At 44.6% G+C, this 72,089-nt stretch overlaps 1 protein-coding gene across 1 annotated transcript; it reads right to left on the reverse strand.

The window, feature by feature from the left end:
* Positions 1 to 15,125: 15,125 nt before the first annotated feature.
* On the reverse strand, positions 15,126 to 36,884 carry ECHDC3 (enoyl-CoA hydratase domain containing 3). Its single transcript, XM_081297628.1, has 5 exons — positions 36,483 to 36,884; positions 32,409 to 32,530; positions 30,404 to 30,501; positions 24,090 to 24,290; positions 15,126 to 16,309 (listed from the first exon to the last, which is right to left on the reverse strand). The coding sequence occupies exons 1-5, from the start codon at positions 36,650 to 36,652 to the stop codon at positions 15,998 to 16,000; spliced, it is 903 nt and encodes a 300-aa protein (XP_081153754.1). The 5' UTR covers positions 36,653 to 36,884; the 3' UTR covers positions 15,126 to 15,997.
* Positions 36,885 to 72,089: the final 35,205 nt, after the last annotated feature.

The raw sequence follows: 72,089 nt of genomic DNA on the forward strand, positions 1-72,089 counted from the left end.
AAAAGTTTTCTTTGCTTGTTTTGATACCTACCAGTGTCTAGCCACATGTGGCTGACTACTTATTGTTGAGACCATGCTCAGAGTTCTTGGTTTGTACTTAATGACTTTATGTGTCCCCAGGGACATTTGTAGGAAATCTGGATGATGGTGCCTTTATGTCTTTCCTCCTGGACCATTTACAGTCCTCAAAATGCATACCATAGGTTAAATTTTAGTTGTGCTATTAGTAGGATTTTGGGAGAGAGCAAAATTAGATGTGTATTTCCAAAGGGCTACCTATTTAGACCACTTAGACATTCAAGTAATGCCATTACTGGGGAAGCACTTTATCTGGACTCTCCTTTCTTCTCCAAGGCTAATTCCATCTGCCTCCTGAAATTTCTCTCTAAGTAAAGTTCTATAGGGTGTTCTTCCCTTAATACCATATCTTCATGTTTCTGAGGTTTAGAAAAGTGTTTTTTAAGGATTTGGGTTAAAATGGTAAGTGATATGGAAAATAAAGAGCATGGACAAATACCCAAGTTAAATAACTCTTGGTGTTTATTCCTATAAAATAATTGTACAAAAGCACATAGAACAGTCTTGGTCTGTAAATATTCTTAAATTATGTCATGAAAAATTTGTGGGCACTGAGTGCCATGCTGTCCACCTGGATCTTTCCTCAGGCCAAAGGGACCCCTTTCCTCAGCTTCCTGAAGTGTTGACACCCAATGACTCCTAGGTGGGCCTTTCTCTGAGCGTTGTCTCCACCTGGAGGGAACTTCTTTGGCCTAGGCTGTGCGCTCCCTCCCTGAGGACAGTTCATATTCAGTTGGGGTGGCACAAATAGCTCACGCGCACAGTCGCAGCTCCAGAGACATTGCAGAATTGGCTGAAGGCTTTGTCATGATGGCAACATGACTCAGTGTGTCCTTCTACTCACTCTGACTTCCTTCACTTGTTACAGGTGCTGACACAGGGGCACTTCTCATTAAAGCTTTGGCACACACATCTCCAACTTAAGGGTCTACTTCCCTGGGAACCCAGCCTAAGAAAATGCCCTATATAGGAGAACTAAAGGAAAGTACTACATAATACTGTGTAATACATAATATAATGTAGAATAAAATAATACATATTTCATTAGGTGTGGTGTTACACTCTTATAAATCTCAGCTACTCAGGAGGACGAGGCAGGAGAACTGCAAGTTCAAGGCCAGTCTGAGCAACTTAGCAAAATAAAAAACAAAAATGACTAGGGCTGTAGCTTAGTGGTAGAGCACTCCAGGGTTCAATCCCCAGTGATAATACCTGTGTCGATATGTAATTGATTGCACGTGACTACAGTAGAAGGCAAGGAAGTCATCAGACACTTACACCTTTATGTAGAATCACTGGTATAACAGTGAATGCAGACTGTTTAGATGGTTTAGGTGACTCACATGATGTAAGTGGCATTACCTTTGGGGACATGATTTTCCAAATGATAAACAAATCTTAGTAAAGTTCTATATAATGAGGACCAAAAGAATGATCTTTCAATGTACACATCCAATTCCTGGAACATTCTGTGTACAGCACAGCTGTGCAAACATATGATGTGTTTATTTACAAAATAGAGTTACTCTCTGGGCGTCTCTAACTGTAAGCAGGGTTTCCACTTGCTGAATGGGCAGTCTTGTGGCATGGGGGACACTTCTGGGTTTGCAGAACTGCCTCATGCTTTATAGGCATCTTACATTCCTGACCCTTGATCACGAAACACCTCTAGTGCCTCCTATTCCATGAAAAATGCTTCCACAGATTTCCAAAATGACCCCTCGAATTGACAGACCCCTAGAGAATTCCTGTTATCTTGTCTGGTAGGTAATAAAAACCGTGTCCTGGCTGCCATTGGCAGAGTTCTCACTGGATGTTTTTTATTGTGAATCCTCTTAGATAGAAAATAGAAAAAGAATGTCCCTTAAGGAAGAGAAGCTGTGATTAGATTGGGTTTGTGGATAGACCATCGGGCTGAGAAACCAGTGTGGATAATACATGATTATTACCTAATGTTTCTTGGGGAGAAAATAAAATGTCTTTGCCAAAAACTTATATCTTAAGTGTCCTAAATCTTTCATCTCCAACTTATAAAACAAAACTAGTTTGGGTCTCTGTGGAGGGAGTCCCCAGATCCTTGGCCAAAATTGCTTCCCCAGTAATGGCATTACTTGAATGTCTAAGTGGTCTAAATAGGTAGCCCTTTGGGGGACTTTAATCTCTGGGAGACCTACTTATTGATGAGCTGTGCTCGAGGAGTGGACAAGCATTATTATCCTCTTACAAAAATAAAATTAAAAGGGGTCTGGGTTTGTGGCTTGGAAGTGGTACAGCACTTGCCTAGCATATGTGAGGCGCTGGGTTCAATTCTCAGTACCGCATATAAACAAATAAATAAACAAATAAGAAATAAGGGTCCATCAGCAACTAAAAAATGTCCTGGTATCTGGGATTCACTTCAAAACAGTCCTGGGGGCTGGGGTTGTAGTTCAGTGGTAGAGTGCTCACCTAGCATGTGTGAGGCACTAGATTTGATCCTCAGCACCACATAAAAATAAATAAATAAAATAAAGGTATTATGTCCATCTACAACTAAAATAAATAAATAAATAAATAAAAAATAAATAAATAAATAAAACCAAAAAACAGTCCAGGGCATGGGGAGGAGTGGGTGTGTGAGGATAGATGGATCAAGACTGGCCATGAACTGATCATTAAAGTGGGTCATGAGTTCATGGGAGTTTGTTACATTTTCTTTACATTTTTCCATATGTTTGAAATTGTTCATAATAAACATCTTTTCAAATGGTGCCATTCTGGATTTCATGAGTGTGCCTGCTGTCAGGGAAGGAAGAGGGTAATATTAAAGTTGATATTGATGCTCAGGAATGAAAGACACTTTAGGAATCACTTCCAAATGCTCTCCCATGCCATTAATGTTTTAAGACAGTGCATTTGGGGCTGAAATAAAGGAAACTGTCCATTAAGGAAAATGGACACCTTCTTCCCATACCTGCGAGCTCTAGACTTTTCCAAGACAGACTTCTCATTTGCTGTTAGAATCTATGTCTCTAAAAATGTCCTAGTGATTATTTCACCAATAAGTTCCCCATAATTTATTTTTAAAAGAAAGAAAACCAAATCTGAAATAGATCTTTAAGGGAATGGAGAGGCCGGATGCCAGGAGATGTGGGATTCATTAAGGCCTGGCTGTTTGTCTAAATTTTCCGTGGTGCCCTGGGGCGACTGTCAACGGCAGGATTATCTGCAACTTTGCTGTGCAAAGATGGATGGCTTCTAAGTGGACCTTCTTCTGCCCAGTGGCCAGGCTTGATATTGAGCAAAATAATGGTCAGAAGGAGCGTCGCCAAGCCTCTAACGAGAAGCTGTTGACAGAAAAATGGCTCTAACATTCATCAAAAAGCCAATAAATGCCAAGAAGGGACTGGAAATGTAGCAGCTCATAAATTCCTTCTCAAGGGCCTCTGGCAGGGGTGGACGGGAGCTTGGGGATAGCATACCTGCTTAGCCTTTTTTCCTGGGCATTGCCAAATTAGCTTCCAGAAAGCCTATAAGGTTATGGGCAGCTGATGGTTTTAGGGGGATGTTAACAGGGACCACTCCTGCTTCTGATCAGAGGATCCCTGTTTGGGGTGCCAGTACTGACTGGATCTCTATCTGAGCTGAGCTTTCATGGCTAAGTTTATAAGTTAATTGAGAGCTGAGAACTCTTCTGGCTTGAAAAATCAGAACTTTCCATGGACGACACCATTTGCTCACTAAGAAGACCAATGGGTTCTTCTTGATTCCTGTGGTACTTAATGCCCACGCTGCTCATTTAGCAGCCAGTCCTGTTGCTTTGTGGGATGGCTAAGGCCTGCTTCTACGTTTTTGCTGAGGGAAGGGGATGTTTACCAAGTGCTGAATACAATCAGCTTCTTGACTTTGGCTTCCCCCAATGGCCACCCTGAATCAAGGACTCATGTGAAGGTGATTTCTTTGGAAAGTGACCCCCAGCAGCACATGAGAGAGCATGGGGTGAAGGAAATAGGGAAGGGAACAACCAGCCAGAAACACATTAGAAACAGGTCTGGTAACTGGGCTCAGGTCTGGGTGACTTGAGAGGAAATGGGGAGTGACTGCTGGTGGGTACCAGGTTTCTTTTAGAGGTGATAAAAATGTTCTAAAGTTGATTGTGGTATGCGATACAACTGTGATAAACTAGGAACCATGGAATTGCGTACTTATAGTAGGTACATTTTGTGGTATGTCAGTTATCTCTCATTAAAGCTATTATTTTAAAAAGTGTTAGTAATTCCTACACCCAGAGTCATCCCATCACCTAAAGTATATATAATAGAAAGTGAAAATCCTTCCTCCCACTCATCCTCTACTCCCTTCTCCAAAAATAATGACAGCAAAATTCAGAGAATTACATGACCTGCTTTTATAAATATGCATGCTCTTTTCATGCATGCACCTTCACATGCAATTCTGGTTGCTCTTGCATGACTGTCCTTTGACATCATGACTGTTCCTTTGAGGATTCCATAGAACATATTAAGCTGAGCTAGGCCTGACATGCTTTCTTCTGCAACTCTGGTTTATTTATATTTTCTAATTCTTCTTGTATCAAACAGATTGATAATTTGCTTTCTCAAGAAAGCATCTATTTCCTCTAGATTGTCAGATATGTATTTTTAACTTTTCTGTTCATTTCCTTATTATGAAGCTGTGACCTCCAGTTTGTGAGGTTGAGGGAAAGGAACCTCCTCTTAAAAGTTGGAATTCTCCCTTTTTGGGGGGGCTGGGGATGTGGCTCAAGTGGTAGGGCGCTCACCTAGTGTGCATGAGGCACTGGGTTCGGTCCTCAGTACCACATAAATGTGAAGTAAAGATACTGTGTCCATCTAAAAATTAAAAAAAATATATTAAAAAAAGAATTTCCCCTTTTTGATTCTAACTCACAATCAAAAATCTTACACAACTCTTCATTGCTTAGCAGATAGTTTAAATTTTTTAACTTTTGCCTTGAAATCCGGACTCCTTTGACCTTCCCCTTCCTGCCACACACACAGAACATTCCAGCGACCCTTTCTTGCCTTTATGCCTTCTGCTGTCTTCTCCCCTTGGAGGCCCTTTGCCATCTCCCCTGGTCCAGATTTATCCAGTCTTCAGGATGGCCCTCTTCATGAAGCTCCTTCTGATTCTCCAGCTGGAAGGAAACTCCTGCTCCTCTGAACTTGGGCAGCACTGTGTACCTCTGTGCATCTGACAGCATCCTACCTTGGGTTCATTTGTTATTTAGGATTTTTTATTGTCTCCACTAAAAGCTTGCAATGGAGGATGCTTTATGATGAAAGTTGTGAGCCTCCAGTCTATGAGGAGTTGATTCAGAATGATTGAGAGTAAGGATGGATTGTCTTATGTAATTACGTCCAGTCCTTAAAGACCCAGTTTCTCTTCCTTTCCACTCTGCTGTAGTCCTGGGGAGGCATTTGCCCTCCAGCTTGTCCTCTGAGGGGTGCAAGATGTCTGCAGCCAAAACTGGAGAGAGAACACATCACTTCTATGGAGGACAGACTCCAGGTGGCCTCATGGTCTCCAGCCCTTGCACGATGTCCTCTCCTTGAGGGCGGGCAGGACCTATGACTTGCTTCTAGCTGATAGAAGGTGGTGGGGTTCTGAAGTTCTATGTGTGCGTCCATCTTGCTAGGAGGTCTTGGGCTTCTCCCTTGCTGGCTTCTAGAAACCACGCTTCCATGTCATGGGCTGCCATTTGGAGAGAGCCAGAGGTCAAGAAGTTGAAACTGGCTTCTGGCCAACAGCCAGCGAGAAACTGAGACCCTCAGTCTGGCAGCCTGCAAGGAACTGAGTGCTGCCTGTAGTCATGTGAGGATGGATTTGAACCCCTCTCTAGGCAAGCCTCAGAAGGGACCTAGCCCTGGATGACACCTTGATTCTATCTTGTAATACCCTGAGGCAGAGAACGCAGTTAAACTGTCCCAGGGCTCCTGACCTCCAGGAACTATAAAAAAGAAGTATTTTAAGCTGCTTGGTCTGTGGTGAGATCATTATGCAATAGTTACAGATAACTAGCAGATCTTCCTCGAATCCTTAAGAAGATACCTGGGGTGGGGCTGTAACTCAGTGGCAGAGCACTTGCCTAGCATGTATGAGGCACTGGGTTAGATCCTTAACAAATAAAGTAAAGTCATGCTGTCCATCTACAACTACAAAAAGAATTAAAGAAAAAAAGAACCCACCCAGTTGTCTTCTGGGAATTCTTTCACATGTTCATTCTGAGTCTGGTTCCTGGAAAAGGGAATAGAATCACCAAATTTGGCATAAGCAAGTCAAGATTTGCTTTTAAACAACATGTGTAGGAAAAACAGTAGTTCTTTCTACAAGACAACTGGCGTGCTTGCTTCAAAAGTTTTTATTTTTATTTTTTTTAATGTCTTACACACAAATACAATGTGTGCCTTTGTGTGAATCTTGATGAATCTTGGTTCAAAAAACCCAAAGAATTTTGTTCATGGACTACACAATTAATATTGAGGAAATTATTTTAAATTTTCTTAGTTGTGATAGGAACATTATAGCAATGTAAGAACATATATGTGTATGTATGTGTGCATGTATATATATATATATATACACACACACACACATACTTTTTTAAGGAAATACACATTGAAGTATTTAGGACTAGACATGATGTCTGCAACTTATGTGTAAATATATATATATATTAGTTGTAGTTGAACACTTATTTATTTATTTTTATGTGGTGCTGAGGATTGAACCCAGGGCCTCACATGTGCTAAGCGAGCACCCTACCACTGAGCCACAACCCTAGCCCCATATTTTCTTAATTTTCTAATGTCTAACATTTTTATAATAAAAATATGGTAATAGATTCTCTCCCTACGGCTAGGTCAGATCCAACTTTTTCTGGAGTCATACTCACCTGGCCCCAGAAAAAACTTGGGGTTTCTTAGTGAGGAAGAAACATGCTAAGCAGGTGTGTGTGTGTGTGTGTGTGTGTGTGTGTGTGTGTGAGTAGGGAATGGCCACTGACTATGTGTGAGTAGGGAATGGCCACTGACTATGCAAACCAACAGGGTCTGCCATAAGGAACCTGGAGTCATGGAAGGAATAGACTTTATTAACCTCTGAACTGAAAGCCTAGCAATACAAGCTGTGTGACATGGGGTAAATCACAGTGTTTAATTTCCTTTTATCTTCTGTAAAAGGAGAATGAATGAATGAATGATATGACTTAAATATAAACAGTGTGTGAAACTGTAGGTGAGTCTTAGTCATTATGATGTCGGGGTCCAAGTGTTATTGATCTTGTAATTGGCACAGTGTTTACATGTAGTGTTTACATGTAGACACTAATAAATGTTGAATGAATGGATGACAACAGGAATGGTAAGGGACAGACCTCCCGTGTAGGGAAGAGTTGAAGGGGCAGGGAGTAGTTACTGATATGGGAGTTCAGATGGATTATCCTGAGGAATGATTATCCAGTGGTTAGAATAATAACTTTGACGATACTAATAACAAAGATATTCAGATTTAAGGGTCACATGAACAGATTAGCCATTTCAACAGAGCCTACTGAGAGCAAATCCTTTAGGTGTCTTGACTCCTTTCTAACCAACCATAATCTGTATATATCTCTGTCGGAAGAATGTATTATCCCTAGAAGTGTGAGTATTTAGAGACAAAAATATGCATTAGCTATGCATTAAATTTTAAAAAAGCTCTAAAATCTCCCTAAGTCTGATTTCATCTAGACAGAGAGATATAACTCCTAAAGTGCATCCTCCTAAATTTACAAAGATCTTAGCAACTTCCCTGGATCTAAAAAACTGCATCAGTTTATTTCATATTCTGGCCAGCTGTTTAACTTTCTACAACTGACTTAGAAAATGTCGTCTGAAGTTAAAAATCCATCTGTGTTATGTGGATTATGAAGGGAAATGGCTTGCTGAAGGGCAGCTTTGCCCAGGTGTTTCTTGGTTCTAAGAACTGAAACAAGAATAAGGATTCACTCTGGTCCTGAAGGAACATACATTCCTGTTGGAGAACAGAGAGGATGTACACTAGATTGTGAATTAAAAATAATAATTCCGTGTGCTTCTGGAGCAATGGAAGGATCTACAAAGTTAAGCAGTCTAGTGGTCAGCTAAAAACTCATAAGAGGACAGGGTCTTAGCCTGGCATTGTGATTATAAGCCCAAGCTTAGAGAACTGCCAGCCTGGATTTCAAAGGCCAGCCTTGTCCCTTCTTCAATGTGTTCTGATGGGAAACTCATTTAATATCTTTGTGTAATTTGTCATCTGTAAGATGGTGCTAATTAAGCCTACATTGTAAGGTTTTTATGAGGATTAATGTCAGAATATCTATAGAATGCTTAAAATACCACCAGGCACAGAGCAATCCCTACATAAACCTTAGAGTTTATAGGATCTAAATCACATTCCATCTTGACTAATACATTTGTTATCTTTTTCTAAATTCCCAGAAAGTTCTAAAGAGAAATTACCATTTAACATAGATTTTGATAAAGAAAATATTTAAGACATACAACATAAAAAAGAAAGGTTTCTTAAGGGTGTAAAAATACTTTCAATGTTTTTTAAAGGTCTCTGTATAAACATTTTGGGAAAGGACAGGGAGATCCAAAAGAAATAGTAACATCACTGTAAAATTGATGAGGACATATCAAATACTTTTAAAATAATTTAAAAATCAAATTATTTAGCCAGGGATGGTGGCATATACCTGTAATCCTAGAATCTTGGGAGGGTGAGGCAGGAAGATCACAAGTTCAAAGCCAGGCTGGGCAACTTAGTGAGACTCTGTCTTAAAATTAAAAAATAAAAAGGGCTGGGGATGTAGCTCAGTGGTAAAGTGTCCCTGAATCCAATCCCCAGTATCCCCTCCCCCATCAATCAAATTATTCAATTATTTCCTCTAGACATAAGAATTGAGTGTGGGATCTGGGTGTATTCTGATGTTTAATGTGATACGGTAGGACCTCCAAAAGCATGAGCACCCAGGACCTATGAAAGTGGTAACACCTTCCTAAATGTTAAGATTTTAAAAGAATCCTGGATGCCTTTAAGTCTTTACATTCTTCTCCAAGCCAGTTGCAACTATCCAAGGTTTCATCATGAAAGCTCTATTGCTTCTACTTTTAACTTGCAAATACTGCTGGGAGGATTTAATCTGTTACTTTCAGCCTAATGCAAGCTTTCAGAGTTGAACACGCAGCAGAATTATTTGGAAATCTATTTTTATTTAATGCATATTTTTTGGACTCCAGAAATAAGTCATCTGGTTTGGTGTGAAGACCAGGAATCTGCATTTTAACAGTCCAAGCTGTTAGAGACCAGAACCCATGGGCCCCATTTTGCAACACTACTCTGTAAAATGGGTTTCCAGAGAAAAGAAAGGGGAAAGAAGCTGATTGGATAATGGGAGGATTTCTGGAAGCACCAGGACAAATCAAGAATAATGGCCAAGTTTGATGGGGGTCAGCCTCATGTAGGGTCTACCTAACTGAAGACATCTTCAAAAGGTTCTAGTGTGGCAAAAGACTGCTAGAGCTAGTAAACAAATACAGCAAAGTAGCAGGTTACAAAGTCAAAATACAATGAATGGCTTTCCTACACAACAATAATGGATCTGCTGAGAAAGAAATCAGGAAAACAATCTCGTTTAGGGTAGCCTAAAACAAACAAACAAACAAACAAAGACCCAACTACTTAGGAATAAACGTAAGCAAGGAGGAGAAAGAATCAACAATGAAAACTATAGAACACTGAAGCAAGAAATTTTTCTTTTTTTTTTTAAAGAGAGAGAGAATTTTTCAATATTTATTTTTTAGTTATTGGCGGACACAACATCTTTGTTGGTATGTGGTGTTCGGGGTCGAACCCGGGCCGCACGCACACCAGGCGAGCGCGCTACCCCTTGAGCCACATCCCCAGCCCTGAAGCAAGAAATTGAAGAAGACATAAGATGGAAAGACCTCCCATGTTCATGGATAGGCAGAATTAAAACTATTAAAACGGCCATACTACCAAAAGCAATATACAGATTCGATGCAATCCCCATCAAAATTCCAATGACATTCTTCACAGAACTAGAAAAAAGAGTCCTAAAATTCATTTGGAATAATAAAAGACCCACAATGGCCCAAAGCAATCATAAGCCGAAAAGCAATGCTGAAGGCATCATAATACCTGACTTCAAACTATACTACTGAGCTCTAGTAACAAAAACTGCATGGTACTGGTATAGAAACAGACACATAGACCAATGGAACAGAATAGAACATACAGACAAACCCACATGGACACAGTCACCTGATCCTTGACTAAGGTGGCAAACACATACATTGGAGAAAAGACAGCATTTTTAACAATGGTGCTGGGAAAACTGGTTATCCAGATGTAAAAGAATGAGACTAGACCTTTATCTCCTCCTCTGCACAAAAGTCAACTCAACATGGCTCAAAGACCTGGAAATTAGGCCAGAAACTCTACAACATATTGAAGAAAACATAGGATCAACACTTCAACATATAGGAACAGGCAAGAATTAATAAATGGGATGGCATCAAATTAAAAAGCTTCTGTACAGCAAAGGAAACAATTAAGAATGTGAAGAGGACCATTAAGCTCTAATAAAAAAGAGATTTTTAAAAAAGAATATAAAGAGAGAACCTACAGGAGAGAATCTTTGCTACTCTTCTGACAGAGGATTAATATCCAGAATATGTAAAGAACTGAAAAAAACTTAACACCAAAACCAAACAAAAAACCCACAAATAACCCAATTAATAAATGGACAAATGAAATAAATAGACACTTCTCAAGAGAAAAAATGTAAATGGACAATGAATATACAGAAAAATATGTTCAACATCTTTAGGGTTTAGGGAAATGCAAATCAAAACTATACTGAGATTTCATCTCATTCCAGTTAGAATGGCAACCATCAAGAATACAAATGATAATAAATACCGGAGAGGATGGGGAGAAAAAGGAACACTTTTATGCTGTCGATGGGTTAGTAAATTACTACAAACACTATGGAAATCAGTATGGTTGCCAAGACTTGATTGGAACTAAGAATGGAACCACCATACAACCCAGTTATACCACTCCTTAATATTTACTCTAAAGAATTCAAGTCAGCATACTACAGTGATACACGCATACCCATGTTTATAGCAGCGCAATTCACAGTAGCTAAATTATGGAACCAGTCTTGGTGTCAATGGATGAATGGATCAAGAAAATGTGGTAGATATACATAATGGAGTTTTATTTGGTCATAAAGAAGAATGAAATTATGTCATTTGTGGGAAAATGGATGAAACTTGAGATCATATATTAAGTGAAATAAGCCAAACTCTGAAAGTCAAAGGTCATATGTTTACTCTCATAAGTGAAAGCTGGAGAGGAAAAAAGAAAAGAAAGGTGGGGACAGATTTTATGAAAATCCAAGGGAGTTCAGTAGTATAGCAGAAAGGAACCAAGAGGTAGGAGGAGGGAGGGAAGGGGAAATACTGGGGTATGATATTGATCAAATTGTGTTGTTATATTGTGTGCATGTATAAATATGTAACTACAGATCCCACCAAAATGCATAATTAAAATGCACCAATAAAAATATGGGGAGAAACAATAAAATACTACTTTATATCCATAAATTGGATAATACAAAAAAACAATGAAAAACTTCGTCAGAGGCAAAAACTACTAAATAATACCCAACAAATATTTATCCTGAGTGGCTCTATTTTATTTATTTATTTATTTATTCTAATTTGATATATATGACAGAAGAATTCATTACAATTCATATTACACATATAGAGCACAATTTTTCATATCTCTGGTTGTACACAAAGTATATTCACACCATTTGTGTCTTCATACATGTGCTTACAGTAATGATGTCCATCTCATTCCACCATCTTTTTCACCCCCATCCCCTCTCCCTTCTCCTCCCACCTCTCTACCCTATCTAGAGTTCATCTAATCCTCCCAACCCCACTATGAATCAGCCTCCTTATATCAGAGAAAACATTCGGCATTTGGCTTTTTGGGATTGGTTAACTTCACTTAGCATTATATTCTCCAACTCCATCCATTTACCTGCAAATGCCATGATTTTATTCTCTTTTATTGCTGAGTAATACTCCATTGTGTATACATACCACATTTTCTTTATCCATTCATCTACTGAAGGGCATCTAGGTTGATTCTGCAGTTTAGCTATTGTGATTTGTGCTGCTATAAACATTGATGTGGCTGTGTCCCTGTAGTATGCTGTTTTTAAGTCCTTTGAGTATAGACTGAGGGAGAGGGAGAGCTGAGTCAAATGGTGGCTCCATTCCCAGCTTTCCAAGGAAATCTCCATATTCTTTCCATATTGGCTACACCAATTTGCAGTCCCACCAGAAGTGTATGAGTGTGACTTTTCCCCACATCCTCGTCAACACTTATTGTTGTTTATCTTCATAATAGCTGCCATTCTGACTGGAGTGAGATGAAATCTTAGAGTAGTTTTGATTTGCATTTCTCTAATTGCTAGAGATGATGAGCATTTTTTTTGATATATTTGTTGATTGATTGTACATCATCTTCTGAGAAGTGTCTGTTCAGGTCCTTGGCCCATTTATTGATTGGACTATTTGCTTTTTTTGGTGTTTAGCTTTTTGAGTTCTTTATATACCCTAGAGATTAGTGCTCTTTTTGATGTGTGAGGGGTAAACTAAAATCTTCTCGGCAAAAGAAACAATCAGTGAGGCGATTAGAGAGTCTACATCCTGAGGTTCTACTCTGTTAAAGGGATTGTGTTTCTTGTTAAAAACTTTCAACAAAGTTAACTAGAAACCTAGATGGATTCGCTGGTTATAAAAAAGGGGGCAGTTTTGAAGGGGAAGAGGCTCTGTCTTCATTGCTTTGATTGTAGTCATGCTTTCATGGATGGACATGTCATTATTTATTAAATTGTACATTTTAACTATGCACAGGTATTGTATGTGAATTATACCTCAATAAAGCCATTAAAAGGAAAAAGAAAAAAGCGGCCCCAAATCTCAGAGCCATTGTCAATGGATTTCTTACTCTCAAATGTAATCAGGTGCTTCCAATGTTGACCAATGACCATCTTCTCCTTTTGCAAACAAGCATTTCTTTTGAGCAAAAATTACCTGTTTCACGTTTTGTTTGCAAATTCTAGTGCTACAGCATCCAAATATTGGTGCTAGAAGGACAAGTGAGTGCAAGGGTGACACTTTTACAGGAAGGGAAGCAGCATGCGAGAGGCCAGCTCACCCACATGTGTTGGCATGGCTGGGACCAGCACCTGGCATGTTCTGTGGTCAACTGAGTGCTTTTCCCAGGGCCTCCATTGGGAGGTGAGTCCATGTTCCCTTTGCTCTGCCACTTACGGTTGCTTCCCTTGAGCTCATTGCCAGTTTGTCTCTTGGGGCTGGAGAGTAACCTTTCCGGTATGTTGGGGGTCATGTTCATGATCATAAAGCTCCAAATCCACACCCGGGCACAGCCAAGGGCAAATGTCTTAGCTTCTCTGGGCTCATGTAACATGGGGGAGAAGGCAGCCTGTTTCATGGGGCTGCCTGGTATGGTTTCAGACACTGTCATTCACCCCATTTGTTTATATATTCTATAGGGGCCAAGCCAGCCTCTGAATGGTCTCTCACCCAGAGTGGGCAGAATTGAGACCCATTCCACTTATTTTATAGCCCTTGAACCTGCTGGGGTATGGCTGGCTGGGCTGAGCTCAGCTCAGCTCCTCAGAAACAAATGGTACACAGGGAAAGATGAATATGCTCAGCTTTCCAAAAGCAATCACCCTGTGTAGTTATCAGAAAAATTTCATTCAGCATCCTGGTGGAAGGAAGCAGAGATACAAATGAACCTGGAATTTATATTTTCCTTGGGATAAATTATATGACATCAGCAGGTGCGTAGCAGCTTTTCTTCCTGGATTATTTTCTGCACAGGTGACTGCTAAAATGTACAACTAGTCCCCAAGTGCCCATCAGCTTGCAGGCTGGGGAGCCAGCCTGGAGGCCTGAGGATTTCATGGTGGCTCAGTGGTAGTGCTCTTGCCTAGCCTGTGTGAGGTACTGGGTTTAATTCTCAGCATCACATACAATTAAATGAGATAAAGGGATTGTGTCCACGTACAACTCAAAAAAGAATCCAGGCTAGCATTAGATATCTGAGTTTCCCAGTTGAGTGTTTGGAAACATACCGCTTTCCTGCTTCTGGTTTAATGATTGGTAGCATTTCCCATGGGGCAGTGTGGCCGGGGGAGCCGTATCAGGAAGCCAATGAAGTCCTAGCCATCTGACTTTGGGCCAAGTGTGTAACAGGGTCTCGAATACTCATCTGTGAGTCCCCACTGTACTTCATTCTTGTGGGGACTAAATGAAAGTGTATAGGGCATGTGGCACATTCTGTGTGCCCAGGTAATGCAGCTCTGATGCTTTTTCTGCTCATAAGTAGCTTCTTAAACTTCTCCTTTTCAAGAACACCCTCTTTCCTAAGTTTCTAAAATCTGGGGAAGAAAACAACTGCCAATATCAACAGAAACCCATGACTGGGGCCATCCATGCCATGAGGTTCTTACCTCAGAAATAGAAGAGAGACCACAGGTTAGATCCGTATGGTCCTTTATCTCCAGTAGTGGCACTAGTCAAAGTTATGGCCACACACTCTATTTCTTAGATGTAATAAATTGGTTTAAAAAGCCAACAGAGGGCTGGCGCTGTAGCTCAGTAGTAGAGTGCTTGCCTGGCATGTGTGAGGCACTGGGTTTGATCCTCAGCACCACATAAAAATAAACAAATAAAATAAAGGCATTCTGTCCATCTACAATTACAAAAAAAAAAAAAAAAAAGCAAACAGAGCTGGAGATGTACCTCTATGGTAGAGCACTTGCCTAGCATGTGTGAGTCCAGGGGTTTGATCCCTAGCACTGGGAAAAAAAAAATAAAAATCAGCTTTTTGTACAAACTGGAAGACAAGAGATTTGGAACATTTCTTGAGTCACATTAGACAAGAAACCAAAAAGTAACGTGTTTAGGAATACGTTCCCCAAACGCCTGCTCGACTGGGGAACTCAAATGCCTGATGCTATCTGGATTCTTTACCAGAAGCTGACAGAGTTCAGAAATGTGCCAGAGCAGGGATGAGCCTGCTCCCTCCGCTGCTTTTATCCTCACGCTGGAGCCCAGAGTGTGGGTTTCATAGTGACCTGGAAGGCAAGGACATGCATTATAGAATATGAGGCCCAACTCTGAGTCCATCAGAAGGAACATACAAAGAGTTTTTTTTTTTTTTATTAGCTTGCAGTCTGATTGGAAAGATAAAACAACCACTCTCTAAAATCTTTAATTTATTTAAATCACATAAAAGTATTCCAAAGCCATAGGCATGATTATTTCCCAGTAGAATCAAGAAGATTTTCAGTGTAGAAAATATCTCATGGAGATTTGAAATGTTTCACCTGTCATAAGCAACCAGAGTTGACTCAGCCTTAGAGGACATTGCAGCTAAGCATGGGTTGGGCTTCCCTCCTTCATGCCTCAGCTGACCATCCCTCTGGAGGGGTGGCCCCTGGCGTGGGGTGCTATTCAGGAGCATGTCCGCCATATCTGGCCCACTGGGTGGGCTAACCTGCCACTAAGTTAGCGCGTCACTTACTCGCCTTCCATCCTTTCCCTGTGGAATCATGACTTTCAGTACAGGCCCAAGCTGTGAGACCACTATTAGTGTCGTAAAAGCAGGCTGTCTTCCATTACCACCAAGAGACAGCAGTGGTGGTCAGGGGTGAGGGGGTGAGGACTAGGGGGCTTCTGGGTGCTGCCCACTGGGCTCACTCTCCCGTCATTCCTCTGTTCATGCTGGCTCAGTGTGTCCAGGTGGGTTTTCTCTTCTGGATAAAGGCCTTGATTCCCTCCTGTGCATCCCCTAGGGCCAGGTTGCCCACCATAGCCTGGGAGGTGAGGTGGTAGGCTGTTCTAAGGTCCTGGGTCAGCTGCTTGTAGAACATGGCCTTGCCCAGAGACATCACGGGGCGGCTCAGGGAGGCGATCTTCCTGGCTATTCGCATGGTCTCTTCCTCCAGCTGCTCTTCTGGCACGACTTTGCTGAGCAGCCCATGGAGCAAGGCCTGCTGAGCAGAGATGGGCTCTCCAGTGCAAAGCATCTCCAAGGCGACCTGAGGGAGGAAGCAGGCGAGGTCACGAAGGCACCCTTGGTACCCCACTGCCCCTTCAGGCCCCCTTTCCATTCCACTCTCTTGAGGCTGTTGCTCTCCTCAATCAAACTACACCTCAGCCAGTTTATCTGCTTCTCAAGTGACATGTCATCCACCACCCCTGATGTTGTCAATACCCTGACTCCTGCCAGGGACGAGATCAGATCTTTCTAAGAACAAAGAAAACACAAGTAGCCAGGGAGAGGAAAGGACTCCGGTCCTGCACAGATCAGACCACTGACTCTCTCGGAGTCAGGAGATTCCACCTGCCTCTTTCAAGGGCCAAGCACAGGACAGCGGCCCATCTGATGGGAGGCCACTGCAAACACGCTGCTGCAGAGAGGCCCATTACCTGCCACAAACCAATGCAGGGGGCTGTCTCCACCCAGAGACAATCCACAGGTGCTGTCACCTCTGTATGACTCAAAAGAACACCCTCCAGTCGGGGAGAAGAGGGAAAGACATTTAAAGAAAACGTCTTCCAGGATCAGATGTAGAACCTAGCATGTCTTTAACTTGAAAGCAGGTAAGAGGTGACAGGGACAGGATGGCTCTGCCCTCCCACAGCCTTTTCTGCAGACAAGGCTGTGGAGAGAGGGAGTGCCCCTTCACTCTCTGCCTGGTCCTCTATTCAACAGCCTGTCACAAACTGGACCTGGATCTGTAAGTCTCAAAGCCAGAAAGAGGAGTCCCCAGGTGCAGGGGGCACAGTGCAGGGGGACCCTCCCCTCCCCACACTTTTCACTCCCTCTCTGGTGGCATTTTTGTTGTTCCTTAAACTCGCCAAGTGTGTGGTCACCTCAGGGTCCTGTTCTTGCTGTTCCCTCTGCCTGGACCTCCTCTCCCCAGGTGTCCTCATGGCCTGAATCTCCATCTCAGTCTCTGCTCATGTATCGCCTTACCCATGATCCTCCAGGATCGAAACATCAGAATTGTCAGATCACCCCCAACACTGTCCCCCTTTCTGGCTCTATTTTTATCTTTCCTGCTTCTCATCATTTAGCACACTGTATATTTTACCTGCTTATTTGTTGATGGTTTATTTGTTGATTTGCCAGCATGTAAACTTTGCTAGGACGGGAAATGTACTTATTTATTTTGTAGTGTTCTAGATACCTGTGAAGGCAGGCAGCCAGGCAACTCGAGTTGGCTATTGGTGGCACTGAGGACAGGCCAAAAAGGTGCTACCACTTCCACCTGGCTCTTTCTCTCAGGCTGCTCAGTCTGGGAACCTGGCCACACAGAGGGGTTGTGCTAAATGAGCCAGCTGACAACCCCCACTGAGGCCCAACTGAGGGGTGGCCTCAACAGCACCTTCAGATGAGTCCCCCGGCGGAGGTCATGGCACTGTGGAACAGAGATAAGCCTTGGTGGCTGAGCCCATCCAAACTGCCAATTCATGAGCTAACCAAGTTATTGTTGTTTTGAGCTACGAAGTGGTGAGTGGCTTGTTATGCAGTAACAGATAACCAGAATTGCTTGCTATATGAATTTAGGAATCATTGGCCTTTAGAGCAAACCTTGGTGATAATGACATTGTGGGCCAGAGAAGTTTTTGTTGTGTGGAACTGTTCTGGATATTGTAGGCAGTTCAGCAACATCCCTGACATTTGCCTGCTAGTTGTGACAATTAAAAAAAAAAAAAAAAACTCAGGTATTGCCATGTGTCCCTGGGACCAGAACTGCTCCTGGTTTAGAACCACTGATCTAGATGGTTTCTCCATCATGAGACTGTATTGGATCACCTAGGGATCAAAATTTGATGGAGAGGAGAAGCCAGAAACCTGGCCAGAGGGCCTCTTCTCCACTCGGTGCCAATGGAATCCACACCCACTGGACTGGCAGTCAGGGACAGGTGATGTTGGTGTAAAGTTAAGGCCATGGACTAAATCCCAACTTCTACTCTTTCGGAGAGATAATGATTCTGTTGGAGGGAGTGGGAAGGTGACACCGTGCGTTGCTTCGGGCAGACAATCAGAGAGAGCACCGTCAGGAGTGCCTGTCTGAACCCCTGGCTGAGCATGGAGCTGAAAACTGGGTCCTGCTGTTAACGGCTACTGAACTTAACCCTGCTGAAGACACCCAGGTGGTCACAGCAGCAGGAGCAGGACAACATTCTGCTCTATCTTTGCCCCAGATCCTCGAGTCAGCTGGGACCCAGAGTAGAAGTCAAGGTAGAAAATTGTCACTGCATAGCTAAGGGGACTTTTTCCTTCATCGACACATGTGGCTCTTGAGGAATTCTTGTGCACCACATAATGGGAAGTGGCCACCTGCGAAACACATGCCACATTGAAAAACAAACAAACAAACAACAAAGAACAATAGCCAGTCAGGCCCTGAGTCTTTCCTCACTTGGTATGACCAAGATCTCAAATGAGTTTCAAAGAGTAGTTGAGAATGGAATCAGAGCTGGGAGAGGAAATGGTACCCCTTCCTGGCTGGCTCAGCAGAGGGCATTTATTCCTTCCCATGCAGTGGCAATGGCAGTTTGGGCTGATGATTTGTCCGTGGGCACTGTCCCCTTATCAGGCACCTTCTGGCAGATGCCCTTCTCAGTGACTCTTTTTCCTTTCATGTTGCTCTGCCTCCCCTGAGTCTCCCTTTCTCTCTGTTCACCTTCTCCAGGGCCCCACTGTGCCATTTTAAATCACCTGGCAGCCTCAGATATTGGAGCTCGACAGGATTCCAGGTGTGCCAAGACGTTTTCAGTGCAAAGCCTTTGGAGTTCAAGCATGGGGCAGGCTGCAGGCAGGGGTCCACACCTGCTGGGTGCCGAGCCTCTGAAAGACCCTGGGGCAAGTTGCTTGTCACCTCCCACTTCCTCAACAGGAACCCGTGGATACAAATGACTGTCTCCTAGGATTGCTGTGAAGAAGAGCTAACTGATGGCGACAGGGCACACTGTCACATCAAGTGCAATGGAGATGCTAGAAAAAAATGGTTCATTTGGGCAAAACATGGATCAGAAAAAATCATGATGATCTGCTTGCAGGAGACAAGTGCAAGGGACTTGGCACAAACCATGTATGTGAAGGAAGGTGACCGGCTTCTGTGAGGGGGAACTCGAATCACATGTCCTCTGGTTCATTCCTTCAACAATATCTGAATAGAGAACCGACTGTGGTCAAGTGCTGTGCTATGGACTGAGAGGTGGTCCCCTGCCAAGTTCATAAGTTGAAGCCCTATGTCCTAGCAAGATAGTATTTGGAAATGTGGCCTAGAAGGAGGTAGTGCAGGTTAAACAAGGTCGTAAGGAAGGAAGGGGTCCCTACCTGATGGGGCTGGTGTCCTTTTGAGAAGAGACACTAGAGCTCACTCACTCTCCACCATATGGGGCACACTGCGAAGGTGGTGTTTGTTATGGCAGCCAGAGCTAATCCACAGGAATACTATATATATAAAATCTTAATTCTGGAGCAACTCCAAAAACTTGCTTAAAACAGTGAAAATAGGGCTGGGGTCATGGCTCAGGGGTAGAGCACTTGCCTAGCATGTGTGAGGCACAGGGTTTGATTCTCAGCACTGCATATAAATAAATAAAGATCCCTTGACAACTAAAAAATAAGTGAAAATAGCTAATAAATCTCTAAGTTGAATCACTTCCAGACAAAGTGGAATTCTACCTCCTAGAGATGCAGGAGTAGGGCAGAACCCTCATCTGTCAGGCAGAGAAAGTTCTGCTTACAGTAGAAGCAAGAATTCAACAATCTCTTACATTCTTTTCTGCATTAAAAATCCTAATGTTATTGTAGGACCTCTAAAAGTAAACAAGCAGGAAATGAACTTGAGCTAGTACATGAGGGATTTCGTCTAAATAGAAAAACTATTTTCCCTCAGCCCTTCAATTAGCCAATTAGAGAAGGAAAGCAGCCAGACATACAGACTTCTGCCTATCTGCAGTACTGTGATGATTAAAGGTAACAGATGTAAAACTCACGATGCAGTGCTGGGTGCTCAGTCAGTGCCCAATAAATGCAGCAGCTAATATGAAAGTACTTATTCTAACTGTGAATTCCTATGACTCTCTGACTTTGGCTTCTAGGCACTGCAGTCCTGGAAAGGGGATGATTATTTGAAGCAGGGGTGGCATGGGGCTCCCTTAAGTCACACAGCTGACAGGATTGTGTACTATAGCACCCTGGGGACTCTCTCCTCACACTGTGTCCTTTGGATGTGCATGGTGTCCTAGTCCATTCAGGCTGTTATAAGACAGAATACCATCAACTGGGGAGTTCATCAGCCACAGAAATTTATTTTTCACAATTCTGGAAGCTGGAAAGTCCAAGATCCAAGTTAAAAGCAGACTTGGGGTCCTGTGAGAACCTTCCATGTTCATAGACTGAAAATATGTCCTCATGAGGAAAATGGGCAGGACAGCTGTCTGGAGCCCCTTTTTAAGGGCACTAACCCCATTCATGAGGGCCCCACCATCATGACCTCATCACCTACCAAAGCCTCACCTTCTAAGGCCATCATCACTTTGGTGATTAGGTTTCAATGTAAGAATTTGGAGGAACAGGAGCATTCAGGCCATAGCACATGGTGCTTATCTCCCAGGATGCACGGGTGGCAGGGAGAAAGTGAGCACTGGAGGGGAGGGGAGACAGAGCAGAACCCACAAGGTGTGCACACGTGTTCCCGCTCTCCCACAGCACTGGCAGTGCCAATGCGTAGGAGCTACTAGGAGGTAAGCTCTGGAGAGGAAGCATGCCCAGTGAGGGTCGTGGGCCTAACCCAACTGGGAACATTAAGAAACGTTCCTGAAACTCTTAGGAGCTCTTGAGCTGCATGTTCTCTAAGGCTGTACCTCCCAAGCCCTGATGTCCCTACCATCACTGCTAATCTGCAGTTCGTCTGCAGCAGGCCTGAGATGCTGCCTACCTCAGGCTCTCTGCTGACCAGTACCAGACAGCAGCAGAGATCTAAAACTCTTTCCTGCTTGGAAATTCTACCCTGTTCCCATTAGACTCTTAGGAAATCAGATTCTACAGACACATGAAATTAAAATGCATAAATGGTTGGAAGCAAGGGCTCCTACCATGGTGAAAGGAATGATTTGGGAAGTGATTCTGGTTTTTCTCTTGCTCTCCAGGGATTCCTGGTTGTGCATTTATGAATGAGGCCTGCCCTGACTGGGGAGAGCAACAGCTGTACCAGGCTGGGTACCCATATGGCTCAATGAAGAGGCATTATTTAATTCATGCCAAAGGAGAGAAGCACTTCACAAATGAGCAAGATCATTCATGCCCAGACTCAGTCTGGTTTGATCACAAGGGCAGTACACAGTCTAGGACACAGCCAAGCAGGTTCCCAGAGTGACCAGCAGAGGGCACTAGTCAACCACACATGTCCTCAACCTGTTTGAAAAGGGTTGGGACTTCCAGACCAGTCCAATTTGCAAAAGCACCTGCTCCCTACCTGGGAAGGAACAGAGGGACTTACACACTTGCTCCACAGACCTGTGTGTAATGTGTTAGCATGAGTGCAATCAAGAAAAGGTGATAGAAAGTGCTTTTTGCTGGGTTTAGATTTCTATGACTCCCAGGCAGGTGTTTTCAGCCAGGCTTAGATTTATATATTTATAAAATAAATAAATATATATAAAAATAAATATATATATTTATTTTTTAGTTGTAGGTGGACACATACCTTTATTTTTTTAATGTAGTGCTGAGGATCGAACCCAGTGCCCCATGCATGCTAGGCGAGCACTCTGCCACTGAGCTACAGCCCCAGGCTTAGATTTTATGAATCCCAAATGTTTCTTCCTAAACAGGCTACACAGGCCACCTCTGCAGATCCAGAAACCTGGCAAAGGACTTACGTTCTGACTGTTCCTCCTAAAAATTCCCTCTATCAATACTGCAATAATCACTAATGAGCCATTTCTGCTCATTAGTGTTGACCCCAAATCATATTCCAGATTCATGCCTCCAAGTAGTCCAGTATTAATGAGTCCATTGCGACAGGACTCTGAACTGTTTTCAGCCGCTGATTAGGAAAAAAAAAAAAAAAAACTGAGGTTTTGAGTCAAGTGACTCAGAGGCCTTCTGGGGGTCAGAGCACGAGACCAAGAATCTGAGTTAGACAATCCAGGAGATTCTTTGCCCCATCCTGTGGGAGGCCTGGCTCTTTGACCAAACTGTCTCTGGGAGGGAAAAACCACTTTGATTCTTACAACCTCCCTGTACCTTCATCTGTCACACTGGACAACTTTACAATGTGGTTCTGAGAATTGGGCTTCCTGGGATCATAAGTCCTACTTTTTTTTTTTTTGGTCACATTTACCCCTCTCTCTTCTCAAAAACTAATTTAAATTTCATTAATATGATACAGTGTTAAGTTTCTAATAAGCCTTGATTTCAAAAGTTTATTTTAAGAAATATTGGTTTTTATTCTGAAACTATGACTAATTTAAAGGTTTCAAATGTTTTACCATGGAACCTTCCAGCAAGTCAGGTGTTGAAGAGGATGCACAGCTACCAGGCAGTACACCTGCTTTTTGGTATGCAAAGTCTTCATGATTTGATTTGCAGCTAGAATATAGTTAATTAGTGAGCTCTGTCAATAGATTTGCAATACATCTTAATTTAACACACTGGCAAGAAGTAGCAACCTCAAAAATACTCAGTGAATGAATATCTATACATTTAGAGAAAACATGAATCTTGACAGAATAAAAAAGTCCCTTTGTTGGAGGACATTTTAGCAAGCTGTCACCTTTTGCAGTGTGGATCCCACTTCCTGGTAATTTTCTGAGGTATACATGCTTGTGGGTGTCTGTTTTCATAATCTTCTCATAAACACACATCTCTATAAAAACTAATAAGGAGGCAATATAGAAGAAAGGAGTGTTCCCTAATCTTCTTGGCCTTATTTGATTGATTCTTCTTGGGTCTCATTTCTTTTGAGCCTGAGGTATGTCAGCAGTTGCTAATTTTGTAGTTGTTGCTAGAATAGATAATATATTCTAGAAAGCAATCTAGTTCCTTACTTGCCATATTTACGACTTTGCCCCCCTTTTATAGATTTCCAACTGAGAATGAGGATGCACTTCTCCTAGAACAAAGGCATTGTGGGTATACACATAAGGGATGCTCAGTAAATATTATTTTATGGTATTATCAGGAAGGAAGAAAACTTTGAGGTGAAAATGGACTTCACTGTAGTCAGCAAAGAAAAGACAACTTTGTAACATGTCCCCTTCTCAGACAGATTCAACATACCATGCACAGGATATTCATGTTCCTGAAATGCAACCACAGTTACCTGGATACACTCAGTAAATCATCTACTGGATCCTTTCTGGAACAAGAAAGGTTGTCCACATGTGGTTGACCAGGGACACCATTCCAGCCTCTTGATTCTGGAAGTATGTAGGCATGCCATGGTATTTCATGGTCAACCATTCAGTGCAATGAAACTCAGCCTCCACTGCATTTCAAATAAAATTACAAAAATAATGTCTGTGCAAGGAAAACAAACAAACTGAAAAACCTAACTAGTCATACTGAAGGGCATGTAAGATTGAAATGTGGTGAATTCACAAATTGACATCCAGTGTGAGAAGCTACGGAGGAGCGAGCAGTCGCCTCTCCCTCTCTGACATTATAGGAACACTTGGCACATCCAGCCAAAGAGCCTTTGGGCAGAATATCCTGATACAATTAGTACTTTTTATAAGCTAATTCTCACAGGGCTAGAGGAAAAATAAGAGAGAGGTCAGAAGATGAGTTACCTTTCTGGGCACTGCTCTCCCCAAGGCGACCCCAGGGGTGGAGCAGAAGAGCCCCACGTTCACCCCCGGAGTGGCGAAAGAGGACTTGTCGCTGGCCACAGCAATGTCGCAGCTGGCAACCAGCTGACAACCGGCTGCTGTGGCCAAGCCATTGACCATGGCAATGATGGGGACCGGATGGTTCCGGATCAGCATCATGACCTGCAGGAGGAGACACACCCACTTCACTTGCATGCAGAGTCAGGAGCCACGTTAATACTTGTTATTTTATATGACTTTTCTGTTTCCAGAACACTTTTCATATGATTCTATGCAAAAAAGAATGAGAGCACTAACTGTCCACGCTGAAGCATCATTTGGTCTTTGTGGGAGCTCCACGTGGAAGGAACCCCTTTTGGTAGCAAGGACATGAAGCTCAGAGGGTGGAAATCACTTGGCTCAGGCCAGTGAGGGGAGTGGAAGCCACGGGCTGAGCCCAGCTCTGTGAGGGGGTCCCCTCCGCCTTCTTCCTCAGCACTCTCACTAAAAACAGTGTGGACTTTTGTCTCTGGGGAACAAACAAAAGCTTTCACAAATAGTTCTGTTCTCCCTGTGCTTGTTTGAAGCCCCTGTGTTAAAAGTCTGAAATTGGTACTTGGTGCTTCCTTGAAAAATTAAGGTGGAAAAGGACTTGAAGGCAATTTCCTTAGTAATTACTTCCCAAATTACCACCATGGATGCTCTCTCAGTTCTATTAAAATGGGGAGAAGGGGACACCCTGCTGTCATCAAAATAAACAAAATTCTTTAAACAGCCATTGGCACCGAAAGGGGAGACCAAAGTGTGCTCATGTGACCCTCACCGCATAAATTGCCAGAACTTTAACTTATTTTTGCAGCTTATTTTTTTTCTTGATGCTCTAAACAGATTGTGTTGCTATGGCAACTTCAATTTCTAAATCATTGCTCTTTGAACCTTGGCAGAGAGGAAGGGAAGAGAGGAACCAAATCTGGGTTTTTTTTCCCCAAGGCGGCAATTCAAAGAAATATGACCTTCATGATTTGAAGATTTTTGCTTAGGAAACTTATTTTTTATATTCATAAACATTTGAAATTGGATAGCTTTTTTCCTAAAATAACCAATGACACAGGGGCTGAATAATAACATTTTGATCAGGTACAGACTGCTTATAGGACCGTGGTCCCGATAGTAATGGAGGGGCTGGGGTTGTGGCTCAGTAGTAGAGTGCTTGCCTAGTGTGTGTGAGGCACTGGGTTTGATCCTTAGTACCGCATATAAATAAATAAACATATAAAATAAAGGTATTGCATCCATCTACAACTAAAAATATATTTTTTAAAAAAAGATAGTAATGGAGCTGGGAAATTCCTGCCATCTGGTGACCCCGTAACTGTCATAACACTATAGTGCAAAGCGCTGCTCACCAGTCTGGGGTGATGGGTCAGCTGGCCCACTGCATTGCCCATGCTAAGGAAGCACTGCACACAGAATTGGGCACAGTACATAATGCTTGGCAAAGACAAAAAAACAGCTACTATTGCTCGATGTTCAGTATACACACTTTAAAAATTATGTTTGGTGCTGATGATGGAACCCCGGGCTTTGTGCATGCTAGGCATATGGTCTACCACTGAGCTGTGCCCCCAGCTCCCAGCTGTACTCTTTCATTAGTATTTTAGAGTGTACTCCTCCTACTTTTTAAAAAGCAAGTTTACTGTAAAACTATATGCTACGTTACATAGGTGGCAGCCTTGGGGTTATCTTATCTCTTGTGCTTGATCAGTCTTGTGCCATTTTACTTTTCATGGTCTTAGGTGCAGTGGGCTGTACCATACCTATACACCACATAGCCTGGGTGTGCAGTGGGCTATGTGTCTAGTTTTGTGCAAGTTCACTCTACGATATCAGCCCAATGGTGAGATCACCTAACAGCACATTTCTCAGATCTGTCCCCATCATGAAATGACACATGACTATATTTAAGGCTAGCACATCATATTTCACTGTAGCCTTTTTTTTAACTTTTTGGTTTTTTTCAGGGGGTCATTTTTTAGAGAATCTGCTAAAATAACTAATCTTCCCATAAATATGCATGTATGCATGCACACACATACCTGTACACTAAACTGCTCATGAGTTGAGCAGGGACATGCACTTTAGGAAAAGGGTGGGGTTGACTCGTGATGACCTAATTCCCATGAAGTGGAATAATGAGGGGAAGGATTCACAAGACCTTCTAAAGTCTTGATGCCAAGAAAAGAAAGAAGTTTTGTTTGGTTTTGTTTAGTTCTGCGGGTTGTTCTCTTGTCCAGGAGTTACTTGTGAAAAGCCAGTCAACTGGGATTAGAGTTGAACAGCCTATGTGTCCTGTCTGCCATCTGTGAAGGACCAGGATTTCAAAAAACTTGATAGAGAAATACTTGGGTTATATGGTCCATATTCAACAACATTAAAAATGCTTATACATTTGATCTAGGAATTATACTTCTAAGATAATAGATACAAAGCTCCATGGTCAAACATGCTCACCAAATCATTATTTTACAACAGGAAAAAAACCTTTTAAATAATACAACTCTATGAAAATAAGTAAATGGCTGCTATCATTGAGATGAGTGTCCCCCAAAAGTCCATTATTTAAAGGTTTGGTCCTGTGGCTGGGGTGGTAGCTCAGTGGTAGAGCGCTTGCCTAGCATGTGTGAGGCACTAGGTTTGATTCTCAGGACTGTATATAAAAACATAAAATAAAAGTCCATTAAAAACTTAAAAAAAAAAGTTTGATGCTCAGATGGTGCTGTTGGGAGGGGAGGGGACCTGTGAGAGGGAGGCCCTTGTGGGAAGTCATTGGTGGCACGCCCTCAAAAGGACTATAGAACCCTAGTCTCTTTCTTGCTCTTCGCTTCCTGACTCCTCATGTGATCGGTTTGTTCTGACACACATTCCCTGCCACTGCCACCCAGTGTCCTCACCAAAGGCCCAAAGCAATGGACTTGAATTTTCAGAACCAGGAGGTAAACAAACCTTTTCTCTTAATAAGTTAATTGCCTTAAGTATTCAATTATAGTACTACAAAGGTGACAAAAACAGTGGCTATGTAAACTCCACTAAATCCACTTAACAGAATGCAGCATTGTTGGTAGTGATGGTTAATTATTTTCTAAGGGAAACACCAGCTTGGCTGTCAGTCCGGGCTCATGTAGTGGTCTGGAGGCAGCCTCCTGGAATGGGAGGCCCTATCTATCTGTCACTTACTTTCTGCCTAATCCTGGATGAGTCACCTAACCCTTCAATTTTCACATCTGCAAAATCAGGATAATATCAGTACCAACCATATAAAACATGGTGATTATATAAATTAATATGCCTAGAGTACTCCAAATATTACCTGAAACATTCAGTTCTTTTTTTTTCCTGTTCTTTTTTTGTAGTTGTAGATGGACAGCATGCCTTTTATTTTATTATTTATTTTTTTATGGTGCTAAGGACCCAACCCAGTGCCTCACACATGCTAGACAAGTGCTCTGCCACTGAACTTCAGCCTCAGCCCTGGAACATTCAGTTCTATAATCTTATTACAATACACAATTATATACTCTAATCACACCTATATGTGATTATTCAAACAAATGGGTACCTAGGGAAAAGTATTAAAAATAAATGCAGCAAAATATTAGTTACAGGGGCTGGGGTTGTGGCTCAGTGGCAGAGTGCTTGTCTAGCATGTGTGAGGCACTGGGTTTGATTCTCAGCACAGCATATAAATAAATGAATAAAATAAAGGTCCATTAACAACTGGAAAAGAAATACACATTAAAATATTAGGTACAGTTTTCTCTGGGTAGTATGATTATTGGGACAGAATGAATTCGGTATTTCATTGCTCAGTTCATGCATGAACAAATTTGATTTTGGAAATGGCATTAGTAATTTATTTTTCTGCTTTTTGTTTTTCTAAATTTTCCAAAATTTCATGTAATAAATACATACTATTTTTGTCATTCAAAATATTTTAAATAAAGTTAGAAGGCAAAGGGAACCTAGATAATAAGTGAAGATAATCAAACTCTTAATCATCAGATATACCTCCCCTCTCACCTTCCAGAAGTAAGCACTGATTTTGCTTCTACTTTAGAATGTGACATGATAAGCAGGCTGGCCCACCTGCATTTAAAAGCACTATTAAGAGATCCAAGTTATTTGGAAAAATGAGAGCCCTTGTCCCACTATCATTTCATTGGTGGTGTGTAAGAAGAAAGAGAAGCATCTCTCCCTGAGGATGAAGTTTCCGTCAAATTTCAACAGGCATAAGAATAAAGACTGGTGATAAGCCTCTTGTGTGAGCCATCAGTGCTCCAGAAGGTCACTTTAGCTATTCTGTTACCAGGTTCTTCTTATTCTCTTTCTTAATTTGCCCTCCTCCTAATTTGTAAATAATTAACCATCATAGAGCACTTGGGATCTGTAACAAATTTCCTAGAGTTTTTAGATGGCAAGCTAATTCAGATGCCTCTATCTTCCTTTCTAAAATCAAATTTTCTCATGCATGAATTGAACAATGAAATATCGAGCTCATTCTGTTCCAATCTGCTTTTTGATTACACTTGGAAATTGAAAACTTGCACAAGTTCGTGGTGCTCCTATTTATTCAAGACGATCTAAATTTCTTAGAGATAGTGTTAAAGAAATCAATTCTATAGAACTCCTATTTCACTTTTAGGGCTAGGTCCCATTTATGTGCTGTCTTTCCCAGCGAGCCAGAGGCATCCATAGAGTGGAAGCTTCCAAGAAACCGTCTTGGACTTGATCCTTGAAGAAGCTCTGGCTGCTTCCCATGAGGCCCTTTGCCAACTTGTTCAGATCTCAGCTCATTGACATACTGCAGCAGAGTGATAAAAGCTGTCCCTTTAGGGAGGGCAGGAGGTGCTCCTGGTTCTCTTAATGTGTTTTAATTTTCACCACACATGGGGTACTAGTAGAAGACTACTCTTTAGTCTGGGCATGGTGGTGCATGCCTGTAATCCTGGTGGCTTGGGAGGCTGAGGCAGGAGGATTGCTACTTCAAAGCCTGCCTCAGCAGCTCAGTGAGGCCCTAAGCAACTCAGTGAGATCCTGTCTTTAAATAAAATGCAAAATAGGACTGGGGATGTAGCTCAGTGGTTCAGTGTCCCTGAGTTCAATACCCAGTACCAAAAAAAAAAAAAAAAAAAGAGAGAGAGAGAGGAGAGAAAAGAAAATATCAAGCCTTGGCAAACTGTTGCATAAACATTAATAACATAGCAAACAATAGGCCTCAGTCTGAGCCCTAGTTTGCCTCCGCCTCCCTACGAAGCTTCAGGTAAACCACTTTTCCAGTTTGTCCTTCCATGAAATGAGAAAAGTATAATCTGATCTGCTTGTGGGTTTCTGGAAGGACAAAGAAAACCAATGGTGGTCAAGAACATGTCTGTATCTCCTTCCTCTTTGCCTCTGACTTGTCTGCATGGTAGCTGGCATTAAATATTAGTTGAATCATTAACCACCAAATAAACCAACATGTGAAGGAAAGATTAAGTTATCTCAGGGTCAGGTGATGGAATGTTTCACATGTCCTGCTTCCCAAGTAGACTTACCAGTGTCAGTCTGGCAGGACCCTTTCCCTCCCTATATTTTCCTCAGTATTATGCTTAAAGTAGCATAAGTAAATGCTCATGAAACAAACAAGGTGTTATCTAAAGTTGGATTCTATATTCAATTTTTTGTTATCCAAGGGGTGAATTAACACATTTATAAATCATCCAAAGTTTTTTTTTAAACCTTTTCTTCCTCTAGTTATTGGCAATTTTTCTCCTCAATACGGTGAAAGGAGCAGAAAACAAGTAGAATTGAAGAGGTTAATTTTCCTCCGTGGCAGTGGTGATTATAAAGATTGGTTAATTTATTTAAACAATTATTATTATTTCTAGTTACAAATATTCTCTTTCCCATTAACAGTGTGGTTTTAATTTAAACATTTTAAAATTATCATTGCTTTAGGTCCTTCCTCTCTAAAGATGTACATTCTTATTCTTCCCTCTTGCTCAAAATCTGGACACCAAGGCACTTGCCACGGTGTTGGACCTGGCTGCTGAGAACCATTGGGTAATTTATATACTTTGGCACATAAAATCAGTAGCAAATTATGGTCACTTATTAAAAGTATAATCCAAATAATTGCTGGGATGAAGGATTCACCGGTGACCGTGGTGGACAGGTTTTCCTAGATAAAATCTGATCTGTAAACAAGGAGGCTGACCCAGGGTCTCAGGTTTGCAATGTCCACGCTTACCCAGGCTTACCTCAGAACAGATCCGAAACACTTCCACGTGATGATCATGGCCTTGCTCTTCTGTCAATTCCCTTAAATCATGCCCAGAGGAAAACACAGGGCCCTCAGCTGTGAGTGTTTCCAAGTGAGAAAAGAAAAGATGTCAACAGCAAGGGGCAGATCATTCACTTATTTATCTACTGAGCAACTTTAATAACCAATCATATCTATGCAGAGAAAATGGCACAAGTTTAATAAGAATACTCTCAGGGCACTTGGAAAGTTACAGCCACAATACTGTAACAAAGTGAAAGGTTTTGGTGACCAAGGGGAAGGCACTTATTTATTTATTTTCAGTACTGGGGATTGAACCCAGGGGTGTTCTTTCCCTGAGCTACATCCCCAGTCCATTTTTTATTTTTTATTTTGAGGCAGGGTCTTGCTAAATTGCTGAGACTGGCCTCAAACTTGTGATCCTCCTGCCCTAGCCTCTGGAATGGTTGGGATTACAGGTGTGCACCACAGTGCCTGACAGGAAGGTACTTATGACAGAGATAACTGTCCCTCCAGTGTCTGGCTTCTGTTTTTGGACTCCGTCTCGCCTGAGTGAACCAACTCAAACAGGTCCTTGAAAGCCACCATACCTTAGGAAATGTGCCTGTCATTTAGCATACAGGTGAAGGACACTCATAGGGGTTGAATCAGGAAGGTCAGCGTGTGAAAAAACCTTGGGAACCATGTGGCTCAAGCTCTTTGTTTTATGGAGGGAGCAGAGGGAGCAGAGGAGGTGGCTGCCCCCACTGTCATCTGCAACAAAATGCCATTCCACAGGTCAGCTGCGAACACTTTCTCATATTGATTGCCCTTTGGTTGTGGTTATTTGGACAGTCAATATATCATCTTTCCATGGGGGAGGAAGTAGTGTAGTTAAGAAGTTAGTGGCCAATTCTGCATCCAGGTTACACCTCACTCAGGTGCTGGATTCCACTAGTTGTAATTTTGTTTTCCTTCACCATATAAAACAGCTAAAAATTTCTATTTGGCCGTTGCTAAGAAGGTAACATTTGGAGGATCTGCCTCCAGAAATATGGATTCTTGATTTACAAAGCAAACAAACAAAGCATCATAGAGCATTATCATTTTATTTTTCTGGGGTTCTTCCTTTGGTTTTTTTTTTTTTTTTTTTTTGTACCAGAGATTGAACTCAAGGGGGATTAACCACTGAGCCACATCTCCAATTCTTTTTAAAATTTTTAAATTTTGAGACAAGGTCTCACTAAGTTGTTGAGGCTGACTTCAAACTTGTGATACTCCTGCCTCAGCCTCCCAAATGCTGGGATTATAGACATGCACCACTGCTCCTGACTTGGGGTTCTTCAAAATGCTGACATTACTGTTATTTGTACCACCACCAGCATCACATAAGAAGATAACTCTGTAAAAACTCCTACTGGAAAAAAAGCAAGGGAAGAGATGAGCAAATTGCAGCATGCTTTCTGGGACCATTAAAGATGACCTTGTGGATATTGGATACAAGGCTTGATAAGAACAGAAAAGACAAATAAATCAAATGTTTGAACAACTAGGTCCTAGCTGACTGTGATTCACCAGAAGGATTAATGATTAAATTCATTTTGTAAAGTCCATGAAGAAATTGATTCTCTGATTTTTGTTTTAATTGTTAGGGAAGGAACCCAGAACCTCATGCAGGCTGGGTAAACAGTCCACCACTGAGCTACAGCGCCAGTTCTGATTTGATGGGAAGACTAGCATAGCAAAGTCCCACAATGCTTAGTATCTACTAAAGAGGAAAAAAACCACCTGTTTTCACTGAACAGAAATCTTTGCTACAAATTTCACACTAATAGTGTTAGGACCAAGTCCCCAAGTACAAGTACTCAAATGTTTTCCACATCAAATATCTTTCAAAGGAACTTCAAAACAATTCTCCAGTTAAGTAGGGAATGCCTCAATTAACCAAAGAATCTTAAGGTACCTCCTCTGGGCACCGTGGGCCACTAAGGACAGACAAATACCTGAAATGATAATGACTTTCAGATCTTTGCTTTCAGCTTCATGAAGAATGTCATTTTGGAGAGATTTCAGCATTTCAAGTGACAGTGCATTCCTCTTCTTTGGATTGCTCAAGACAATGTTCCTGTGAAACACATTTTATAATCCCCGGGTCATGCACCAGTCAGAACAAGTGAGGACCCCTGTGATTCCTTTCTAATTTGGGAGCTTTTAAAATCCAAGGGAAAAAAGAAGTTTTGATGCTTAGTGCCAATTTTGTGTCCATCAGCTCTCTGGAGTTACAGCTAAGTCAAAACAAAACAAAGACTTCCCGAATTGCAGGCTGGTTTTTCTCCCTCATCCCTTGATTTGTTTCTCCTTTCCCCCACATTTGCTGTCAGAAACAGGACTGCCACCTCCACAGAAGGGGCAAGTCACAACAGTTCCAAACTCATCTCCGCCCATGGAGGATGTGAGTTTGGTATGACAGTGACAGGAGCCTGAGAAATGTGACAAACAGCGCCTACCTTCAACTTATTTCCTGGCGCTGTTCTTCACAATAAGGTTAGGAAAGGAGCCAAGAATGAAAATGCTCCCCAAACTCCTCCCACTCACCTCAAAGAAAAGGCAGCCGAGGTGCCGCCGCCAATATGCACATACAAGTGACAGCAATTTTTTTTTTAAATCTGACAGTGGCGTCCCGTAATTCTGCAAAATAATTTGCATTGTCTGAGAATGGGATTATGTATGTAGGAAAAAAAAAGAAAACCTATCAGAAGAGGGTGGACATTTCACTTCACAAAAAGCTGGCATTCAAAGGGGCTGTTTACAATTTGAAAATATCGCACATGCTGAATAAAACAACCTGAATCATTTCCTTCCATGGAAATGTCTTTATTTTTTGCTCTTATAAGAAATGGGCAATGAACCTAACAGCAGATTATTGTTACATATTTTAAATTTCCTATCAGTCTCCACCTACACATGCTTTCTGCCTTCCTTATTCTATTTTGAATCTGATATTCCCATTGCTATGCAGTCAACTTGGCTTCTCCAGAAATAGCATTCTGTGCCATAGCGTTTTGGAAAGCAACTTTGATGACTGAATTTATTTCAAGGCAGTGACCATTTTCTTTGGAATACCATTTCAGTTTTGCTGCAGTTCTCAGGTGGCTGTGATATTGTTTTCTTTCTCAAAAAGATGTTCTCCCATATGTACAAAGATTACAACTGATCTGCTGATAGACTTCCAGACCTATATTTGGGGTAGTGGTGGTGGAGAGCTGCTTATTACCTTGCGATGGAATAACAAAAGTGCTCACTATAATACATACAAAAAGCTGCCATCCCACTGGTGACATATGCTTAAATTAAATTCTAAGGCCTTAGGCAAAATTGTGCAAAAAGATTCCAATCTGAATGCCCTTGCTGCATGCACAGTAGTATCGGTTCCCGAGTGTCCCATTAATCCTTTGGTGCACACATTACACACACTGTCAGAGTGTTCTAAATTGTGAAGTTCAACTAAGTTGAAAAGTGTTTCCACCACTCCACTGAAAATCTTCGCACTGGTCATCTCCTAATTGCCAGAAACAAACTCGCTGGCCATCTGGATCACTTTCTCTTTCTGGAAATATTCCTTCTTTTCTGTGGGTTTTTAATTTCTAAATTTTTTTCATTAGGTCCTTCTCTGGCCAACCCCTGTTGACTTCTTTCACAAGCACTTAGCCTTCAGTTATCCCCTAAATGCTGGCAATCCTGAGTTCCATCCTTTGCCCTCTTGCTCTATAGGGTCTTGGTCCTAACACTATTATCAATGACCTTGACCTCAGCTGCTCCATATGTTGACAGCTCCCAGTCATTAGCCCTGGTTCAAGCCTCTCTCCAGAAGCCAAGATATGCATGTTCCCTCAGATGTCTACTAGACAGCTCCACCTAGGTATTCCTGGGGCATCTTCCTCTCACTCCTGGACTTGCCCCTCTTCTCTTTCTTATCTCAGTGCTGCTGCTCAGTTGCCCAAGCCAGAACCTGAAAGTCATTCTAGACTTCTATCCTTTCCTTACTCTACCAGCCATCAAACCCTGTTCATAATATCTCCTAAAAATCTTACCATTCCGAACTCTCCCAGTGGCTGTCTTGGTTCAAAGCACCTGATGCCTCATACAGAAAGCTTCACCTACACCACCAAATCTACAAGGAAATTTCTTTCAGAATGAGGTCACCACCAGGACATGGGACATAAATGTAGAGACAAGAGCTATAAATGTCCGGATGATCTGTCTGAAGATCATTGCTGTAAACCACAGGAAGATCTGTGAAGTGAGGAACAGTCATGTCCACACATAGGAGACACTCAATAAATGTCAAATGAATTAGTGACAAAACTGCATGTATGGCTTTCAAGCCAATTCCATCAATCACAGTGGACTGACAACACATTGGCTCAGTGCCATTTCTCCATTAGATATGTAAAAATGTTGGGAACACAGAAGCAGCAGAGGGAATTCTGTCTGACTCCTGGTGATCCTACCTCCTGGCTACGTGGCCTTGAACAAGCGGTCACCTCTCTGAACTTGACTCTTCAATGTTAAGCAGTTGTAATGTTATCTACCTTGCAGGCCCATGTAAAAATTAGGGATAAGGAATGCAGAGTGCCTGGCACAACACTCCATTCATAGTTGGCTCTTACTACCTGATGGCAGTATTGTTGTGAGGCACAGTTTTGAAAAGGGGCCATTGAGGTGACCGAGTTGGTTGGGCCCACTAACAGTACCTAACAGTACCGCTTTAACACTTGATTTAGGGTTTCCTTCCTAATATGTGATTCCTAGAAATTATGACATTGCTCCAATCACTTCCCTTTCGGATTCATGTTTAATTCTGGAGAACTCAATCAGTACTTTTTTGGTAACAGGTTGCCATTACAGAAGTCAGACTCCTGACCAGAAATCACCAAATGTATAGAAGCAGGACTGCCCCTAAAAACAGGCAAAAAGATCCCGTGTGGGCCTTGCACTTTGGAACACTGCTCTGGTCTTCTTCTGGCAATGTTCCTATTTGTCCCTATTAAGGGACAAGGAGTCCACAGGGCTTGGGGTCACTCCCCTTCAAAGCCCCCCAATAGTTATAGAGATTTTAGAATTCCCTGCCCCTGTGGTGGGTGCCCCTAAGCCCAAGGATGGTCAAGAACGGTGATGTGCAGGAAATGAGGGGATGGCGAGAATATGGGCATGCTGGCCCTGAGATCTGAGGCCCCTGGCAGGACAGCAGGAGGCAGAGATGGAGGAGGTGTAGGGGTGCGAGGAGCTGGGAAGAACTAGAAAAAGCCACAGGCCAGCGGTGACTCTCCACTTCGTGGGGGGAACACCTAGGAGTCTGAGGATTATAAATTCAAACACTCTGTCCACGTCTGAAGGGATACTTGTCAGGGTGGGAGAATAAAAACACTTAAACAGCTTGATTGGAAACTTTAAAATTTCGAAACTTGCTCCCTTTTGTTTAGGGTCGGGAACTGCACAATCTGTACTACTCCATTGTCTAGTTGGCAGTTTGTGCACAGAAATGTTGGTAAGGTTTTTAGGCTTGTTGCTCAAAAGGGCAGCGTTCAGACCGGGGTGTCCTTTATACTCTTTGGCCTGCTGTCGCCTCAGCACTTATGGGCCAGGGCTCAGGAGCCACTCAGCTCAGTTTACCATCATCCTGGAGCCAGGCCAAGCTTGTGAGGGTCCCGAGCCCTCTTGTGAAGGGCTTTCTCGAAGGCCCTGGCAGCGGTGGGCGCACTCAGAGCTGGCACACCAGCCCTAGCGTGGCGAGGCCGTCCCAGGCTGTCCACTTATGTCACCCCACGTGTATCTTGCTAGCGTGCCCAGGCAAGGGACAGTATTAAACTCAGTAAGCAAGCAGGGATTCCTTCCCCAAGGAGATTTATCGGCCAGATTCGGCGGTGACGGATAATCGCCGGGTCAGTGGCGGCGAGCGTAGACCTGGCTGCCTGCCCAGCGCTCGGCGGACGCAGCGGGCGCCTGCTCTGCTCGGCTCTCCGGAGTCCTGGCCCTTAGCCCCCCGGGAGAGCCCCGTGCACGGCCCCCAGGCTGACCTGATGCCGTCCCGCTGCCGCGCGCTGGTGAGCCGCGGCTCGGACTCCGGCCGCCCGGTTGCCGCCAGCCCCCGGTTGCAGAAGGCGGCAGCGTGCAGGGTCCACGCATGGCGCAGGAGACAGCCCGGCCCCTTCACCCCGAAGGCCCATAGGCCGGCGACGAGGGCCATGGCAGCCAGAGAGCGGCCTGAGCGGCCACAGAAGATACGTGTCCAGGGGTGCAGCTGCGACTCGGCAGGCGACGAGCGAGACCCTAGCGGGACCAACAGGCTAGGCCCAGGCCTTGCCGTTATTCCACTCTCAGGCTGGACTCTGCACCGTCCTGCCCCAGGCCGCCCCGCCCTCAGGCACCCGCCGCCCCTGCCACCCCTGCCACTCGGCCCTCAGGATGCCCCGCCCCAGACCGCCCCGCCCCCGGATGCCCCGCCCCAGGTCGTTCCGTCCTCCTGAAGCCCCGCCCCCAGAACACCCTGTCCACCAGAGTTCCTGATCCTAGGTCTCCCCGCTCTGCTCTGGCTGCAGCGCTGCGGGTGAAGCACCCATAGACTAGCTCCGCTGTTTGGTTTAGCAAGGTTGTGAAAGAGTTTAAGGGAGGAGAAGACTGGGTCAGCTTGTTTCTTTTTGCACAAACACCAGGTATGTGCCGATGCCTAGATTAGAAAAATCAGTGTCATCAGGTGGAGAGTGGCGTGAGCCGGTTACAGATTGCTTCGGCCCCACCGTCCACAGGAGATACTGCCTGGCCTTTTGGGCAATCGCAGATCACAACTGAGGGGAAGCCTACTGGGGATCCACATTTACAGCTTGTGTTTTATTTTTCAGCACCCAGAACAGAAAGGGAACCCTTTTCCAGGATCTCAGTCGCAGATGCCTGGTGCCGGACACACATCCTGCGGTGGAAAGTTTAGCGAGGGTGCGAGTATCTTCTTTGCTGTTTGGTAGTTGCTTCCTGCAAGTGTCAGATTCCCAAAGTATGGAGATTCGTAGGAGTCATGAAAAACATGGCCTTGGCCCTCGGTATGGTACTGCCTCTAAGGGAGATGCACGCTTTCCCACGGAGTTTTGCAATGACAAGTTATACAAAGGACATACTCCTCAGATGGCCACCGAGGTTGTGTAATGGCTTAAAATGGTCACAGTTGATTCTTTTGAGCGAAACTCATTTTGATTCTTGGCTTCATGATTGGACAAATACTGTATACGGGACAATATTTTGAAATGTCAGTTGAGATCTCTGTCACCTCCGCTGCTCTCCACTTCATTTCCTTGGTTCTTGCTCCAGTCAGGAAACTGGCTCATTCCTCATTCATTGCCTGGAAAGAAGAGGATTCAGCAGAACTCAGGGGCCTAAGGGGGGGGGGCAATTCTTGGCTTCTGAGTTCTCAAAGCTCAGCAGGAGGGGGTCAAGTAGAACTTATAGGAAAAGCAGGAAGAAGGTAACTGTTGTGGGGGTTGGGGAAAAGTGCTGGGCCAAAGCCTCCTGGAGAATTGAGGTGGTGGGAAGCCCCAGCTAGGAGGAAGGCAGTCTTTCCTTTGGTAGAACCTCAGGGCAGTCAGGGAGTCTCCAAGTGGAATGGGCTGTCTGGGTAGATGGGCCTGAATGCCACATAGTTTCTCATGGCCCAATGTGATGATGTAAGGATAAAATGGTCCCTGCATTCTGAGAGCACTCAGAGTGTGTAGACAGACATGTTGAAGACAAGGTAGAAATAAGGACATCTCACATGGGTGACATCACCTGTACTATAGTTTGGATCTGAAATGATCCTCAAAGACCCATATGTTAAAGGTTTGGTTCCCAGTCTGTGGTGCTTTTAGGAGGTGGAGTAATCTTTAAGAAATAGGTCATTTGGGGGCATGCCCTTGAAGAGGATAGTGAGAACTGACCTCTTCTTCTATCTTTGCTTCCTGATGGCCCTGAGGTGAACAGGTCTCCTTTGCTACACTTTCCTGCCATGATGTACTATGCTACCATAGGCTCAAAGCAACTGACCATGGACTCAAAAGTTCTGAAATCATGAGCCAAAACAAACCTTTTCCCTTATTAAGTTGATTATCTCAGGTATTCTGTTATAATATCACAAAGCTCACACGACCTGTGCTACAATATGCTGAGGTAACAAAAACAATGGCAACAAAATTAAATTTCAGTGGTTCAAACAACAAAGACTCTTATTTAAGCTACATGTCTACTGAAGATTAGCTAAAGCTCTGTGTGTCATGTCAGCACTGTCCTCACCTGGGAACTTGGGAGAAAGTTGCCAATATCAGTGGCAGAGGAGGAAAAAAAAATAGAATGAGGAAAAGCATAAACTGGCATTTAAAAACTCCCTTCTGGAAATGCCATTTGCTTTCAAGTTTCATTTGCCAAAGCAAATCCCATGATCACACTGAATTTCAGATTTGTGGGGAAACACACCCCTCCTGCGTGTTTGGAAGAAGGGAACCAGAGGCTTTGTAGACAACCCTAAATGACTACCATGACCAGCAAGCACAGCACCTGGGTGTTATAAAATAACTTATTTTTCAGGGAGCAGGGATATAGTTCCCAACTAGCTTAGATGAAGCCTTTTAAGTTTCTGCTACTAGGCAGAATGGGAATTTGAAATAGAAATTAAGTGCATACATAAAATGATTTGTGTGTGTGTGTTGCTGGGGATCAAACCCAGGACCTTGAGCATACCAGGTAAGCACGCTGCCTGTGAACTACATCCTCAGCTCAAGTTAAGTTTGAACAACACCTGAATTTGTGCTGGGGTTTGTATGTGTCCTCTCAGTTATGCCAAGTGCCAGCAATGATGCCGCTCATGCAAGATCAAAAAGCACCATCAAAATGATCACTTCCGGGAGCCAAAGATATTTCTCACCTTCTTACTAAGGTTTGTTTTGCTGGGAGAACTGCACACTTGGTTGAGACAATAATAGGAGTTGGGGTAAAGAGAGAAATGGTGTATTTGGTGTCTTCAGGGGTTTGGTTTCAGGACTTGTGCAGATACCAAATGCATAGATAGCTCAAGTTTCTTAGTATAAAATGCTATACATCTGCATCTAAGCTACTCACAGGCTCTCAAATACTTTTAATCATCTCTATTTAGACTATAACTAAGACCCACATGTCACTTCATTCACCTGGATTCTGTAGAACACTGGATGAGACAAATCCTTTGGCTTTTTGCAAATTCCTGCCATCCTCCTGGCCCCCGCCGGGTACTTTCAATTCATAGTTAGTAGACTCCTTGGTGTGGAACTTATAGACAGGGAGAGCAGAATGTCTAGGGTTTTGAGAAAAGGAAGAAACTGGGTGTGCACTCAGAGCCTGAACATCATAGATGAAATTTAAAGTTTCAGAAACAACTTTCAATTCCAAATTTTATTTAATAACAGAACAGTGCCTTGTTATGGAGTCCCCTGCTCTGTGCCAGTGTCTGTACTTGATGCTTTAACTCCTGCCATCTCTTTCAACATTCAGAATAACTCATGGGTAGCATTAGCCCAGTTGAGAGAGGTTCAGCAGCCATATTAGCACCACGTGCAACAGATGTAGAGTTGGTGCTGGACCAGAGGTTGGCTGAAGGATGCGCTGCAGATGGAGGCTCCTGTCCTCACATAAATGTCTTTGTTCCCCACTTCTCCTAATTTCTTTCAGAACTGTAGTCCTGGTTTGAGAGTGTCAAAAACACCAACAAGGAAGTGGCGAATGCATTATCCACGAGTTGGTATAACTTGCGAAAACACTAGAACATTCTTATAAGGAGCAAGACTCCTCAAATTCGAGCCACTCCCCTAGACCACTTCTGCCTCTTGTTAATTTTCATAGGTACTGCTTGTCTTTTTTATCTCTTATTCAGTGTCCTTATAATCTATTTTGCAGCTAGCCCTTCTCCCCGACACAATTTGATACCCAGGTTGCTAGCAATCTTTTCTCTGGCTTTGATTGATGTGCCCCTTCCTTGGGCCACACGTGGCTTTGCTGTACAGATGTATCTTTGCTACCTTTCCCTATTTCCTTTAAAGACCCACAGATGCTTAGCAGAAAGTTGCAGAAATCACACAGAATAAAAAAGGCAGTTCTAGGGAGCCTGCCGTCTCGAGTTTGATGTGGGCATGAAGGAAGAGTTAGACCTCCTCAGGGTGTAGAGAAAATAAAGTGAAGGGTAGATTTTAGCTTCTTATGGAGTGGTGTTTGAACTTTTTATTTCAGGCGTTTCTAAGTCAGGCATGTGATGGCTGGTTCAGAGGTACAGTGGGAGAGATGTTGGACTTGGCTTTGATGAGCATCCCTCTGGCACCCGGCTAGCGCTCTAATCCTGGACTTTACTCTCATCCTCCTTCCTGTGTCTGTCTCCCAAAGCCCAAAGGAAGGTCAAGCACCCAGAAAGCTCTCATACTTTTATGGCTTCATACAGCTGCGGATGCTTTTCAGTGCTCTGGTCTTACCATATTTTATTTTACTTGTAACCCAGCAGCCGTTACCCAAATGTCTTTGGCAAATTTAAATTTCTTTTGAGGGACCCATTCTTCAAGTTGAGGGGAAATTAGTTTAGAAACTAACAGGCGGAGCCATGTGTGATGGTGCACGCTTGTAATCTCAGCAGTTTGGGAGGCTGAGGCAGGAGGATCTCGAGTTCAAAGCCAGCCTCAGCAACTTAGCAACTTAGTGACCCTGTCTAGTCCCCAGCCTAGGCAACTTAGTGGCCCTGTCTCAAAATACAATATCAAAAAGGGCTGGGAATGTAGCTAAATAAAATAAAATAAAAAGAAAGAAAGAAAGAAAAAAAGAAAAAGAAACTAAACAGCTGAAATCAAGTTCCTTTATTCTCATTTACCTTAGCACAGATTATGGAGTTGGCTCATTTGCCTTGAACAAAACAAACTCAGTAGCTTCTGGTGAGGGATGTGAAAGAGTGGATATAAACTGCTAACTATGTGTTTCACAGCATGGTGGTCACAGATAACAGGGGCCCACACCCTTTCTGAGAGTGATACTTCTAAATTGCAAATGGGATCAAGTTGTTAGCAGCTTTCCATGGTGCTTAAAATCCAGGCTCACTGCCATTGCTTATAAGGGTGCGGGAGCTAGTGCCAATTTCCCCCTACACACTACTCTCTTTTACTCCTACCCTCCACTCACACTGGCCCTTTTTCTTCCTTTTTCTTTCTTTCCAGATTTATTGGTATACAATTGACAACACAAAATTGTATATATTCAGGGTCTACAATGTGATGTTTTTGAGGGGCTACTGGACATTGAACCCAGGGGCACTTTACCACTGAGTTACATCCCCAGTCCTTTTTATTTTGTTTTGAAATTGTGAGACCAGGGTCTTGCTAAGTTGCTGAGGCTGGCCTTGAACTTGCCATCCTCCTGCCTCAGCCTCCTGAGTTGCTGAAATTACAGATGTGTGCCACTGTGCCCTATTCAATGTGATATTTTTGATAACTGTACACATTATAAAATGATCATCACAATCAAGCTAATTAACACATCTGTCACTTCATGTAGTTGTCACCATTTTGTGCATGTTTGTGTATTATGAGGACATTGAAGATCTATTCTCTTAGCAAATTTGATGTATGTAATACTGTACTATTACCTATGATGCTTTACATTCTTCCCGATTAGGAGCTTTTCACCTAATCTCCCTCCCTGGACACGGGCAACCATCCCCCTCTCTGCTTGGATGAGTTTGATCTCCTGTCTCTTGTGCTCCACAAACGTCCTCCTCCTCCAGGGCCTTTACAGATCGTGGGAGGTTCATCCCTCAAATCCTCACTTGGCCATCACCCACACATCCCGTAGGTCCCAGTTCCAAAGATGCCACTTTCTGAGAGAGGACTTCTCTGACCCTTAATCTTGATTATGTTCCCCGACCCCTGTATTCTCTAATTGAATCCCATTCCTTTTCTTCATTTGCCTACTCATTTATTGTTTTCCTGGTACTCGGGATTGAACCCAGGGGCGCTTAACCACTGAGCCACATCCTCAGCCCTTTTTTACATTTTATTAGAGACAGGGTTCCACTGAGTTGCTTAGGACCTCGCCGAGTTGCTGAGGCTGGCTCTGAACTAGCAATTCTCCTGCCTTAGCCTCCTGAGCTGCTGGGATTACAGGTATGTGCCACTGCGCCCAGCTGAAATACAAGATCTTTAGCTTGCTATGCAAGGCCCTGATTATCTTTCAATCTTAATTCACATTGTTGCAGAGATCCGTGCTTCAGAAACAAAACTCCTTGCTCTTCCTTCTATACTTCCTGTGCTTTTCTACCTTGATGATTTGACTTTACTGCTGCTTCAAGTGTCACATGAATAAATGAATGAATGAATGAAGAGTCCTAGGCATGCCCTGTCTTCAAGGCCCATATCAAATGTCACTTCCCTGAAGCCTTTCAGGTGACCCCAGCCTTGCCTTCTTCCAGCCTTGAGACCACATTTGCTATAGCATTTAAAGCATTTATTGCTTTAGTTCTCTTTTTGTAGAGTTTTTTTCTATACGTCTGCTCTTCCCTGTGAAGTTGCAAATCTCTCAAGGGTGAAGTCCATGACCTAACCACTTTTGTATCCGCTGCCCTGATGCTTTAGTTGTAATCAGCAACCAAAAAATAATATCAGCAGACCAAAAAAAAAAAAAAAAAAAAATTAGCGTGGGCCATCCATTGATTCAAAGTGATTACGAGGTTCCAAAGAACTTACAAGGTAGTTCCCTTTAGAGACACACGGGGGTGGCCTAACCAAGCAGAGCTGCATGAATTGAACTTCGATGGGTTCATTTCTAAGTGATTTTGAAGATGATTGGGCTCCTTATGATATGTGTCTTTCTGGTCATATTGATCAGCTGTGGATGACAGGAAAATCATGTAAAGGACAGTTTAATGGGCAAAAGGAAAGAGTTAGAAAAACAAATCTGAAGACAGCATCTGTGCAGAGACAAGGCAACACCTGCCTTCTCTGGAGAAGGGGCCCTGCAATCCCAGTCCTGGATGTGACGTGGGCCTCCAGGGTCTCCAGGTGAAGCAGGGTTGGTGTGTGGGTGGGGCTGCCTCTCAAGCTGGTCCCTCTGTCATGGAGAAGTTGCTATTTATTTTATTTTTAAAAATTTTATTTATTTTAAATAGTTACACATGACAGTACAATGACCTCGACATATCTTACATTTGAATCAGAGAAGTTGCTATTTAGAGGACAGAAATGCTGCAACCTAAGTCAGGAACAGACAGTGGGGTTTCAACTTCCCTATCAGATCCTCTGGTTTTTGTGGCGTTTTTGAAGACCTCTCTTTCATGTAGTAAAAACACTAGCATTTTCTTCTTTAAGCAACACACATTCATGGAATATCTCTTTCATTGTTTGGACAAGGGTTTCATTTCTCTTTTTGAATTCCTTCCACTCTTAAAGGTGGTACATGATATGGCAAATGGACTGTGACAGCTGTCACCTGGGCTAAACGATTATTTTTTTTCTAGTATTGGTCCAAATGTGCCAAGTGTTGAATGGAATCGATGGGGGGTCTGCACAATAGCACCCACATCTAGTGCCACGTGGGACGCTTGAGCCTCCCTGGGTCTGCCACACCCTGTTTTTCTGATACTGCTTTGCTTTCCCATGCTTCTGTAAGAACTTTACCTTTTAAAATTCATGTTTATTTGAGTATACCGAACTTCAATAGATTGAAAAGAATTGTCAGAATTCATAGGCATGTATCGAACTAAAGTCTAAGATAAAAATAAAAATGGTTTATGCTAGGTGCCAAGGTGCATGCTGGGAGTCCCAGCTACTCAGGAGGCTGAGGCAGGAGGATCACAAGTTTGAGGACAGCTTGGGTAAATTTAAATGTCTATCAAGAGAGACTGGCTAAATAAATTATGGTAGAACTAAATGATAAGATAGCATGATGCGGTGAAGTTCATTTGTAGAAAAATATTTAGTGAGACCCTGAGAAGATATTGTGAGACTGCCTTACAATAAAATTTTTAAAATGGTCTGAAGATGTGGCTCAGTGGTAGAGCACTTGCACAAGACCCTGGGTTCAATTCCCAGTACTTCAAAACCACAACAGTGGTTTACAGGATTGACACAGAAACTCCTTTTTCTCTTTCTCTACCCCTCCACTCACCACCCCCCATCTACCCAAATGCTTTGTGCTAATGTGTGTGTCTGTCTGTCCCTCTCTGTGGGTGTGTGTATATAATTGTATATTTGTATGAATTTAAAATGGGGCTGATTTTTGCCTCTGGGTCAACCTAGTACAGCCATAATAACATCAACGTATTCTCCCTTATCCCTCTACGTAATAAACATAGGAGCCTTGGGAGAAGTTTGAACTTCCACAGTCCATAAAATTGGTGATTGAATCAATTATTAGTGATCAAAATCAAATTGGTGATGAAATCAATTATAACTAGATCTTGAGAAATAGGCTGTAGTTTATATTTAAGTTACCCATATTTTCTAAATATATATTTTATAGTAGATAATATACACTTAGGATAGTATAGTGTGATGTTTTATAATATATCCTTTCTCTTAATAAATTCTAAATACTTTCATAACACCAAATATTTTCCTACAAATGACCTTAACAACATCATGCTGTCTTATCATTTAGCTTTACCATAATTTATTTAACCAATCTCTCTTGATAGACATTTCAATTACTCCCAATTTTCAATATTATAAACAATACTAAAAGTAAGCAAACTTTTGCATAAATTCTTACTGCATAGCTCTGACATTTCTCTGGGATAATTTCCTAGAAGTAAGGGAGCTAGTTCAAAATCTAGGAACATCTTTGATGGCCTCTGATACCTGTCACCAAATTATCTCCAGAAACATGGCTTCTCCTCCACTTGGAGTTTTTAAGAAAAAGGGTATGATTCTGGATCAGGCTTAGAACTCATCTCTTGGTGTGATTGACTTTGCTCCACAAAAATTAAAATGCCATTGGATACCTGACACTGCACATGCGCACAGAGCCTTGCAGACTAAACAGTTTTGCAGGTATTTTGATGACTTCCTCTGTACTCACAATGACCAGTTGGTGGAAATGTGGCTCTATTAGGGTTCTCAAGAGAAACAGAACCAATAGGAAATGTATGTATGAAATATTTTAAAATACATATGGCGATTCATTATAAGAATCGGCCCATGTGATTATGGAGGCTGAGAAGCCCCACTATCTGCCATATGCAACCTGGAGACCCAGGAGAGCTGGTGGAGTAATTGGGACCCAGTCTGGAAGCCAGAGAACCAAAGAAGCCAGTGGTGAAAACCTCAGTCTGAGGACAGGAAAGGATGAAATGGGATGTCCCAGATCAAGCAATGGGACAGAAAGGAAAAGGGACAAATTCCTCCTTTCTTCACCTTTTGTTCTGTTCTGGTCCTCAAGAATAGGAGGATGCCCACCCTCATTGAAAAAGGAGGACTACTTTACTGAGTTCACTGATTTCAATGCTAGTTTCTTTCAGAAATACCCTCATAGACATGCCCAGAAATAATGTTCAGTCTAGGCACCCTGTAGCCCAGTCAAGTCGACCTGTAAAATTAACAATCACAGTGGTGGAGATGGGACAGGCAGAGGAAGAACAGGGAAATCTCAGATCACCACTGTAGGCATTTACCAAGTGCCTATTTCAATATCAGGCAATCTCAGTAATTTACTGCCCTCTGAAACATAAAAAGTGTTGTCTTCTTGCCCAAGGGACCAAAATAGAACAGAGCATCATCTTCCTTTTTCTTCCCAATTGATGGGACAAAATTTCTCCTGCTTCTTCTTTCCTCCTCCTCCCCCTCCTCCTCCTCCTCCTCCTCCTCCTCCTCCTTCTTCTTCTTGCAGTGTCTTTTACAAAAAAGAAAAAAGAAAAAAAAAAGCTTCTAACTTACTTTAGTCAGAAGTGCTTGATTCATTTGTTCCAAAAACATTGCTTATATTGACTTTTGCGTCCTGTCTGTTCACTCCCTGCCTCTTGGCACCACATTATCAATGGCTTCTACCCTTCTTGGTGTGGTATAAAGGGACATGAGCAGAGCCTGGAATCCAGACACCCCGTTTGGTAAGCTAGACATGTCTACTCACCCATCAAATGGGAGAGTCAAGCTAATCACGATCTTTCCACTGGGAAGTCCCAGGGCTTTTGAGGAGAAGGCTTAGGACTGCCCATTGCAAGGGGTCATGTGCTGAGGCCAGGTAGACAGTCTCAAGCTCAGCTCAACCTGAACTGTTCCACCCTATCTGTCTTATAAATTAGGTTCTAGCCAAAATTTGAGGATTGGGTTCTGCTGATTTAATACAAGCCAACTCTAAAGATGGTTAAAACCAGAAGTACGAGGCTCTTCAGGATAGAACATTTTTAGGATTTTGAATCAGCCTAGGAAAAGCAAAGGGCTGTGTTGTCTTCCTCAAGGTCATCCCAGGAGATTTCCCACTAGGAGGAGGGAGGATTTTTATGAATGAGAAGACTTACTGAGCTCAGTGCGCCTCTTCCTTTCTCAGAAGTGCGTCCTTACAGGGTGAGCTTGGGCACACACCCACAGCCGGTGCTGACACTGTTCTGATACGGCTGCCCCACTTCTCGGGGATAAGTTCTCACTCCTGACTCTGCACTCTCCAGCATCCATCCTCTGTGGGAGGCCTGTTATTCATCCAGTCTCACCACACATGCTGCTAGGTGATTAGTGTCTGCTCTGCAGAAGAGGAAACTGGGACACAGAAAGGATGAGCCACCGGCCTCAGATGGCACACGCTGTCTGTCAGAAGTGGTGAATCAGGATCAGAGCTTCCCCAAACAGGTCCCTTCCTGCTAAATGCTACCCTGCCACCCAAAAACTGTTCTCTTTTCTGATTTCTTGATGACACAGAGCCTGCTTCTTTCTCTTCTTATTTTCTTCTTCTGGGAAACTAGCCCATCACTATTTGGCTGCTGGCCAAGGAGGTAGCCTTCCGGGCCTTGGAAAGGAGGGACCTCCAAATCAGATGCAACCTGCTCTGTGCGGGAGGGCCAGGACATCCTTCCTGTGTGGCTGGAGAAAATGAGGAGTCAGGCATTGAGCACTGCCCTTGCTCTCTGACTTCTGTCACATTGAGCCTGTCCCTCTTCTTGCCTCAGGGATATTCATATGCCACAGCACAGCAAAAGGGAGATGGCAGAATAATGCAGAGGGAACCAAACAGTTGGTTGAGTGTCAAAATAACATTTAAACTCATAGTAAAGTCCATGATTTGAGAGGCCAGGCCCATTTCATTTGCAAGAGTTAAACTGTTTCAAAAAGGAAAGGATTTTGGAGTTTCAAAGGTTAACTTTGAATGCTAGGAAGCAAAGGCCAAAGGACTCCACAGGGTTTATGCCATCAGGCTGAGCTTCCCCACATTTTCCATCTGTGGAACACATAGAAAACGATGATGCTCTATTTACAGAGTGTGCTAAATAACAGGACTGGCCCCAACCCAGGGAGCCTGTCCCCCTTAGGCCCTACCTGATCACCTAAGGGCTGAAGGCATTCTTATTGCTGTCTAACATGGAAGTTCTGCCAAATAAACCCCAGAATTGGAAGGATCCATGATGTGAGTGCCATGTTTCCCATCAGGAAGAAATAACAACAATATCTACACATCACAGAATGAATAGACTGTGGGCACCCTGAAAAGGGTTTTTTCCTCTAGCAAGGTCTTGGAACAAGAAGTCTGTTTTTAAAAATTCAAGGTAGAACCATAATGAGAAACCACCCCTCAGCCATCAGGATGACTTACCATCAAAAACAAGCATTAGGAAAACAGAAAACACAGGTTGGTAAGGATGTGGAGAAATTGGAACCCAGATGCACCATTAATGGGAATGAAAAATGGCACAGCACTGTGAAAAACAGTACAGCTCTTCCCCAGAAAATTAAACAGAGAGAATATGACTGCATGATTCAGCAATTCCACTTCCGGTTCTATACCTAAAAGAATCAAAGCAAGATATTTGTACCTCAATGTTCACAACAGCATTATTTGCAAAAGCCCAAAGGGGAAAGCCATCCTGGTGGGCAATGATGGATAAATGGAAACACAAAATGTGGTATCAACATACAATGGAATCTTTTTCAGCCTTAAAGCAGAAAGAAATTCTGCCAGGTCCTGCAACATAGATGAAATTTGACGGCATTGCACTAAGTGAAATAAACCAGACACAAAAGAGACCAATGCTGGACCTAGAGTTGTCAGAGCATAGAGATAGAAAGTAGAGTCGTAGTTGCCAGGGACTGGGGGAGGGGGAGACAGGGGTTGTTTAATTGGTGCAGAATTTCAGTTTTGCAAGAGGAAAATGTTCTGGAGATGGATGGTGTTGATGGTGTCATCACAGTGTGTTTGTACTTAAGGCCACTGAACCGTCACTTTGGGATACTAAATTTTAGTTGTATATATTTTATCCCAATTTAAAAATATTCAACACACAAGATTTAAAACGAAAATCAAGATAGGTTTGGGGGGATCTGAAACAGAAAGGACTTGGTTTCTGGGGAAAACCCAAGGAGGAGCAAGTCTGGGAGAGAAGTCACCTCCGTCAGAGCAAGTGGCACCTTGGCAGAGGCCAGGAGCCCAAAGATGGCTCACCTCCACGGATGGCCCTGATCTGACTCAACACGAGTGGGATGTCACCAAAATGACTTGGGGTGTCTGGAAATGGTAAGAGTAATTTCTGCCTTCAAGACAGAAATGAAGTTACAATGGGAAAACATAGAAAACCTCCATCGGCATACTTGAAGTTTGTGCCCATAAGACTTACACTCCAGAAGAAAAGGGACACCGCTGGGCTTCCCTGGGACCCGAGTGTCCTTGCCTGCTGGCACCTGCTCAACCATCTGGCCACTACTGGAAGAGTGTCTGTCCCCCACTTCCTTTCCTTCTCCTGGTCTCACCAAGCCCCAGTTCCTCCTGAGAGCAGACAGGTAAAAAGGAGCCCAATACAAATTCTATTCTGGGTCTGCAGACCCTTTGCCATTTTGCGGGGTTCAGGAGTTGTAGATGTATTTGCAACTGATCCTGGTAGAATTTTTAATTTTTTTTAAATACTTTTTTCAGAGCATAACAAATTTTAAAAAAAATCATGTTTGAAAAAGTTTTTTTAAAATCGGTTTCCCCTTTCTTAAGTTACACCCATTATTTTTAACATGATTTCCCCTCTCCTGTTCCTTCTGAAATGGATTGTCACTTTTGTTATTGCAACTGGTAGGTTTCCCAAACATCACCAACAGGTGAGGTCACACATACATTCACGTTCATACCTACCCTGCAATATGGGCACATTTTACATCTTGCTTTACTAAAAGACTTGCTTTCCTTGGGTCTCTGCCACAGTCCGGCTGGGTAAACAACGGGGAGGTGACAAGCAACTTGAAGGTTGAAGCGGGAACTACTTTATTGCGAGTGAACTCAGCAGGAACTGAGCGAGAACTCAAAGTAGCGGGCACCCAAGGTAGCAGGAGCCACTTTATTGCGGGACAGCAGAGGTATATATACCTAACTGATTACACACAGCTTGACTCAATTAACATCATCTAGATACAGCAGCCAGCCAATAAGGAATCCTCATCATCTTAATGGCTGGCGTTGCTTCACAAACCACTCCTCCTGGCAAACTGCCAGGCGCCATCTTGACTTGATTTGCATCCCCAACAGGTCTCCTCCTGAGCATTTCTGGGACTCTCCAAGGATGCCAACAAATCCCACAAGCCCATCCTGGCTGAGGCTCACCGCTGGGCCTCCCTCCCGCATGTATTGGTGGTATACCTGGGTCACTGCGGGCCACAGCTCCCTCCCCTTCCTGGGAATGCCTCCCACGGTTTCTGGAACACAGGATTCCAGGCATTTCACCCCAGAGCTGGCACAGTCTCTTGCCTTGCTCTGCTCCCCTAAAGCACAGTTCAGGTGAGAGAGCCTGACACGGAAAAGCACCAGGTCAGGAGCGGCCTACAGTGGGGTTGTGTAAGTGTTTACTGAATAAATGAGACCCAATGGTTCCTTGCCCATCAGGGATTTTTGAGGCAGGAAACAGCCTGCCCTTGAATTGTCCTGACCTGCTCTCCTTCTGGGCCCAACTTTCTCCCCTTGTAGGAACCACAGAGAGGAAGCCAGCTCTGGCCCACTTGGATAGGGCCTCCTGCCAGTTTCCCAGCTTAGCGGGAACTTTCCTTCCATCTTTGGGAGGTAGGTGGATCCAGGCACCCTGCAGAGAGAAGCTGCACCCCCCATCCTGGACCCAAGGGGTGGGTCCTGTTGTGTATTTATTCTTGACTGGCTGCTTCCTGCCCCAGCTCCTGCTGGGGCCCCAGGTGGCTCTGACCCTGTCTCCCTCTGCCCTCTCTAACTAGCTCTCCTGAGTTTTCTCAGCACCAGATGGGATTGTTCTGTGCTTGACACTCCCTCTTGCTTCTGGGGGCCCTTTTCCGGCTCAGGTATCAGTAGTTTCTCTTTCTTAAGCTACACTCATTTTTATTAACTTCTCTCCAGCTACCTTATTGTTGTTGTTGTTCCAACCCCCTCTCCCCCAACCTCCTTCTAAACCAACTTCAGAGAAAAAAAAATGAAGGTATTCTTAGTATACATTCCTTTTCTGTCGGTCCCACACCCCTCCCCATGGGACCTGCTGCACTCAGGCAGACTGGATGGTCTTTGGAGTTGAAATGGAGATAGTGCATTTCCACTGGGGCTTTGGATGAGTCAAGAAGCTCAACAGTCTTCTCCTTGTGGTTCCTACTGGTCTCTGGCTCCTGGTCAGTTTATTCTGACAAGGGGAGGGGCGTGGGGCCCAGAGGGGAGGCCTCGCACAAAGACAGCCTCTCTGTTCCCCTGCCTCCCTGGGGATTGCCTGCTGGGCAGTGCTGGGGTGCAGACTGCCCTCCTTCTTCCCAGTGCCTGCTGGACCTTCCCCCCCATCCCACAGTGCCAGCTCCATGTATGAAAGGACGGTTCTATACTCAGGGCCAAATGTAGCCTCCACCCCACCCCCCCACCCCCACCCCCCACCCCCGCCACCCCACAGAGGTGCTTCTCAGTCTAGGCCATGTCTCTGGGGCAAAGTAATCATCCCTGTGGTTTGGGGTGAATTTTAAAGCAAATTTACATGGCAGAGCAGGAACAGAGCCCAGGATTCTGCTTGGCTTTTGTCCTTTGACTGACATTTCTTACTTAGGGATTGAAGCTTGGTGTTGGGCTGAGGCCAGCCTTCCCACCCTCTGCTTAGAATTCCGGAGAAGGTTTCCCAGACTTCCCAGGCCCATCATTGCCAGGGAAAAAATCTCTGCACCACCGTTCAGATACTGGGACATGGGGCCCCTGTTACATCAGCCTCTTTCCAAAGTTCCTTTGGACTGAATGCCCCTCTCTAAGGCCCAGTCAGATTTTTTTCCAATCAAGATCTTCAGATCTTTCATAAAAAATGTCCACACCTTTACAAATGTTCCTCACGAGGCTCAGGGAGGCCCAGAAGGTTGTTGCAGGCTCACACTCCTGAGACTTGGATTCTTGACAGCACACACATATAGATGCTGGTGCGGGGTGTGGGGGCGCCCTCCTGTCTGGATGGCAGTGACTCCGCGGGTTTCAGGTCAAGGGTGTTTGTGTGCTGAGAGGGGCGAGAGCTCAGACAGACCTGCTCCTGGCTTAGGCTTCATTCAGATTTCACTTCTGCTCCTTGTGGTTTCACCTGCACATGGTGCAGAGCGGGCTCCGGGTCCCTTGAGCTTGGAAATGTGGACACCTTCCCCTTGAAGACTTCCCAGGGGGCCACAGCAAAGGGAGAATGTCTTTAGCAGCTATGGGTCTGGGGATGCCCCCAGTCAACAAATATAATCAGGATTTGGTGATTTTAAGGACCGTCCTCCCTTTTCTTTGGTACCCGAGATGGAACCTAGAGGTGCTTAACCACGGAGCCACATCCCCAGCCCTGTTTGGTACTTTATTTGGAGACAGGGTCTTACTGAGTTGCTTAGTGCCTTGCTTTTGCTGAAGCTGACTTTGAACTCTCCATTCTCCTGCCACAGTTTCCAGAGCCACTGGGATTACAGGTGTATGCCACCACACCCGGCACTAGCCCTTTTTATTTTTTATTTCGAGACAGAGTCTCCCTAAGTTGCTTAAGGCTTCACCTGAGGCTGGCCTTGAACCTGTGATCCTCCTGCCTCAACCTCCTGAGTGGATGGGATTACAGGTGTGCCCCACCGTGCCTGGCTTAAAGGGCCTTTTTTGTAAAGAGCAAAAATGCAAGTTGATGTTGGTAGTGATGGAGGCTTCTATGTAAAGTGAAAGGAATACCCAGGCACCGTCCGTGCCCTGTGTCTCGCAGGCCTTGGCGGGGGTGTGTGAACGTGGATGAGAAAGTGGGGCTGCCCTGGGAAAGCTGGGAGGTCCTGGGAGCAAATGCTTTCCTCTTGTAGGACCAACTCCCGTCCGTCTCTGGATGCTGCATGGTTCTGGGTGCTTCGTGGAGGGTACAGTGGTCTTTGAATCCTAGTTGCTATGTCCAGAGATCTCCTAAGATGTTCCTGAGGGTCTTTCCAGACTTAAACCAGAATGTAACCTGCTGGTCCCCGAGCAGTCCACTCTGTCCAGCATCTGCCTTTCTTTCTTGGGATTTCAGAAACTGCTCCTCCTCCTCCCCCTCACCTCCACAGGAAAGGTGGAGGAGGGGTGGTGACCACATTTCAAGGCCTTCTGCTTGGACATTGCAGGACTCGGCAGTACTTCCAATATATTATCACACCACAAATCACTTTTCTTCCATTTGGCTCAAGTTTGGGCAAGGAGTCCTACCCGAGGGCCACAGCAGGTTTTATCTTATATTCTGTTCCCCAGGGCAAGATCGGCTGCCCGATTTCCCCTTTCTCACATTCTCTTTTCTCTTTCTTTGATAAATAAACATGATAACAATAACCATTCATGGAATCTGTATTTATTGAGCATCTATTATGTATTAGGCACTGTTCAGATGAGGGGTATGCCTAGTAGAAGTTCTGGCAGGTACAAAATGCTTTGCTGGTTACAAACATTTTTTTTTTTTTTTTTTTAAAGAGAGAGAGAGAGAGAGAGTTCTCAATATTCACTTTTTAGTTTTCTCAACAGACACAACATCTTTGGTTGCATGTGGCGCTGAGGATCGAACCCGGGCCGCACGCATGCCAGGCGAGTGCGCTACCGCTTGAGCCACATCCCCAGCCCCACAAACATTTTTAAGTGTTCTCTTCATTGTCAAATACGTTCACAGGGATGTATAAGCAATGTCTAGGATATTTTCATGTTGCAAAACTGAAAGTCAGTGCTTCTTACACAATAACTCTCCATTCCATTCCTCCCACACTCCAGCCCCCTGGTAACCAGCTGTCCACTTCCTGTGTCTAGGAATTGGACTACTTAGATGTCTCCCATGGGTGGAATCCGGCGGTACCTGTCTTGCTGTGACTGGCTTCTTCCACTGAGCAAGTCCTCTAGCACTCATCCGCCCTGTCCCATGACAGCCTAATCTTTTCTTAAACCTCCACAGCAGCCTTTGAGTTAAGGTTCACATTCTATAGGGGAGGAAATTGAGGCTCACCCATTTGTGCAGTTGCCTGGGGCTAGCATAGTGGCTCAAAGGTCCCCAAAGATGTCCAAATCCTGACTCCCAGGACCTACAAATGTGATCTCTTTTGGAAATGGGGTCTTTCTTTGCACAGGGAATTATTTCACAAGACCTATTATTTAATGCACTGACTGGAACTCCCAGGTAGGCTCTAGTCCTTTCCAAAGTCTCAATTGCTAACATTAAGTTTCCTCTTCATGGAGAGAACACTTTCAGGCTCTTATGATATTACTCAAATGTTGTTATTAATATTATTATTAATAAACCATAAGGTCATTGTTTAAGACTCCCCCATTAGTGGGTGTTGAGTAGTGGCTTAAATTGGGTTCCACAAAATATCATCCACGTCCTAACTCCTGGAACCTGTGACTCTGACTTCATGTGGAAACAGGGTCTTTGGAGATGTAGTTAAGCTGCAGGTCTGATGACCTCAGCCTGTGGGGGTGGGGTAGGCTTTAAATCCAGTGACAGATGTTTTTTACCCCTGCGCTTGGGTAGAAGAGCAGGACCTACAGGAAACCTGGTTGGTCCACAGTCATTCAGCTGGAAAACATTGAGGTTTTCCATAATATAAGAGCAATCTGAACTTGAACCTGCTGCCTCTTTGACCTCCACACTTTTCTGTGCCGGACTCATCAATGGAGTGGTCCACATCAGCCACGCTCATCTCTCTGTACTTTCCCCCCGGAGTCTCCCAGCCTCCCTCCATCTCTTTACCAAGGTCATGGGCAGCGTCTTCCTCTGTCCCCTCCTCTCTAGGGTGGTTTTCCCTCCTCCTGGGACAGCCCAGCTTTCATGAGCTTCTTCTTTGTCTGCACAGAGGTTCTTTTGGCGTCTACCATGTCCTCTCTTTCTACAGCCACCACTGGACAGAGACAAGCCACCTGCGGGGCCAGGTCCCCACTGGCACTTCCCGCCAACCTGTGGCCCTTCAGCTGCCTCTGATCTCCAAGACACCCAGGAGATGTCTATTGCTTCTGGTCCTTCCCCCTGACCCCTGCCTGGCTCCTGCCTTGTCCCTCCTGGTTTCGTGGCACTGCAAGCTGGGACACTGAGGCCCGCCCTATGGGTGCTGTTTGAATTCTGTGCAGAACTGAATCTGGGTGGTGACCCATTGCGAGCACATGGTTCCCTCGAGCAGGCATTATTGGCTGAACTATCTGCCTTTCTCCTCCTTGTTGATTGCGAGTCAGGTTCTGCCCTGGTTTTGAAGAACTCCCAGTCAGTGGCTAATTTCCTGTGAAGTGGAAAAAAATTCTGCCCTTTTTGAAAGAGCGGCTGATGGAGAGGCACTTAAGACCCCTTTTATTGCCGTGAGAACCCAACCATGGCACTTCTGATTTTGAAGAGTCCTAGATTCTGACAGTGGAGATGAGGGATGATGGCCGTGTGCTTTATTTTCTTGGATGGCCTTGGGGACCATGGTTTGAACTTGATTCCATCTCTAATACAGAAGCCACAAGCAGCTCTGTGTGTGTGTTTTGGTGGGGGGGGGGCAGAGAACATCAGCATTCTTTTTTTTTTTTTTTTTTTTTTGTCTGTCTCTGGTTTGGTTTTTCTTTTTATTATAATCTGGATAGTCCAGCATAGGATTTCCCAAAGGGTGTCATTATAGGAATAGGTCTAGATCTCAGATGGAATGATGTTTCTCAAGAAAAATGTCCTACGGTCTAATAAGTCTGGGAAATGCTCCATTAAAACAGCAGAACTTTTCAGAGTTCTTCATGTGCTAATGACACCATGAAAATCAGCCCATGCCAGCCTCCTGCCCAACGCGTGTGTGGGAGGTGCCAGGGGCAGAAACGTGAGAAAGGCACGGCCCCTGTCTCCACGCAGTTTATGAGCGGGCAGCAGACAGGTACTACACAAGGACCCACCCACTAATTATGCAGTTACAGGAGCTACAAAGGAGGAAAGAGGGTGCTGACAGGACATTCGTCCCTAGGTGCTCCTTTAGTCTGGGGATTCGGAAAAGGTTTTTCTGGGGGAACTGATGTTCAAGTTAAGATCTGAAGAAGGAAAAGCTGTTTCTGAGGTGGAAGAGAGCCAGGCAGGGTTTTTGAGGCAGGGGACTGTCTACACAGAGGCCCTGAATACAAAGTGCTTGGAGTCCACCTTTTTTTTTTTTTTTTTTTGGTACCTGGGCCCTGAGCCACATCCTCAGCCCTTTTTTGTATTTTATTTAGAGACAGGGTCTCACTGAGTTGCTTAGGGCCTTGCTAAATTGCTGAGGCTGGCTTTGAACTCAGGATCCTCCTGCCTCAGCCTCCCGAGCTGCTGGGATGACAGGTGTCCACCATGTTTTGAAAACAAATCTGACCAGGGACCTACTTAGCCCACCCCTTCCCAGCCTCCAGCATGGCATGGACTGGATTTGGGCTTTGGTGGCAGAGAAAGATCCCTGGCGGGGAGTCCAGAGGCTGGGCTGGGGTTGACACACTGCCGTGAATTGCTTGGGAGACGATGGACCTAACTTTGCTGAGCTTTGCTTTTGTTACCCATAAAATTAGGGGTGGACAATGCGATTGCTAAGATTCCTTCGGGCCTGGCATTCGTGAATTCCTGGGAATGCTCTTCCATTTTCCAGGGTACAGAGAAAAGGGAAGTAGAACTAATTATAAATAGGGGAAGTTCTAGGCTGGAAAGGAAACAATAGATTTAAAAACTATAACAGATGTAATATTATTAGTTATAAATAGATAATAAAGTAATCATTCAGCTCCTTGGAGAGTAGGATAAATACATGTGATGTGGTCGCCATCCTTAAGTCTTAGGAGAGCTGCTGTGGTTTGGATGTGGTTAAGGCAACACGTGTTGACATTTAATCTCCTCTGTGAGGGAGTAAGAAGATGAGATCTTCACCCAACTCTGGTGTTAGAGGTGTGACCTCTGGGCAGTAATTAGGATCAGATAAGATCAGCGGGGGTGGAGAACCCATGAATAAAGATGGTGGCTTTATAAGTAGAGGAAGCAAGACCAGAGGAGACATACAAGCATGCTCCCTGTCTCTTGCCACATCATGCCCTATATCACCATGGCACTCTGCCAACAGGAAAGCCATCACCAAATGTAGTCCCCAACCTTGAACCACAGCTGAGTCAAAATGAACCTCATTTCTTTTTAAGTTATGCAGCCTCAGGTATTTCATGATAGTAACAGAAAAACAGAAATACAGTGCCCAAGTAAGAAGTCATGAGCTCACTGGGACTTCACATCTATGCAAATGTATTGATCAGCTGCTAAGTGTGGTTGAGGGGGAGAGGGGCCCTGCCCTGAGTCAGGAGGGAAACCTGAAGACAGCACCCCACACTTCCTCACTTCTTTCAAAGGCAGGGCTTCCAGGGCACAAAGCCTCAAGGACTCTGTAGTGAGGACAAAGAGCTCTCACAGCCATTGGGGAGGCCAGAGGGATAGTCCTGTAACAGATATCATCACTTCCTGTCACTGCTGCCCCCCCGCCCCCCCCCCCCCCCCCCCGCGTCCTGGTGAGAGCCTGAAACAGGGACAACAGTTAGGCTAAGCAGCCTTGCATCTTGGGGAACCCAGAGAATATTTGCTCAAATACAGGAGACTTTTAGAGGAGCATTTATTTTATAAAGTAACATGCTTGCTTAGAAAACCAGTGAAGAGCCCTATTTTTCAAACTCCTGCAAGTAAAGAAGACCCCCTACTGCATCAGAGGGCAAGTCAGAAACAAATAATGAATGAGAACCATGATCTCCCAGCATCTGGTTTCTGCCTTTTTTTCTTTTTTTCTTTTTTGACCTTTAATCCTCTCTTTCTCTCCCTGTACTTTCAGCTCCTTGGGCCAGAGCCTTTTGTTCCATTTCTCCTTCTCTGCCCCTGGAGGCAGACAGTGTCACCCTGGCTGGTTTTCTGCTGCTCTCCGATTACTTCACTGGAAGAACTTGGTGTGAGCTGCTTCCTTCCTTGCTTGTGGAAAGTGGAACATTATTTCTGTCTTTGAGTCATGGATACTTTGAGTGTACCCACACCAGCCCCATGGTAGATCTATCACCCTGTGGGGCCAGTGTATCAGTCAACTCTGGCTGCTGTAACAAACAGAGCCCCTTGAACAACGGAAATGTACTGTCTCACAGTTCTAGAGGTCAGAGTCCAAGGTCAGGGCGTTGGCAGGGCTGTGAGGAAGGGTGTGTTCCTTGGCTTGTCAAGGTCATCCTCTCCTTAGTCTCTTCACACAGTCTTCCCTCTGTGCACGTCACTGTGTCTAAACTGCACCCTTTTGTAAGGACACTGGTTGGATTGGATTAGGGCCCACTCTGATGACCTTATTTTAACTTGGTTACCTCTCAAAGATCTTCTCTCCAAATAAGTGCTCCTTCAGAGGCATTGGAGGGTAGGATTTTATCATATGAATTTTGGGGAGTACAAAACTCAGGTCAGTAAGTCTTAAACCTCAGTGTTCCTACAGCTTCCCTGGTGGCTTATTAAAAAGGCACTTGGTCATTGCCTCACTCCCCGGGCAGGTAGATGATGCGATGGGTCAGGTTTTGGTGTTCAAGGCCCAGCTTGGCTACTTGACGTCTGCTTAGCCTTGACCAGACCTTACTCGGCCTCTACAAAGCTGGGCTTTCTAGCTTCTGTCCAAATCAGAGGGCTACTGTAAGGACAGAGTCCAGCCATGTTTGTAAAAGGCACGTGGCACAGTGTCTGGGACAGGAAGGGAACAAGAGATATTAGTTACTACTGTTAGCCTCTGCATCCATCTAATGCCCAAACCAGAGTAGTTCACTTCTGCCACTAAATATGCTAAATGGGAACAAGAAGAAACTTTATCATATAGGTCTCAGAGGCTGTTGACTCTCCTGAAAATTAAGAGGGCAAGCCTCGCCTTTGAGCTTAGCACTCACAGCGTTGACAGATGAGATCTGTGAGGCACCTTGTGAAATCCCCGGTTAGTTTCCACTAATAACTTCTTACTTCAAAGAAATCTGCCCACTCCATCTGCAAACTTGGGAAATGGGTGTGTTGCTGCGTCAATATTTCCCTCCCAGGATGGTGTAATGGTTATGAGTGCAGGTCTGGAGCCAGACTTCCTGGCTCGGAGAACTGGTACTCTCACCACCTGCTGTGCCACCTTTTGCAAGTCCCTTACTTTCTCTGTGCCTTAGTTTCCTTCTTTGGAAAAGACGTATCTAACAGTACCTACCTCACAGTGAAAACTAAATGAATTTTTGTATAAAAATATCCCAGAGCAGTGCCCAGCACAGCAGTGTAGCTATCTCTGATTATGAGCTTTTATTATTAGCTACTATTGTGTCCTGTTTAATTTTATTCACCCTTTATTTATCATCTCCAATTCCATTTCTCTCCCTCTCTGTGTGATCTATTCTTGTACTTGTAATCCATGGTCATGAGTTTTTAAAAAATCATGTAAATATGGATGCTCCCAACTTGCGCTGTTCGAGTTAAGATTTTTTGACTTTACGATGATGAGAAAGTGGACCCATGCACGCGTTTTGTTTTTCATTTTCAGGTCAGCAATCAATAAATTACATGAGATACTCAATGTTCAATATACTCAATAACATGTATATATATAATTATATAAATTATCTTTTTGTCTTTGTGTTCAGTTATTAGCCATAGCCTTTCTTTCTATCCTTCTAAAACATTTAGTGACCAAGTCAATGTTGTCCTAGAAAATTAATGTGAGATTAAGACCTGAAGTCAGTCCTCACTGTGGTTTCCATAAGATAGTACTTCATTTTGTGGCCTGTGACTTCCATTATTGGAAGCTATGGAAATGAGACTTGCTCTGTAAAATATGTGGCCTATCCCCTCATTCATGGGATCCTGTCAGAGTAGAAGATTCGGGAGTATGTGCACTAGAAGGAACCTTCTGGATTGCCCCCCCACACACACACACACCAGCTGCATTAACTGCACTCCAGCAGGTGGTCCTTCCCATTGAAGAAGAGAGTTGGGCAAACTGGAATTGCAAACCATGGCCAGAACTCAAAAAGAGAATGGCAACTGCTTCTGGTCCCTGAAGATGCGGCCAATCAAAAGTCTCTGTTTCAATCCACAACAATTTGGGGTTATGTCCCATCTGGCTAGAGAAACTGAGATGTAATTGAGGCTCAGATGTGCTACTGTTCAACACAAACATTAACTATAACAAAGTGGCATGGAGTGGATGATCTGGACACACGGGCAGAGAGAGGGGTGATGGTAGCCCCAGGTGGGAGGTTGGGAGTTTAGGCCGCTCTGGGGGCATGTGCTGGGGTGGAGAAGAGGATGGGGTATGGAGAGCTTCATAGAGCTTTCTGTGGCCCAGGAGAATACGGGTCACTAAGAAGTCAAACGATATCAAATCCAAGTTGGAAACCTGACCTGGGGATGCTGAGCAGGGTGTTGTTCCCTAATAACAACCTGGGAAATATGGAGGGAAAGAATCTGTTGCTTAAGAAGAAGATGGTTTTAAATGTGAAGCTGTGAGAACTGAGAGCTGGTGCTCAGACCAAATAGGGCTTTGTTCTTCCAGGGACCCAAAAAAAAAAAAAAAATGAATGAAAGACAACAGGATATGTGTATCTCACATTGGATGGCAGAATCTTTGAACTAAGAAGATGGGGCAGTTACCCCTGGGGTCAAGTCTAGGAGAGGAACCAACAAATAGAAGGGGAATAAAATGGTAGGGGGGAATCTATGGAAGGGCTGGTTTCTGGGCTGCAATATTGTGCAGCTGGGGGGGGGGCTGGATGGGAGCCCACTCTCCACTTAGAGCTCCATGCATGGTCCTGCACCTTATCTAATGCAATAAACCTGACTCTAATCAGCTGAAAACTGGAGGCCATGAGCCTCTAAGGCCCCTTAGCTGGGGGGCATTAGTGCAGTGGGGTGTTCACTTAGAAGCACCAGGTTTTGCCTGCCATTGATGGGAAAGGGGACAGAAACCCCAGATCCTGAGTCACCCACCGTCTTGGGAAGGGGTCACCTGCTGTAATGACCCCCGTTGTAATGATGGAATGAGGTTAATTTCTAGGAAGTCAATCTGGAGCTTTCCACGTGCTCCAAACTTACCCACTCCACATGGGCCTTTGAAGTTGGTGGGCCTGCCCAGCCAGTGATCCAGAAGCAGGGTCTGGAGAAGTTGGCTCAGGTTCTGCCAACCTGTTCTCAGGCACTATCTTGACCTCTGCATCAGTAGGTTTGGCTGCCATAACCAAATATCACAGGAGGGTGGCTTAAGCAACAGGAATCTCCTGACCCTGGATGCTGGCAGACCAAGGTGATACCAGGGTTGGTTTCTGAGGCCTCCTTCCTCGGCTTGCAGATGGCCGCCTTCTCCCTGTGTCCCCACAGGGTCTTTCCTCTGCACATGCATCCCCTCCCTATAAAAATACCCACCCTATTGGATCAGGGCACACCATCACGGGGCCTCATTTTAACTCCATCACCTCTTTAAAGGCCTTATCTCCAAATAGTGTCAACTTCTGAGGACTTCGACAGATTCATTTTTGGGAGACACAATTCATCTCGTAATAGCTCCTTGCTCTTTGATCCTCTCCCTTCACTCCCTGTTTGTGTCCCTAGGGCTTCTGGCCATTTTGGAATATCTCTCATTCACTAGCTACACGACTGGAGAGTTTCTCTCTGAGCCTTTTTCCTCATCAGCACATGGAGCGGATACACCTATTTTATAAAGTTGTGTTAAGAATTAAGCTAAATAACCAGAGGAATAAAACTCCTTCTTGATCAGCTCCCCTTCTGGAGAGGGGCCCGGATGGAAGACGGACATTGATGCTCCAATTAGTCTGACCCACACAAAGAAGTATTTTTAAGGTTTTAGCAGACTATCCCAGTTTTGCTATATTTAATCCAGTAGCCATCAGGCGGTCCTTTATTTTCAGCAGGATACAAGGAGCCTGATTGAAATGGGAGTGGGGAGGAGAGGGAATTTTTGGCTCAAAGAGACAGTAGAAATCCTACTCTGTACAGTGCAAGGCAACATTGAAAAGTATAGCAGCAACTAGGAAAATGTCACTTTTCCCCCTCGTGGGTTTAGAATATATTTTTTGAGAATTAATGTTTATCATTGAGTATGTGATTGTCTCTGTGTGTGTGTGTCTGTCTCTCTCTCTGTGTAAAACATGGTTTCAACCCTAGCTGCACGTTAGAATAATCTAAGACACTTAAAGAAAAAAAAATATGGTGTCTCACTTGATTTTCTTGTTGCTATTTCAGAGGGAAACCTGGTCAACGGTATTTTTAGAAACTCCCTATGGATGGGAGATGGACATTTTCAATGCATCATGGATGTATGAAAATGTCACAGTGACTTTTATCACTGTGTCACGGATTCATTGATTTGTACAATTAATATGTGTTAATAAAAAAAATCCCCCCGGTGGTTGCATAGTGCAGCGAGGGTCAAGAGCCATCCAGCCTGCCAGGGGCACCGACTGCTTCTCAATAATTTATACTAAAAACAATGAGGGATGAAACCATGTGGTCCACCTGCTTCTGGCCACTGGGCTCTGGGTTAGAACACTGAATATATCACACAAAATCCCCTGTCTTTTAGCAGCTGCCACTAAAATCTAGAGAAAGACATTTAATAAAGGAAATACTGAGCACCTAGTATGTTATGTACTTTCTTAATGGTGAGTGCCTGGGGAAAATTAAATAGGAGAAGTTAGGGAGTAGAGTGTGTGTGGGGGGGTGTTATGACATCATATAGGGTGATCAGGGGAGACTTCACTGAGGTGACGCCTGGGCAGACATCAGGAGGTTTGAGTCATGTTGTTGTCCAGAGGAATAATGCTCCAGGCAGAAAGAAGAGCCAGTGCAAAGGCCCTGGGGTGATCATGGTGTCATGTGTTTGGGCGAGGCAAACAGGCCATTGTGGATGGAGCAGATTTACCCAGGAAGAAGAGTAGATGAGACCAGAGATATAAGAGGGTGCTGGCTGCATAGCCTTATAGGCAAAAACTGGCTTGTACTCTGAATGAATTGGGAAGCCACTGGAGGATGTGAGGAGAGAAGAGAGAAGATCTGCCCTACATTTTTACTGTGGTGCTTTTGTGGAATGTAGGAGGGCAAGGGTGCAGGCAGAGACCAGTCAAGTAATCTGCACATTGTAGCCAGCTGCAAGAGAAGGAGCAGGAGCTCCCCAGAAACAAAAGCTGCCAGCTGCCCTTTGACCTTGAACTCATCCTCTAGAGCTGTAGGAGAACAAATGACTGCTGTTTAAGCCACTCCACCAGTAACATTTAGTTATGCAGCTTGGGCTGAAGGGTGACCCTCCAAAAGATATGTCCACCAGAACTTTGAATATTTTATCTTATTTAGGAAAAAAAAATCTTTGCAGATAGTATTAAATGAAAGATGTTGGGAAGAGAACATTCTAGATTAATCTGATGGGCCCTAAACTCAATGACGGTTATCCTTATAAACACCGAAGAGACAGAGACAAGTACAGGCAAGGCTATGGGAAGAAAGAGGCACAACTTTGAATTTTATGGCTACGAGCCATAGAACACCAAGGTTTCTAGCAGCCCCCCAAATCTAGGAGAGAAGTGGGGAACAGATTCTCCCTTGGAGCCTCCAAGGGAACCAACCCTGCCCACACCTTGATTTCACACTCCAGACTTTCAAAATTGTGAAGGAATACATTTCTGCTGTTTTAAGCTGCCAGTTAGTGAAGATTTATTTTGGCAGCCCCAGGAAATTAAGAGACCTAAGAATGCACATGTTTGGGGTGCTCTGGGCTAGGTTTAGTCTCTGAGTGACCTTTACTCTAGCTCCAAGAACTCAGGCAACCTGGTGGGGGCGCTGTCTGAATGGTGGGAAAAGGGAGCTGGTGGAGATGAGCAGGACTTTCCAGTATCAAGACTGTGTAGCTGCCAGGAGCAAAGACCCCAGAGGAAAGGAGATTCCCTTGAAGAAGGTCAATGGATTTCCCTGTAATTCCCATGAGCAGAATCTGAGTGATTAATGGAGAAAATATGAAAAAAAATGAAAATGAAAAATATGAAAAAAATGGAGATGTGACCTACCAGCCACACAGGGTCAGAACTGCTGGGTCCATCTGTGCCTTTGCTACCTTAAAAGTGGAGATTCCTTGCGTCTCTGTGTCTGTGACCAACTCTCCAACAAAGCCTCATTGCAATGCAGAAATTCCAAGGCTCAAAATAAAATAGCTGTTGTTAGTTATTTAAACCTGAGATGGGGTGGTGCTATAGTGGCATGCCTGTCCCTCTCCCTCCCTGGGGTGTGTGGCTGACCTTCTCTGGAGCCACCCCCCAAGACACACACCACACGTGCACAGCCAGATGGCAAGCGGAGGAGTCACCGCTTGTTCCTGGAGCATCAGCAGCCATGAGTCAGGTGAGGAATTCCCCCCCCCCCCCCCCCCCCCCCCCCCCGTCGCTGGCGGACCAGGCTGCCAGGGTGGGGTGGGGTAGCTCCCCTTCTTGACAGCCTCCTGCTCCGGCTCCAAGAGTACAGCAGCACTTGGCTCTGCTCCCCGCATTCTTCCTTGGCTTTTCCTGCTCCTGTTTCCAGCTGGGATACAGGAGAGTGCTCCAAGCAGCTGAGCCTGCTGCCTGGAGGGAGGCTGGAACTGACCCAGCGGCATCTAGTAAAGCAGCAGCCTTCCTTGGAAAGTGTGAAGCCCAGATCAGAACTGGAGGAGGATGCGCCTTTCTGCAGGATGCTGCATTTTAGAGAGTGCAGAATTTTGAAAGAATGATTTTAAAAGATTGTGCAAAGTCGTAAACTGGGAATTCCTGGAAAAATGACCCGCCCCTGCTCCTCCTCTCTCTCACTCCTACCCTGACTGGTACTCTCAGGATGGGATCAAAAGGAGATTCCTGACCCTGTGTCAGTGACCTTGGCCATCAGAGAGCATGGAGGGGTCCTTATTTACAGAGGATCCTCTCCCCCCTTACCATGCTAGATATGCTCTTCCATGGACCTGGCTACACTTTTCAAATCTCCAGCCCCAAGTACCCAAATTGGAAGTTACCACCTTGGGAATAGATCCTCTTTGGGGGAAATCAACTCCTGAGCATGTGGCGAAGGGAATGGCAGAAGCCAGGGGTGAAGGCATGTGCCTGTAATCCCAGCTACTCTGGAGGCTGAGGCAGGAGGATCGCGAGTTCAAACGTAGCCTGGGCAACTTAGAGAGACACTGCCTCAAACCAAAATGAATAAGTAAATAAGTAAAAAACGCCATGGGATGTAGTTCAGCAGTACAGCACTTGCCTAGCACATGTGAGGCCTGGGTTTCATGCCCAGTGTGTGTGTGTGTGTGTGTGTGTGGTGAGGGGGATGGCAGAAGACTCAGCGGATATGGATGCATTACAAAGTCCTGCTTCAGGGACAGCCAGTGAAGTCCGAGCTGTGGACTGAGGGTGCGTAGGGATTAGTGTCGAGGGTGGAGGCTTCTGCGAGATACGAAAGGATTTATTTTTCTCAGATGTCAGTTCAGTTTAAGGCGTGTGCATGTTTTTTCTGGCATCAGCTGATGATTAGGACCAGGTCCATCTCCAGGTGGGGGAGGCTGGGCTGGCAGAGCATGCATGTGCATGACACTGGGTCATTCTTTCAGAACTATGAGGCTACACCACAGCCTGCCCAGGATGCGTGACCCACACCCTGCCGGGGAAGCACTGGCTTCTAATTTCACAGCCCTGCATTTTCTCAGGAATAAATAAAGCCAGGCCACAATTCTCCCCCTGGCCCCAAACCTACCGAAATCAGCAAAATAGGGTCACATCCAGCAAAAAAATCCTCACAATCAGCGATCAAACGTGGAAAGGGGTACAACCCCCCCACTATGAGTGGTGAAAGTGGGCACTGAGGAAAGAAACAGGATCCTCACAGAACTCAAAGAGGCTCCTAATTCTGCCTTCGGGTCCTTCTGCTGACATCAGGACTAGAGAAAGAAAGGTTCATGGATAAAATCAGGAGAACTCTCACCAACACTCTGGTTTGGAAAGAAGGAGGAAGGCTAGACAGGATTGACAGGAAATCCCTTGAGGACAAAAACTCTCCTTCACCTTGCCCCTGGCTCCCAGAATCCCACTAACCCTTTTCCAGAGTTTCACTAAATTTGGAGGAGTGCCCAGGAGAAAACGCACTCTTCATGGGGTTGAAAGGAGACTAGAACAAAGGGACTCACCCAAACTGGAAAGAGAAGGTGGGCTGCAGCTCTCCTAGCAAAACTATGCAACCCCCCAGCTGAAAATCTCCCCATCTCCTCCCTGCCCAGTCACCTGTTGCAGAAAAGGGGCTTTGACTGCAAAATTCCTGTCCCCAAATAGGTACAGAATTTTCAGAAGGGGAGACCATGAACACCATCAGAAAAGGAGTTAAGTGGGTCAAGGAAAATTCAACCATCCTCTAAGACAGAGAAGAAGAAGGTCGGAACAACAGGGCAAACATGCAAAAAAATGATTACAGGAAAAGAGGAAGGAACATCCAGGCAGATGATAGATAAAGAAACCTATCTGGAAAAAAAGCTAACCAAAGGGTCAGCCGTAAATTCCAGCTCCCTCCCTACATGTTGGCTTCCGCAGGTCTCCTTGAACAGGTCATACTGGCTTCTGACAGCTCTTAGCTACCCCCTGGCCAGGAAGCTCTGCAGCCTCTCTCCCACCAGGGCTGCCTGCAGCTCTGTATATCAGATGACCAAAGGATGACCCTCTTGCCTTAAGGTGGGACCAACTATAAGATGGGGTTCCAGCTTCAGAGTAGAGGTTGGTGAGGCCCAACCTTTAAGAACAAATCTGTGAGCCATGCTGGAGAGGACGTTGAAGAGACTGTTGTACAACTGGGAGTCATCGCTCATCTATTCTGGAAGAACACAGACTGTCTTGTTCTTTCTCCTCCATTTCTCCACCCAAAAGGCATTAATTCTAAGGCTTGGTGTGGCTGGCTGTGAAGGGACACATCTCTACTCAGGATCTGGCCCTGAGTCCGCCATCAGAGCCAGCAGGCAGGTGGAACTGGTTCTCTAGGCAAGGTTGGAGGTGAGGTCATCAGCATGCAATCCTTGCTTGGTGTTCAAATGGCACCAGCCCAGGATACCTGCATTTCTCGCAGGGTGACAAGGAAGAGGGACCTATGTGGGCCTTGACCCATGCTGATGACATACATTCCTGCTCGCAGACACCTCTCTCAAACCTGTGTATGTGTGGATCCTTCAGAGGAGAGGCCTTCTCTTCTGGGAGTCAGAGTGCTCTGTCCCTCAACCCAGAGGTCTACTGAGGCTCCATCAGCAGCCCATAGCATCAAGATCACTCTTGTCCCCTGGTTAAATAGTCAATGAAAAGAGGTTAAGAGGAGGATCCACCAGGTTGAGCAATGGTTTCTCCTGAACAACTGGTCTATCCCACAGAGCCTGGCCTTGTCTTGTGTGTAGCAAGACATTGGTGACGCCTCCTCATTGTGACTTTAGGGCAACTGTACAGCATTCCTCCCTACCCCGTCACCATCTGGTACCTCCTCTTGCTTCTGACATATGATGTTCCAGTCGGAGCACATTCTTTTCTCTGAAGGCTTTGTTAACCTGCAGGAGCACAGTGCTGCTCAGAGAGGTGGCAGCGCAGCACATCTGGCCCCATCTCTCCAACTCTCTGCCTTATATTAGAGGAAGAAGCAGCAGCTCGCAGCAGCCATTGGCCTACAGAGGCTGCCTCACACCAGAGACTTCTATGGATTAGGGTTGTTATCATGTTTGTCTTCTGAACTGTATTGTTCTCTTTCCTTTTTAAGATGCTCAAAGTCCTTGGATGAGCTGGTGTTTATATTTCATGTTCTTTCATGCAAGCGAGCACTTATTATTATCTCGAATTACAATGCCATTTGGTGTTTCCAAGCTTAGGCAGCTAGTTTCAGGATCCAAGAATAGCCTGCTTTCTACCACACGGGAGTCCGAAAAAGTCATATGCAAATCAGATTTCTGACAATGTAGTCATATTTAAAAATCAGTAGGGAAGATACCCAAAGGAAACTCCCGATGAATTTATGTTGTTGTTGTTTTTGGTAAAATGAAATAATTCACATTCTGCCAAGAGTCAAATTCCCGCTATTCTACATGATTCAAGAAGCATACATTGAGATTTTTTCTGTTGGCATCTTTTAGAGGAAGGCATGCCTGGAACACAAATGCTTACTTACTTTGTATCTTCTGCACAGTTCTCCTGTCTTTTCCTTCCATTCTGTTGCTTGGCCACTTTTATTGTAATTGGACTGGGACTCACGAGACAAATCAAGTGCATGAGAAGTCAGACCCAGATATTCAGGGACAGTCCCAGGGACCTGGGGCCTGGCAGTCATCCCAGCTATAGGGGAAGCCATCCATTTCCTCAACCAGTCCAACTGGTGAAGGTGATTGTGGTGTGAGGTGATGGTTAATGCCATGGGGTGCGGTGAGAACAGGTTGGGCCACCCCTTTGTTTCTAGCTCAGAACAAATGAAATGTCTATTTGCAGCCCATCCTACAGGGTGCTCAGAAACCACTTCCCTAGATGGCTTTAAAAATAGACCTGGTAAACAGGTCCTGCTGCCTTGAGGCTTTGGGGTGGTTCCCCTCGGGAAGGAGAGGCACAGAACAGGGGCTTCTCCATGTTTGGCCCAAGTCCTGAAGTTTTTGATTAAGATTCTATCAGGACCCGAGGGCAAGCAGGAGCCTTGAAGTCCCAAGTGACATGGAAGGAAAGAAGTGTGACTCACAGGTTTGGTTAGGATTTGAGGAAGTGAGGCAGCTGGCTTGTTTCAATGAAGTTTGACTTTCTTCTGTCCCCTTAGAGAGGAAGCAGCCAGAGCCCAGGTTGAACACTGTTTCGGGTGCCCAAAAGAACAGAGGAGCGGCCTGGCCTGTAGTTCCTGCTTGGAAGCTACTAGTGCAAGTGGGCTAGGGCAGGGCCACCTGGGGTCCCCAGGCCCAACCCTCCCACTGCCCAGGGGAGTGTTTACCTCAGTGATCAAGCAAGCTGGGAATCTTGTTCCAAACATGCTGGGAGAACAGGAAAGCTGCTCTACTTTGTGCGGCACAGAGTAGAGGGTCTTTCAATGGAAGGTTCTAGCAGCTGAGGTAGCTTCCAGATTTCCACACCGGGGATGAACACGAGGAAGGATTGATCAGGAAACCCCTATTCTGGAGCAAGAGAACATTCGGGGGCCCTGGGATCCCACATGGCTGACCTCCTCTACCCACCAATCTCAGGCCCTGTCCCCTGCCTTTCAAATGCTTGTATTGATGTCCCACTAAGAAAGGCAGGGACACTTCAGGCAGCAGCAAATTCATAGTTAAAAGGAAGCTGAAGCTCACATTCCTATCCTGGAGGTGGATGCTGTTTCTGCTCTTCTGTACCTCGCCATCTGCTTATTCATTTACCAAACAAACACCTACTGAATGCCTACTGTGTATAATACACACTGTGCCTGAGAGGGCGACACCACCCTCCTGCCAGCCAGGGTGGGAGTGTGAAGAGAGAGAGAGGAAGCAGTGCTATTTTAATATTGTCTTAGAGGCAGTTTCTGCCTGCAGATGGCCTGGGCTCGGGTGAGTCCCACTGGGCCTCCCTTCCTCTCTCCATCAGACAGTTAGGTCAAGTTGAAGGTCAATGAAGCACCTAGGCCTCCTTGAAAGGAAGAAACTGTGTAATTAGAAGTTGCATGTGGAACACGATGAGGTCCTGGTGGTTCTTGAAGTATTTCATGTGTGGATTTACCTACACGGGGACATGCATGCACCTTTACATCTAGGCCGAACTCTGGAAGAGTCTTTAGTTTTCTCAGTAGCAATGAATGGTACCACCTGCCTCATTAGTTCCCCAGCCTCCAGGGTTCCCTATAATTGGGGGTGGTCAGAGCATAACTATGGTTTGCTCTGTCCTGGGAAAAATACTTGTTTCATCTGGGTTGTGACTTACATATTAATAACTCTGTTTCTTGCTGACCTCAATCCCGGCAGGTTAGCCTTCCCCTGTGGGCTCCCTGTCCTACATGTAAGTGCATTCTTCTCCTTCAGTGCAGTATGTCAGGCTTAAATATCATCCTTTGCAAAGAATGTAAATGCTAGTGCGAGACAGCACAGAGTTAGACAGATTGTAGATTATAAGTAGTGATTATACTACTTTTTCAGAAATGCCTGCATAGCGATTAGTACCACATATATATTATATCGAGTTGCTTAAATCTCCTTGGAAGAAAGACACTTCAAATGCAGCTGCACTGATTTTTAGAACAAGACTAAATTGAATGTCTGAGGGCTCAGCGAGTCAAAGTTGCTGTGACACGGATTGAACCATTTAATCCTGAAGTCACGGGCTTTCTGTGTCTGACAGATACTTTTTCTGACTTTAAAGTGTTTAAAAAAGAAAAGAAAAGAAGTCATCCAAAGCCTGTGACCTTGTTGGGAGAAGGGTAGATCTTCCTTTGAGAACACCCCTTAGCTGAGGTCACAGAGGGATGGAGCACTCCAGATCTGGTGCTTCCGTGTGTGGGCAGAATTGCTAGGGCCCTCTGTGCTGGCTCTCATGTTGTAAATACCACCATCCCTGGGTTTCCACTCCCAGAGTATATCATCCCTGTGGAGTGTGGTGGATATGGAATGTCCCTCCCCAAAGTCTGTGTGTTGAAAGCACGATCCCCAATGTAGCATGGTGTGGTGAGCCGTTTCTTCAGACCGGTCGCCATTACAAGATGGCGCCGGCCTCGTTGTGGTCTGTGACAAACAACTCCTTCTTTGGGAGAGTTGGCACTTGGTTCTTTGACACCCTATGAGAAAGCTCCACGTGGCAGCTTCACATTGGGTGTTCGGATACTTTATTAAGGCTGGGAGGGGCTTCCGGAAGAGGAAGAACTCTGCAGAGCCTGAATAAACAGCTGTAAGAAGATTCCCGGTGTTGCGTCTTCCTTGCGGGCAAGGGGGTCGCGACAAGTGGTGCCGAAACCCGGGAAAATCAAAACTTGCAAGTCGTCAGAGGTGGTGCACTGAACAGTCCCGGTAAGTGGGACCCCATAGTCCCGGTGAGTGGGACCCGACAGTCCCGTGGGTGGGACCCGATAGTCCCGGTGGGCGGGACCTGATAGTCCCGGTTAGTGGGACCCGCGACCAAAGCGGAATCAGCTCCTCTCCTAAGAAAGAGAGAGCCTCATATTTTATTGCAGCTGCACTGTGTACTTTCACTTTTGTTTTCTGTGTTTCTTTTGTTGCTGTGTCCTGTTTTATTTGGCTACTGTCTGAAAAGATCAGCACTCCAGGCGCTAGACACTCCCTTACTAGTTTTTCACACAAATATGTAACAAGGCCTCTGGCCTTGAGCTGGGCTTCACAGTGCTGAGTACATTTCTAAGATAAGGGAGTTACTAACTGGGCTCCATGGTAACAGCTGGCAGGAGGAGGAACTGGAAAGGGAGATAGAGGAACTGGAGGGTCGAATGAAGAAGTCAAGATTTAAAGCATCTACGGCCCCGATCCCTGTTGCGCTCCCTCCTTATAACCCCGATTGGAACGAGGACAACCCCAGAAGGCAGGGGGGGTGTTCAGTGGCAGCCTAAGATATCCCAAACTTTTCCAGTAATTGAAAACCTGGATGCCGATGGACAGCCGGCCAGAGTGTATGTTTCTTTAGCCTTTAAGGACATTAAACAACTAAAGGAGGCAATTACTAATTACAGACCCCATGCCCCCTTTACATTGACTCTCTTCGAGTTTTTCTCTGCCAATCAGCTGACACCTAGTGACTGGCAACAACTTTGCAGGGCTGTATTGTCCGGAGGGATTTTTTTTGTTGTTGTTGTTGTTGTTGTTGTGGACAAGTGAAAATCAAGAGAGGTGTCGTGAGCTAGCCTGAGTCAATCAGGACGCCGGCTTCCCACAGTGTAACCTTGAAATTTTAACAGGCTCAGGACAATATGCTATCATAAATCAGCAAATTAATTATGGTCCTGGGGTCTATGCTCAGATAGCTACAGCAGCGAGCGTAATTCCAAGTTTGATGCTCAGGGACGCCCACTGCAGCCGGGAAACGGGAAC

This window comes from Spermophilus citellus, assembly GCF_964194105.1.
Source record: "Spermophilus citellus genome assembly, chromosome: 6".
In the NCBI taxonomy this organism is placed as follows: domain Eukaryota; kingdom Metazoa; phylum Chordata; class Mammalia; order Rodentia; family Sciuridae; genus Spermophilus; species Spermophilus citellus.

Coding starts and splice junctions, on each gene's coding strand:
- ECHDC3 (XM_081297628.1), bottom strand. CDS start 36,652: ATGGCCCTCGTCGCCGGCCTATGGGCCTTCGGGGTGAAGGGGCCGGGC. Junction 32,531..36,482: donor CGGCAGCGGGACGGCATCAG/GTCAGCCTGGGG, acceptor TGTGTTTCACAG/GAACATTGTCTTGAGCAATC. Junction 16,310..24,089: donor GGAGAGCAGTGCCCAGAAAG/GTAACTCATCTT, acceptor TTCCTCCCTCAG/GTCGCCTTGGAGATGCTTTG.